The sequence below is a fragment of the Taudactylus pleione genome, unplaced genomic scaffold (assembly GCF_031769625.1).
Source record: "Taudactylus pleione unplaced genomic scaffold, aTauple2 ptg000053l, whole genome shotgun sequence".
NCBI lineage: Eukaryota > Metazoa > Chordata > Amphibia > Anura > Myobatrachidae > Taudactylus > Taudactylus pleione.
Genome location: NW_028284455.1, coordinates 21268017 through 21340105, shown reverse-complemented (window position 1 = coordinate 21340105; position 72089 = coordinate 21268017). Strand labels below are relative to the sequence as shown.

General features: G+C 43.4%; 1 long non-coding RNA gene across 1 annotated transcript; it reads left to right on the top strand.

Annotated features, from left to right (window-relative positions):
* Positions 1 to 14786: 14786 nt before the first annotated feature.
* On the top strand, positions 14787 to 67729 carry LOC148535302 (uncharacterized). The gene is made up of 3 exons (XR_015875771.1): positions 14787 to 14872; positions 19811 to 19867; positions 67532 to 67729. It is a non-coding gene; the product is annotated as an uncharacterized LOC148535302 (long non-coding RNA).
* Positions 67730 to 72089: the final 4360 nt, after the last annotated feature.

Here is a 72089-nt window from a genome sequence, read left to right as displayed (position 1 = left end):
GTGTGTACTCCGAAAGAGTGTTTAGTGCAGCCGGGAACCTTGTCAGCGAAAGGCGTAGGAGGTTGCTTCCACAAAATGTGGAGAAGATGATGTTCATAAAAATTAATTATCAACTCTTCCAGGGAGACCAGCCTCCAGAACGTACAGAGGGACCTGTGGTGGTGGATTCCAGCGGGGATGAATTAATACTCTGTGAGGATGAGGATGTACACAACACTGAAGAGGATGAGGAATTGGTGAATGAGGAGGATGAGGACGACATCTTGCCTCCGTAGAGCCAGTTTGTGCAGGGACAGATTAATTGCCAGCTTGTTTTGTGGGGGCCCAAACGAATGAATCATTTCAGCCACAGTCGTGTGGCAGACCCTGGCGCTGAAATGATTGGTTTGTTAAAGTGTGCATGTCCTGTTTATACAACATAAGGGTGGGTGGGAGGGCCCAAGGACAATTCCATCTTGCACCTCTTTTTTTTCTTTGCATTATGTACTGTTTGCGGCCTAGTTTTTCAAACTGCCATCCTGTATGCCATTGCAGTGTCACTCCTAGATGGGCCACGTGTTTGTGCCGCCCACTCGTGTCGCTTAGCATAGTCATCCATCTACCTCGGTGCAACCTTTTGGACATAAAAACACTATTGTGAGGTGTGAGGTGTTCAGAATAGACTGGAAATGAGTGGAAATTAAGGTTTTTGAGGTTAATAATAGCATAGGAGCAGAAAAATCAACACATTTTGTGATTTTAGCTGTTTTTATGCTTTTTTTAAAAAAAATACAGATCCAAAACACAAAACCCAGGACACTGAAGGGTGGTTTTGGCAAAACCAATCCAGATCCAAAACACGAAGAAAGATCCAGATCCAAAACCAAAACACAAAACACGAAAAGTGGCCGGTGCACACCCCTAACAAATATACATCAGGCACCTTATGTGAAGTATAATTAACATTCAATGTTTTGTATGAGGATAAAGTGAGGAAACGGAGCAGTGACAAATGCGTCTATATAGGCTACTTATCAAGACAAGGAGGATTAATTTGGGCTTAAGACCAGCACTAGGATGGGGTGCAGGGACCTCATCCCCCTCTTGTGTACTTGTAGCAAGAATACTGTGGCCAGTGACCCATCTCACGTGGTCAATATGGCATCCACATCACAGATGGGGTTAATCCCGGTGTTGCTACACCATTTTCAAAAGACTGCCAGCGCCAGATGCCATAACAATTTTTATTTGTGCTGCAGCCCCTGACAGAGCCCAGAGGCTGCGGTGTGGAAATGGTTGAAGTCTCGGCGCTGGGAAGAAGGCAGCTAGGCATTGGGATGCAGCGCACAAGAGGAGAGTATATGCAAGGGGATGTTTAAAATGTATTTATAGATGTTAGACTAAGCCCAGCAGCTGTGGCACTTGGAACTGTAGGGGTATCAGGGTTACCCTGCAGTGCTGAGAAGTAAGACCCAGGCTACAGGAAGGGGGAGCCCATACACTGGGGACCGAGAGTGTCTCTTGGTACCCACCCAGCACTGAAGGAGTTAAGGGCCCGATTCAGACCCGCTCGCTAGGAAGCGTTTGCACGCAGACTGCCGATGTTTGCATTGTGCGCATGCATATGCATAACAGTGCGCGTGCGCGAACCAGTCCAAGCGATCGGGAAGTGTTTGCTCACTGCGCATAGACAGCCCGGCTGAATGAGTGACAGGACAAGCCATTTGTGGGTGGTGACGGGCTGGTCGCTGGAAATGGGGGAGTGGCAGGTGTGTCCGAGCGTCTTCACGCCGTTTCAGAGGCGTGCATAATTAAGATGCTGCGTCATAGTACACGTCACTTGGCTGAATTTTACACTGAAGTACTCGCAGTGCTTGCGGTAGGGTATGGTCACCCACAAGTGTTGCATTCCCTTCCGATGGTTGCATACACTTCCTGGAGATGACGTGCATAAGTGGGCGCTTTAAGACAGGCTGGTGGGCGTCTGCATACACAGCACGATCGCACGCCAAGACTTAGTGGGCGTGCTAATGCCTTGCCGTGAGATTGTCCGCCTTGCTGTGGGTTTGCTGGATTTGCATACGCAGGCTACATGCTAACGCATCTAATGAGTGGGTCTAAATCAGGCTCTAAAGCTGGGCATCCACTATATAATTCTCTGTCAGATATCTGTCTGGTTGGAATGAAAACCTGGTAATGTATGGGAGCTAATGACAAACGTCCATTTGCTCACAAATACTGGGAAATAGGCAAAAATGGTTGTACAGACAAATTGGTTAACAGCTTATTTTATATATATATATATATATATATATATATATATATATATATATATATATTAGGGGTGTGCACCGGCCACTTTTCGTGTTTTGTGTTTTGGTCTTGGATCTGGATCTTTCTTCGTGTTTTGGATCTGGATTGGTTTTGCCAAAACCACCCTTCCGTGTTTTGGGTTCTGGGTTTTGTGTTTTGGATCTGTATTTTTTTGAAAAAAATCCTAAAAACAGCTAAAATCACAGAATTTGTAGGTTTTTCTGCTCCTATGCTATTATTAACCTCAATAACCTTAATTTCCACTCATTTCCAGTCTATTTTGAATACCTCACACCTCACAATAGTGTTTTTATGTCCAAAAGGTTGCACCGAGGTAGCTGGATGACTATGCTAAGCGACACGAGTGGGCGGCACAAACACGTGACCCATCTAGGCGTGAAACTGCAGTGGCAGACAGGATGGCATTGAAAAACTAGGCCCCAAACTGTACATAATGCAAAGAAAAAAAAGAGGTGCAAGATGGAATTGTCCTTGGGCCCTCCCACCCACCCTTATGTTGTATAAACAGGACATGCACACTTTAACAAACCAATCATTTCAGCGCCAGGGTCTGCCACACAACTGTGGCTGAAATGATTGGTTCGTTTGGGCCCCCACAAAACAAGCTGGCAATTAATCTGTCCCTGCACAAACTGGCTCTACGGAGGCAAGATGTCATCCTCATCCTCCTCATCCACTGATTCCTCACCCTCTTCAGTGTGTACATCCTCATCCTCACAGAGTATTAATTCGTCCCTGCTGGAACCACAGGTCCCTCTGTACGTTCTGGAGGATGGTCTCCCTGGAAGAGTTGATAATTAATTTTATGAACATCATCTTCTCCACATTTTGTGGAAGCAACCTCCTACGCCTTTCGCTGACAAGGTTCCCGGCTGCACTAAACACTCTTTCGGAGTACACACTGGAGGGGGGGCAACTCAGGTAAAATAGAGCCAGTTTGTACAGGGACCTCCAAATTGCTTCTTTTTCCTGCCAGTACAGGTACGGACTGTCTGACATGCCTACTTGGATGCTGTCACCGATGTAATCCTTTAACAGACAGATGCACGCTTGTCGCTGCTGCTTTGAGGATTCAAGTGCGGCTACAGCCCACACAATTCACAAAGACAGAAAAAAAAAAAGAATATTTTTATTGTTTGTGGAGCACACTTTGAGGGTTACACCACCCTTTAACAGACAGACGCACGCTTGTCGCTGCTGCTTTGAGGATGCAAGTGCGGCTACAGCCCACACAATTCACAAAGACAGAAAAAAGAAGAAGAATATTTTTATTGTTTGTGTAGCACACTTTGAGGGTGTCACCACCCTTTAACAGACAGACGCACGCTTGTCGCTGCTGCTTTAAGGATGCAGGTGCGGCTACAGCCCACACATTTCACAAAGACAGAAAAAAGAAGAACAATATTTTAATTGTTTGTGTAGCACACTTTGAGGGTGTCACCACCCTTTAACAGACAGACGCACGCTTGTCGCTGCTGCTTTAAGGATGCAGGTGCGGCTACAGCCCACACAATTCACAAAGACAGAAAAAAGAAGAATATTTTTATTGTTTGTGTAGCACACTTTGAGGGTGTCACCACCCTTTAACAGACAGACGCACGCTTGTCGCTGCTGCTTTGAGGATGCAAGTGTGGCTACATCGCACACAAGTCACAAACACATTAAAAAAATAGTTTTTTATTTTTTGGAGCACTTTGAGAGTTACACCACCCTTTAACAGACAGACGCACGCTTGTCGCTGCTGCTTTAAGGATGCAGGTGCGGCTACAGCCCACACATTTCACAAAGACCGAAAAAAAAAGAACAATATTTTAATTGTTTGTGTAGCACACTGTGAGGGTGTCACCACCCTTTAACAGACAGACGCACGCTTGTCGCTGCTGCTTTAAGGATGCAGGTGCGGCTACAGCCCACACAATTCACAAAGACAGAAAAAAGAAGAAGAATATTTTTATTGTTTGTGTAGCACACTTTGAGGGTGTCACCACCCTTTAACAGACAGACGCACGCTTGTCGCTGCTGCTTTGAGGATGCAAGTGTGGCTACATCGCACACAAGTCACAAACACATTAAAAAAAATTTTTGATTTTTTGGAGCACTTTGAGAGTTACAACACCCTTTAACAGACAGACGCACGCTTGTCGCTGCTGCTTTGAGGATGCAAGTGCGGCTACAGCCCACACAATTCACAAAGACAGAAAAAAAAGAACAATATTTTAATTGTTTGTGTAGCACACTTTGAGGGTGTCACCACCCTTTAACAGACAGACGCACGCTTGTCGCTGCTGCTTTAAGGATGCAGGTGTGGCTACAGCCCACACATTTCACAAAGACAGAAAAAAAAAGAACAATATTTTAATTGTTTGTGTAGCACACTTTGAGGGTGTCACCACCCTTTAACAGACAGATGCACGCTTGTCACTGCTGCTTTGAGGATGCAGGTGGAATCTAGACAGGATTTGGAACCGAGGACACACTACCTCCATCAATTGTCTAAATCCCACTGCACTAATGTCGGATACCGGACGCACGTCTAACACCAACATAGCAGTCAAGGCCTCAGTTATACGTTTTGCTTCAGGATGACTGCTGTCGTACTTCATCCTCATCGCTAGGGACTGTTGGAGGGTCAATTGTTTAGTAAAAGTAGTGATGTTCCTACTTCCTCTCTGGGATGATGAACAACTCCCAGCAGCAGCAACAGCACTAGGAGGAAGTGGTTCTTGATCTTTCCCTATTTTATTTTTATCGGAGAAAGTTTGGTCCTCCTTTTATGTTATATTGATATATATACATGCGGCTAAAGCTCACACAAACACAGAAAATATTTTTTTATTTTTGCTGGAGAGTAGTGCACTTTGTGGGTTACAACACCCTTTAAGAAATGAGCCAGCCGGCTCTTTACTTATGGGACACAGGCGCACGCTTGGCGCTGCTCCTTTGTTGATGCACGTGCAGCCACAGTGCACACAAGTCACAAACACAGAAAATATATATTTTTTTGGTTTGGAGTGTACTTTGGGGGCTACAGAACCCTTTAACGGTCAAGCCAGCTGGCCCTTTACTTATGACACAGGCACACGCTTGGCACTACTTTGTTGATGCACGTGCGGCTACTGCGCACACAATTCACAAACACAGAAAATAATTTTTTTTTTGGTTTGGACTGGAGTGTACTTTGGGGGTTACAGCACCCTTTAACGGTCAAGCCAGCCGGCCCTTTACTTATGACACAGGCGCACGCTTGGCACTACTTTGTTGATGCACGTGCGGCTACTGCGCACACAATTCACAAACACAGAAAATAATGTTTTTTTTGGTTTGGACTGGACTGTACTTTCGGGGGTTACAGCACCCTTTAACGGTCAAGCCAGCTGGCCCTTTACTTATGACACAGGCGCACGCTTGGCACTACTTTGTTGATGCACGTGCGGCTACTGCGCACACAATTCACAAACACAGAAAATAATTTTTTTTTTGGTTTGGACTGGAGTGTTCTTTGGGGGTTACAGCACCCTTTAACGGTCAAGCCAGCCAGCCCTTTACTTATGACACAGGCGCACGCTTGGCACTACTTTGTTGATGCACGTGCGGCTATTGCGCACACAATTCACAAACACAGAAAATAATTTTTTTTTTGGTTTGGACTGGACTGTACTTTCGGGGGTTACAGCACCCTTTAACGGTCAAGTCAGCCGGCCCTTTACTTATGACACAGGCGCACGCTTGGCACTACTTTGTTGATGCATGTGCGGCTACTGCGCACACAATTCACAAACACAGAAAATAATTTTTTTTTTGGTTTGGACTGGAGTGTACTTTCGGGGGTTACAGCACCCTTTAACGGTCAAGCTAGCCGGCCCTTTACTTATGACACAGGCGCACGCTTGGCACTACTTTGTTGATGCACGTGCGGCTACTGCGCACACAATTCACAAACACAGAAAATAATTTTTTTTTTGGTTTGGACTGGAGTGTACTTTCAGGGGTTACAGCACCCTTTAACGGTCAAGCCAGCCGGCCCTTTACTTATGACACAGGCGCACACTTGGCACTACTTTGTTGATGCACGTGCGGCTACTGCGCACACAATTCACAAACACAGAAAATAATTTTTTTTCTGGATTGGACTGGAGTGTACTTTGGGGGTTACAGCACCCTTTAACGGTCAAGCCAGCCGGCCCTTTACTTATGACACAGGCGCACGCTTGGCACTACTTTGTTGATGCACATGCGGCTACTGCGCACACAATTCACAAACACAGAAAATAAATTTTTTTTTGGTTTGGACTGGAGTGTACTTTCGGGGGTTACAGCACCCTTTAACGGTCAAGCCAGCCGGCCCTTTACTTATGACACAGGCGCACGCTTGGCACTACTTTGTTGATGCACGTGCGGCTACTGCGCACACAATTCACAAACACAGAAAATAATTTTTTTTTTGGTTTGGACTGGAGTGTACTTTGGGGGTTACAGCACCCTTTAACGGTCAAGCCAGCCGGCCCTTTACTTATGACACAGGTGCACGCTTGGCACTACTTTGTTGATGCACATGCGGCTACTGCGCACACAATTCACAAACACAGAAAATAATTTTTTTTTTGGTTTGGACTGGAGTGTACTTTCGGGGGTTACAGCACCCTTAATGGTGAAGCCAGCCGGCCCTTTACTTATGACACAGGCGCACGCTTGGCACTACTTTGTTGATGCACGTGCGGCTACTGCGCACACAATTCACAAACACAGAAAATAATTTTTTTTTTGGTTTGGACTGGAGTGTACTTTCGGCGGTTACAGCACCCTTTAACGGTCAAGCCAGCCGGCCCTTTACTTATGACACAGGCGCACGCTTGGCACTACTTTGTTGATGCACGTGCGGCTACTGCGCACACAATTCACAAACACAGAAAATAATTTTTTTTTTGGTTTGGACTGGAGTGTACTTTCGGGGGTTACAGCACCCTTTAACGGTCAAGCCAGCCGGCCCTTTACTTATGACACAGGCGCACGCTTGGCACTACTTTGTTGATGCACGTGCGGCTACTGCGCACACAATTCACAAACACAGAAAATAATTTTTTTTTTGGTTTGGACTGGAGTGTACTTTCGGGGGTTACAGCACCCTTTAACGGTCAAGCCAGCCGGCCCTTTACTTATGACACAGGCGCACGCTTGGCACTACTTTGTTGATGCACGTGCGGCTACTGCGCACACAATTCACAAACACAGAAAATAATTTTTTTTTTGGTTTGGACTGGAGTGTACTTTCGGGGGTTACAGCACCCTTTAACGGTCAAGCCAGCCGGCCCTTTACTTATGACACAGGCGCACACTTGGCACTACTTTGTTGATGCACGTGCGGCTACTGCGCACACAATTCACAAACACAGAAAATAATTATTTTTTTGGTTTGGACTGGAGTGTACTTTGGGGGTTACAGCACCCTTTAACGGTCAAGCCAGCCGGCCCTTTACTTATGACACAGGCGCACGCTTGGCACTACTTTGTTGATGCACGTGCGGCTACTGCGCACACAATTCACAAACACAGAAATTAATTTTTTTTTTGGTTTGGACTGGAGTGTGCTTTCAGGGGTTACAGCACCCTTAACGGTCAAGCCAGCCGGCCCTTTACTTATGACACAGGCGCACGCTTGGCACTACTTTGTTGATGCACGTGCGGCTACTGCGCACACAATTCACAAACACAGAAGATATTTTTTTTTTTTGTTTGGACTGGAGTGTACTTTCGGGGGTTACAGCACCCTTAACGGTCAAGCCAGCCGGCCCTTTACTTATGACACAGGTGCACGCTTGGCACTACTTTGTTGATGCACGTGCGGCTACTGCGCACACAATTCACAAACACAGAAAATATATTATTTTTTTAGCACTTGGGGGGAGCACCCCTGATGGACAGAGCACCCCCTGGACAACACTACAGCACCCCTTTAGGACTGGGACACTGCACAGGACTTTGGAGTGGACACAGCCCCTATGGAGAACTGACTGCACAACACAGTCCAGCCAGCCCCTATGGACTTTGAAGTAGTGGACACAGCCCCTATTAACAACAGCAGCACAGCACAACACAGCCAGCCCCTATGGACTTTGAAGTAGTGGACAACAGCAGCACTACACTACACTACACTACACAGCCCTAACTCCCACCCTCCCTCTTCACTGTCCACAGCCGAGTGAGAAAATGGCGCCGACGCGGGTACCTTATATAGGATCCAAAACCCGCGAGACTCGGAAGGCGGGATGATGACGTTTTGCCTCGATTTCAGATCCGAGTCAGGCGGGAAAAGTCGAGCCTGATTCGGATCGGACTCGGATCGGGGGAGCTCGGGGGGGTTCGGATTTCAGAAATCCGAACCCGCTCACCCCTAATATATATATATATATACATACTGTATATACTTTTATTTTTTTTCCTGAATACATAATATTTAATCATCATTCAGCAGCACAACCCAGCCTAGTTGTAATAGCTGGGGGCTGGGGCAGGCCGCTGGCCACTGCTCTTGGAATGACACTGCCGCCCCAGTCTCTGTGTGAACTGGACCTCACATGGCAGGTCCTCGGTTCTGTCGTCCAGTCCAGTGTCACTCCACAGACTACGCCAGTACACAACACACAGCAGCCAGCAGCTCCTCACTGAACTGTGGGAGCCTTGGGCGGGACATCAGAAGGAGACCGGGACATCAGAAGGTGGCGGGGAGGCTGCAGCTGTCTAACTCCTCTGTGCTGGGTGCCACGGCCGTACAGCAGCGAACGCCCGGCGCCAGATTAAAGAAGATAGAAATTCTATGAATCATGAGGTGGCAGGCGGCTGGTGTTCCACCCTCAGCGCTGTTGCGCTCTGGGCGGAGGCACCGACCGCACCACCCTAGCTACGGCCCTGCTGAGGACACTGGTGAGAGTTGATACCCTACTGGTGATGGTTTGTATTCACACACAGGTATAGATTGAGCACTCTGTAGTATAGGAGTGGTAATGTACACCGGTAATGGATGTGCGCTTTGCAGGCCATGAATGAATACACGCAGGTTATGACTGTGCACTCCACAGGTAGTGAATGAAATGCACACACAGGTACTGGATATGAAGATTATAGCAGACTGGAATTGAACAGGACAGCAGGAGTTACTGCTCACACTTTGCAAGCTGACGATGATTATCCATTTCGAAACTGCACAGGATAGCAGTGGTTAACTACACAAGCTTTAGTAGTTGGAGACGATTAGAAGCGTGGAAACTGCACAGAATTCTAAACAGACACATACTAGGAGAAGCTGAGAACAGGAACTGATAAACTCAGAACTTGAGTATAAAGCTGGGTACACACTAACAATGTGTGTACCCAGCAATGCGACCCACGACCCCACTGCCAACGGGCGGACATATCGGGCGGTCTGTACACACTGGGTGATCTGGTGCCCGACCGTGCGATATGCCGGCCCCCCGCATACACACTACACATATTTTAACGATTTGTCATTCCCATGTGTCGTCGTTAGATATATTGCGTAGTATGTAGGGGCCTTTAGTGTGTGTCTATGATTATGTGACCGCACACCTTTACACTGCATGGACGTGCTTACCGACTGGGAGGCAGGCAGAGGATCCTGCCCAGCTGGCTCTGAGTGTGTTATAATATAAACACAATTTGAGCAGTGGGGGCTCACCCTTTACCTGCCTTCTGGCACCAGAATGGAGGTAAGAGAGAATACTGGAGATGGGATAGGAAGAATATGGGGAGTGGGTGATGGGAGGAATGGGGAAGAGGGAGATGGGGGGGAAGGAATCGGTATGAAATACCGCCGGCCGCATGGCCGACAAAAGCAGAGTTCCCGGCAGCGGAAGCCCGACAGCACTGGAAATCCCAATCGTCGGTAAGGTAAGTATAAACTAACCTAACTTAACCCCCTAACCATAACCCTCCTTAGGGGTGCCTAACCCTAACCTCCTCCCCAAGTGCCTAACGCTAATCCCCCCTCTAAGTGCCTAACCCTAACCCCCCTTCCCCGCTGCCTAAACCTAAGTCCCCTGGGGGGGGTGCCTGACCCTGTCCGCCCCGGGGGTGCCTGGCCTCCCTCCCCCTAGCCTAAGCCTAACCTTCCTGGGGGGTGTCCAACCCTAAGTCCCCCCCGGGTGCCCTCAACCTAACCCTCAACACCCCCCCCCCCGCGCGGCTGTCCGCTCGCGGCGATCGGGATGCCGGGCTCCCGGCGTCAGGGAAATGTCAGCCCGGCATTTCATCCTCGCCGGGATATGACAGTCGGGAAGCCGGCTGTCGGTATTAAGGCAGCTGGTTTCCCGATTGTATACCGGGGGGGAATCAGGGGAGATGGTAAAAGTAGATGGGAGAGAGGAATGGGAATGTGGGGGGAACAGAGAGCAATAAAAACCTTGTAAAACAAGCCACAATAGCTAGCGACCCAATAAGTGTCTGATCCAAAATACTAGTATTAAACATATGACTTGGTAATTGCACGTGTTCTGGCAATGAACACAACTTGTCATATTACAACTGCTCACAATTACAGAATATACTGCTTATTTATTTACAATCCTGAGCATGAGAGAAATATACAAGAAGATAGGTCATTATTAAAAAAAGAATAAAGCAGAATATTGTGGCGGTCACATAACCTGTTTACCTGTCACTCATATAAATATATTTTATAAGAAAGCATTACATGAATACTTGAAACAAACACGTTATTCCTCCTTTGGAACCAATATAAAATATGAATAAAAGGTATACATTAATCTATTATTAGAAGAACTACTTTGATGTATTATTCTGTTTTTCATTTTAAAAGGTTCTGGTGACAACTTTTCACCCACTGTACAAATATGTATTTTACCTCCAAGAAAGTCCAATATTGTGTGAGGTATGGTCATCACTGACACTGCTGTAAGACTGCCCGCTGGGCACGATGAAGTGAGTATTCCATTTGTAATGTCAGCTCTTCTGTTATCTAAGGTTGAATGTTTAATGTCATTTAGCAATCATAAGATTCCTTCATTGGTGAATTATTAAGTAATTGCTAGTGACTTAGGGCCTGATTCAGACCCGCTCGCGAGCGCTGAGCGCTCACAAGCGGGTCGATGTTGGCCCAGTGCGCATGACGGACCCGACTCCGTCGTGCGCATGCGCGAGACCCGGATAGTGACGGGCAAACCGTCGCTATGGGTCTCGCTACAAAGGGGGCGTGCTGTCCATGGGAACGCCTACCATCTGGGGCCGGCCCCACTGACATCACAAGTGATGTCAGTGGGAGTGCTTTCGGCTCTGATAGAGCCAAAAGCACTCCAGGGCTTGCGGCAATGAGACCCTACCACAAGGGTCTCGTCGCAAGCCCGATGGTCGCGATGGTCTTGACCATCGTGACCATCTTCCTGGCCGCTCGCTATAGGAGGCCGCTCTAAAAAATCAGAAGGATGGCCCTGATTCAGAGCGAGCGCTCTGTCAGAGCGTCCGGCTCTGAATCAGGGCCTTGGGCCCTGATTCAGAGCCGGACGCTCTGACAGAGCGCTTGCTCTGAATCAGAGCCATCCTTCTTCATTTTTAGAGTGGCCTCCTGGCCGCTCGTATAGCTGTGAGTAACCACCCACAGCTATAGCGAGCGGCCAGGAAGATGGTCGCGATGGTCAAGACCATCGTGACCATCGGGCTTGTGACGAGACCTTGTGATAGGGTCTCGTTGCCGCAAGCCCAGGAGTGCTTTCGGCTCATTCAGAGCCGAGAGCACTCCCACTGACATCACTTGTGATGTCAGTGGGGCCGGCCCCAGATGGTAGTCGTTCCCATGGGAACGCCTCCGTCTGGGCAGCCACGCCCCCGGCACGCCCACCAAAGGGGGCGTGCTGTCACTCACCATCGACAGCACGCCCCTTTTGTAGCGAGAACCGAAGCGACGGCTTGCCCGTCGCTATCCGGGTCTCGCGTATGCGCACGACGGAGCCGCCTCCGTCGTTCGCATGCGCACTGGGCCAACATCAACCCGCTTGCGAGCGCTCAGCGCTCGCGAGCGGATCTGAATTAGACCCTTAGATCACAGTATGCACAATATTGTTCCAGTAGTTTTCTAGAGTCTGAAATAAGTTGTGATATGAAGAGATCTGTACTTGTGAATGAACTAAGAGCTATCTAGACAACCTAGGCAGTTTTAAGATAGGTACACGCAGTAGATGTCTTGTGTAAAAAGACACCCACTGAAGGATTCTGTGATACACTGCTGCATCGTTGCATGCAGCATTGGATCACTTGCATGACCGTCGGACATCTGAGTAACCATCATGTTACTTAGGATGTCTGGTGTAATCACACTGCAGAGGCCAGGAAATCCCAGCCTGATGTCACCCCCTCCCAGCATATACTGTATCATACTGCAGCTTAGGGGGCACTGTGATCGTCATTGCAGAAACAGCTTGGTACATGTGCAGTACAGATACTGTCCATGTGCCAATCGGCAAACATCGGAGTTGTACGTAGATCAGGTTTGCGCACAACTCTGAATCAGGCCCACTATGCAATATTCAGGGCAATCAGCCGATATTCGGTTTCTTGGTCCGATAATCTAAAAGTATGTACTGTACACAGCACCCAGGCCGATTATCATTCCAAAACCAAATATGATCGGATGATTGGATATGACCTGCTGCATGACATGTCTCCAAGGCTATTATCCGACATTGTGCACATTTTGTACTGTGTGTGAGGTATTATAATAAATTAGAAACCGATCGGGCGCTATTTTCAGTGCCTCTACCAAGGCAGCTGTATTAAAGGAGGGAGTCAGTCTCCAAAGAATAAATAATGTAACAATATAAACAGAGCACAATGGCATAGAGGCCAATTACATCAGTTGATGACGAAACAGATACAATGTATAAACATTTATTAACTAATAAACATAAAAAACCAATAACATATCATAATTTTGAGTCTATGGTTAGTTAAATAAATGTCAATAAGGATTCCTTGTCCTCCAATTAGCCTGTTGGTATTGATATAGGTATAATATGAATCTAAAATTAGGTATATGGCCTTTTGAATGAACAAATGTCCAGTTTTAGGTAATAGTGTTGCCAGTTTCGTGGAGATATTGCGGGGGTCTGGATATTGATTAGCAATGGATATCAATGCACAGTTGGTGGTTCCCTTTCAAGCACAGTAGATGGGCTGGAAATCCCAAATAGGCTGTAGGTACTGTTGTAGATATCACAGAAGTTCTTATGATGGAATAGCTGCTGGCAATGTGAATCAGATGACACATTTCACTGCATCAACTGGCAGCTTTTTCAAAGGTATGTCCATAAGGCCAAACAGTATACTGAATCTGTGAGTAATTAACATATTATCTTCAAATAAAGCACCAAATTAATTGAATATATAGGATAACATAAATAGACAACCCCATAACTTCATATGTATAGACATAATAAATGTCATTTAAGTAACCATTAATAGCAGTGATCATATTGCTCTGGACGGGCGGCTGTACTTGTCACGTGATGTCAATAAACATTACATGTCTCATCAGAGCAGTACATTCAGTATCCCCTGCTGGGAGTCTGAGACAGTTATGTGGTGTAAACAAACATAACGTGACACACTGGAGTTCTATAGGCCGTTGGCCGGCGCTAGATCTAAGTCATGTGATGTAAATAAATGTGACATCACCTGACTCATGGCTAAAGCTGGGAACACAACTATACAATCGTTGGACCATATTTTCGATTTCGACCTGTTCATGAGATATGGCAAGAGTGTGTATGCACATTCATTCATGTGTTGTCGAAAGAAAACTGGTTGAATCGAAGGATCGCATTTTATGTGCTGTTTAATATTCATCCGATTCGAACGGGCCAGATTGAACCATAAGTGCAGTGTGTACACACCTAACACTGATCTTATGATTCTACACGAACAGCAGCGCCTTTGTGGGCATGCATAATGAAACCAGGTCAGGTGGCTTGCTACGTACTAGTGAGTAAACTGTCCTCCCTGCTGATGTAATATTCGCCCTTTTTTTGTTTGCTTCCACTGTATTTGGCCAATATTTAGGTTTTTTCACTTGCTTTTTCAGCAAAGAATGTACTAATGAATTACAAGTGAGCAAATGCATACACCCAGAGCCGGTGCTACCATTAGGCAGCTGCCTAAAGGCGCCGGCCACTGCAGGTCGCCGCTGAGTCCATTAAACTAAACAATGAAGGATGTCTCTGTATACTGCACTAGTGGCAGCCGCTTCTGTTCTGTAACACTGTCTCCTCTCCCCACACATTCACTTCTCTGGCAATCTCAGTCTGCATCCGCCCGGGGTTGTTATCGGTGCAGCAGGAAGGGTAACAAGCCTGCTGCATGTGCACTGTCCAATCAGCACAGGAGAGGGAAGACAGATATGTTTGTCAGCCAATCCGCACAGGAGGGGGGCGTGGTGTGTGCTCTAACGACGGGGCTGCTGAGACTGCAGTGGAGACACAGTGGAGTCTGGAGAGTTCCAGTGCTAGTGAGAGTTATTATAATACTGCTTAACTAACAGGTAATGCAGTGGTCCTGCACCCACCCTTATCTGTAGCAATAGCTGTGCTACTGGGTGGTGTCACTGTCTATCCAATAAATAAGGAGCTTATAACCCTCCTATATTGATGCATGTGTGACACACACACACCACATGGAGGCTTCTCAGCTTTTTATCAAACGTCTGAGGAGAAAGAGGTAACCTATGGCTGTGTATTTACAAGTCTCAGGGTGTGCTAGTCAGTAGGGCAGGCTGGTACTTACAGCTCTATAACAGCTAACTAGTCACAAGTTGTCTGTTTTACAGTTGTGTTAAGCTGTTGTATAGCGACAGGAGAAATCCGACCAAAGTGCCGGTCGCGCAGCTCTTTTTCTGCTTAGCGTGAGGCGCTAACAGACGCGCGCCCGACACTTTGGTCAGAGAATGCCGGTTAACGCGCCTTAACACCCTTGTTAAGGCGCGATAGACGCGTTAACCGGCAATTCTTCGACCACACAGCGCAGTGTATTGAATAGCTTTGTGAGTCCCTCCCGTCGCTATTCAAAAGCACGTTAAATTGAATTCCCCCATATGTGTCTAATATATATATGGGTGTATATATATATATATATATATATGTATATATATCTTTCAATTCTGGAGGAAGCTGGCACATTGCAGTTGTATTAAAGTGATCTATTGTGGTCACACAGATTGGATTTACATTTGTGCATTTGTTGCCCTATTCTTAATCTTCTGTGAGTGATGCTCACCAACATCTCTCAGGTATGTCGGTTTAGTGTCACCTATGGCTGCAGTCACATGTGGGCACAGTAACTGGCTGGCATGGCATGTCCAAAACCGAATCTGACTCTGTCATCATACAGTAATTTCTGCTGTTTCCATCCTTTATAGAAATCTAATCAGTGGGAAGTGTTAAACCACATTACATAGTACAAGGGCAGCAGCATCGTTCCTGTATGCACAGAGGGCATATGGAAAGCATTCTGTGGGGGCGATTCAAATGTTTTGCCCGCGCCTATTTTTTTTCAAGACGCTCGACGGAGCAATTCAATTGTTGCTCCGTCAGGATGTGACAGGCGCCGGCATTTCAGCTCGCACCCTCAGAGAGTGCAAGCGTAAATGTGTGAGAAACCCATGGTTAGGGCTCGCTAACCACAGTTAGAAAGGCGCCTGGGCAACTGACACCACTGGTGGTGGGGGTAGGGGGGAGAAGAGGCTCAAGTTTTTTGCCTAGGGTGCCAAAAAAAATTGCACAGGCCCTGCATACACCCTGCACACCTATATGCAGTATGTGATGTCTATAAGCATGGTCAAATATATAATTACTATTAATCTATAATACCTATACAGCCATGGCCAAAAGTTTTGAGAATGACACAAATATTGGTTTTCACAAAGTTCATGTGTGGGGTTGCTTCTCAGCCTAGGGAGTTGGCTCACTCACAGTTTTGCCTAAGAACACAGCCATGTTCAGCACAGACAGTGTAATGGTTAGCATTACTGCCTCACAGCACTGAGGTCGTGGGTTTGGATCCCACCACGGCCCTAACTGTGTGGAGTTTGTATATTCTCCCTGTGTTTGCGTGGGGGTACTCCAGTTTCTTCCCACACTCCAAATATATACTGGTAGGTTAATTGGCTCCCAACAAATTTAACCCTAGTGTGTAAGTGTGTGAGCATTTGGAAGGGACTGATGTGAATGGCCAAATATTTTCTGTAAAGCGCTACGGAATATGTGTGCGCTATATAAATAACTGGTAATAAATGAATAAAGAATGGTACAAAAACATCCTCCAAGAGCAACTTCTCCCAACCATCCAAGAACAGTTTGGTGATGAACAATGCCTTTTTCAGCATGATGGACAAGGCCGGATTAAGGGGGGACTACAGGGGCGGTCGTCCAGGGGCCCCCACACACAAGGTCAGCGAAGGAGGGACTAGTGTCACAGGTGTACCGCTGCCTGCCCAGCTGTATGATCATCAGGACACAGGCAGCGGATCTAACTGTAAACCTACCGGTACGTGGACAGTTCGGGGATGGGGATCTATCTCATTGCCTTCGGGGAGCCGCTGAAATTAAACTTCATTGCACAAATCTGTGCAATAAAGTTTATTTTGTTTAAGGGGTGCAGCGCATGACGTCACGCAGTGCTGCGCCCGACCTCTGAAAGACAGCAGGCAGCGGAGAAGCCGCTGGGAGCAGCTGGAAAACAGAAAAGGTAAGTGTAGGGGTTGGGTGCTGGGGAGACACTGTAGCTGGGTACACTGTGCAGTTTGGGATTAAGGGGTCTTTAAGGGGTCCATCATGGGGGGCACTGCGGCCATATTGGATGGGAAAAATGTTAGAGGACAATTTATTTGAGGGGGCTCCCACAATTTAATTGCCCCGGGGCCCCACAAGCCTTGATCTGGCCCTGATGATGGAGCGCCTTGCCATAAGGCAAAAGTGATAACGAAGTGGCTCGGGGAATAAAACATTGACATTTTTGGTCCATGGCTAGGAAACTCCCCAGATCTTAATCCCATTGAGAACTTGTGGTCAATCCTCAAGAGGCGTGTCGACAAACAAAAACCCAGAAATTCTGACAAACTCCAAGCATTGATTAGGCAAGAAGGGGCGGCCGTCAGTCAGTATGTGGCCCAGAAGTTGATTGACAGCATGCCAGGGCGAATTGCAGACGTCTTGAAAAAGAAAGGTCAACACTGTAAATATTGACCTTTTGCATAAACTTAATGTAATTGTCAATAAAAGCCTTTGGGCTCTATTTATTAACATTATTTTTACTAAAATAAAGTTAAAAAGGGTGTTTTCACACCCTTTTCACATTATTTTAGTTTCACCAAAAGTTACTAAAGGGCACTTGGAGTAGAATTTGTAAAATTCTACTCCAACCCCTAAGTATAACTTATTTTTTGTATCAGATCGCATTTCCCATAATTGTAATGGGAAATGTGATCTGACCAAAGTTACTAAAAATAAAATGTGAAAAAATACCGGGGAAAGCCCTGTGATACTAACGCCACCTGGAGGTGGCGTTATCCAGGGTCTCCCCCGGTTACTGGACTCCTGCTCCACTCGGACGGGGAGAGCAGAGCCTGGAGCCGGCCCCAGTGATCAGCTGTGTGGTCTAAACAGACCACACTCTGATACACTGCAAAAAAAAAAATTAACTTACCTAAGTCCAGGAACCGGAGTTTGGGGCTCCAGTGATGTCCTCCTCCGGTCAGCTGGTCTCCCATACTGCACTGTGGCCCAGTCATCAGGTGATCGAGCCCAGTGCAGTATGGGATGTCAGCTGACCGGAGGACATCACCGGAGCCCGGATCATGCAGGTAAGTGTATTTAAGGGAGACGGGTCCGCGGTCGCGGGGGGTCCACGGTCGCAGGGGGTAGCAGCGGGCGGCCAGTCGGTGCATGCGCGGGGCACTTGTCATGATATTTTGTTGCGAAAATACCATGACTAGTGTGCTGAGGGGATTCGCAGGGACAGAGCTTTCTCGCAAGCTCTGTCAATGCAAGGGATTTGTAGTAAATCCCTGTGATATTGCCTGAATTCGCAATGCGAATTCACTCAGTAATATCACACTACAATCTGCATTACCAATGCGGATTGTAGTAAATAGAATGTCAGCAGTATGATTGTATAGGTGTGTACGCGCGTATCGGCACCGTGGTTGGGACTTCCGATTGGGAGTGAAGTCGATAGAACCACCACATTGACATAGTGATGCTAGGATGTGTTCTTGGCTTAACTATTTATCAGCTGAGTTAAACTGGGTGCACACCTGACAGATATATCTGCAGATCGAGTGATCTGCAGGTATATCTGCAGATGATGTTTGTTCATACACACTGAACAACCATCATCTGTCAACTGGTCGCGGGTCCCGCTAGCTGGTTTGCGCCCCCTCCCCGCGACCTCTGCCAACCGTCCGTATACACAGCACTATGGACAGATATATTTGCCATCAGCTGTGCAGCATAGCCGATGCGCTATGTCTTTGAAAGACGTTGTTCACAGACAAATCGCTTGTACACACTGGGCGACAGGCAACCGATATATACATATTGATTGGCCAATATTTCTGCCAGTGTGTACCCAGCAAATTAGTGCCCTAGGCAAGATTTTGGGTGGATCCTGAAAAAGGGTATGGCCAGCACAGCACGGTATCAGCACCCACCCTCACTATCCCAGCAGAGCACCCCTCTCCCAACAGTGAGCACCACAGCACCCAACCCTCTCCCAGTTCCAAACTTACTTTACTTGAGTGCAGCCTGCAGAGCTGTCTGACTCAAGGTACAGAAAGCCGCGGGCGGCGGACCCGCTTTTCCCATCTCTGGCTGGAAGGCCGCAGCTGTGTGTGATGATTGCTGAAGGCGGAACTCAGAGCCATGAGGTGTGACTCACTACTCCGAGCTCCACAAGGCCTATGGTGCAGTAGCGACCATTTACTTACAGTCCTAAATGAGCCTCTGCACATGAGCAGAAGTTCATTCTGATTGTGTGATGCCTCAGAGCTGGCCGGCTGTAACCACTAGCCGCCGTCCAGGTGCTCCGCCCCCGCAAACTGCTGCCGGCTATTCCGCTGCTTCCCGCTCACTGTTTGCTGCTGCCAGGCCCAATCGGATCTGTGAGCTGAGCTCCGATCATGGATCAGAGACTCTGCCCAGCCAGCAGCAGGTGCCCTGGCCGTGCCTGCACCAAACCTCCATCAGCCCTAGGCAGGCTTGGATGCCCCTAGGCATATGCTTAGTTTGTCTATGCCTAGGGCCAGCTCTGGCTACATTAATCTCAATTTAAAAGCTCCGGTGGTTCTGCCAATGTTACATCCACATTTCAGAAGGTATATGACAGCTATTCATGCTCCAGCAATGAGATTATTTTTTTTTTGTCCAAACTTAATTGAAAATGTACAAAAGTGACAAGGCTCATATCCTGCTTCTTCGCTGCACAGGGGGCAGATACCTGCAACTACAGGAGACGAAGCCAGGGCTGGAGAAGACACCCAACGGTTAGTGACCTCTACCCTTAGTAACACCTATTGCACTTAGCGCTGCCATAGGTGCCAATGGCAACGCGATATTGTAGCCTGCACTTAGCACTGGAAGGCAGCGAAAATACCTTTAGTACATACAGAGAAGCGGTATGTGCAGGAATTTTCAGTGTCTTTTTCATTTTTTTAACCTTTTCCTGTTAGTACATAAACCCTCTAGGTCTCTTATTTCTGATTTATTTTTATGTGGCCTATTGAGTTTAGATTCCAGTAAGAGTTCTCGATTTGTAGATTTGATTTCATCATATGCCCTATTTAAAGTTTCCATATAACCCCTGGAATGGATAGAGATGATCATACTGTTAGTCTGCATTTCAAGAAATCTGGTTAGTAAAATTTGGGTAGGTATTTGTGCCTACTTCTTTAGAGTCATTTCATAAGTAGTCTTATATAAAATTTGCAGGATCAGATCCAGGAAGTTAATCTAGTTCCTATGAAAAGTATGGGTGAACTTATATTAAGTGATAGGGCCATTTTCAATTAGCCGCAAAAAGTCATTTTCTGCGGAAAAGTATCGGGAGTGACGTCATTTCACCATGCGCAAAGTTTCCTCCGTATTCAATTCCAAATAGTTTTTGCCAGTGCGGAAACTCGATGCAGTAGGACCTGCGAAAAAGATTCGCCTTTGAATAGTCGAAAAAAAGTGCAGAACTGGGGTTTTGGGGTGGAAAGCTGCGGGAACCAACCTGCACCCTTGGAACAGTCCCCCAAAGGTAAACTGCGTTAAAAAAAATTTAATAAAAGTCTTTAGATCACCCCAAAAAAGTAATTTTGCTTTGGGGGTGAAAAAGTTCAAAGTTGGGCGACAAACTTAAAAACTAGCTAAATAGACTCCAGGGGGGTCCCCAAGTATGCCCCAGGTGTTTTTAAGTTTGTAGGTGCTTGCAGCAGATGGATTTTTACTGATTTTTAAAACTTTACTTTAGCAACTTAAAAATATGCTAGCACCCATTTTCAGGTACCCCAAATTTGCTGGGACTACTTATTTTGTGCCAAAAAACATGGTAAATGCTGTTCTTCACCACTTTTGCAAAGACGCGAAATAGCAGCTATTGAGAGCATTTAAGTACCCCAAATACCTTCATCAGGCCTATTCGGGGGTATTTAGAGTGATCCCCCAATGTCAGTGCCTCTTTTGGGGGGTGTCAGGCTGATTTCCCCAAATCTGACAGTACTTTTCGCATGTTACAGTTTCGCCGGTTCCCGATTTTAATTGAATACAGCGAAAATTAGACACGCGTGTGATACTTTTCCGCATTGAAAACCAGCGAAGATGGCGAAAAGCCCTGCATGCAAAAAATACGGGACTTTTCGATTGGAATTAAATATGCCCCTTAGTGTTAAGAGAAGAATTAAACTGGAGTGTAGCTTCAAATATCCCGATCCCAAATGATGAAAAGGTCATCTATATAGCGGCCATAGAAGACCAGATTGTCACCAAGCTCGCTTTCCCACACAAGTTGGTCCTCCACCTGACCCTTGTACAGGTTGGCTTAGCTCGGTGCAAATTTGGCCCTCATGGCTGTGGCTAATATCTAGCGGTAAAAAGTGTCAAGAAAAAAAAAAAGAAAGAAAATAATTGTGTTTGCGAATAAAGGAAATTATGAAAGTTCTGTCTCACTCTGAGGGGGTCATATTATCTGAGCTATAGTTTCTTTTTATATGTTTATTATTTAATAAATGTTTTTATACACTTTATCTGCTTGTCAACATTTTATAGTGTGTGAATTTCTGCTGATAGTTCATTTAAAAACATCACCTTTGTGACAATCTTATGACAAATTGTACAGATTAGAACAATAAATCACTAGTGTGTACACTCAATAGCAGATGTTCTCACGATTGTGTAATTGCTCTGAAAATTATAAAGTTGGTTGAATAGTGAGTGAAATCATTCAGGTGTGTACCAAGCATTAGATATTTTAAATGCTAGAGATGACTGTAGATAAAGCTTCTGAAAAGAAGTAACACTTCACTGAAAGTATCTTAACTTTAATAAACTAGCGCAGATGTCTAAATTAGCACTACTGGTATATACCCAGTAATGTATTTTGTGAGCAATAAAAATGCATAACAAGCCTAAGGATTGTTTATTTAAGTTGTGTTAAATTTTAAAGCAAAGGACACACTAAATATTTTTATTAATTGATAACAATTGATCATAAAATAAAATGAAAACAACAGTCACAAGTGTCACTCAATTCCCGGGTCGGCTGCCGCGAATCTTGAAGAGGATGACGTATGGATAGAATTACTTCCCTTGGCTAAATTCACATTAATAGAGGAGTGGGTTGCATTATTATTCATTTTTTTTTTTTCTAATTATGGTTTCCATCCACAACCCGGCATCACAACAGAAACCAAAGTTCCGCATATGAAGGAGTTACATCAAAAGCTAAGTCACATAAGAAAACACTCAACTCTTCATGCCCAAACAATTTATCAGTAGCAAGTGGACAAACAAGTCAACCTGTCAGTTCTGTATTGGAGATAAATGGCCTGATTCAGAGGTGGATGCTGTTGTGGCATCAGACGCAAGCGGCAGATGTTTTCAGTCTGCGCATGCGTCCAAGGCGCACTGCATATTTGTCCCGATTGTTACCACTGGTGGACGCAGAACGAATTTAGTCACAGAAAGGCAATTTTAGTGGGCATTCCTGGGAGGTAACAGGAGTGGCTAGCTAGACGTAAGTGTGTCACAGTCTGCGTCTGCGACTTTTTCAGCGTGGGCACTAATTTCAGATACAAAGTCAAACCTATTCCACCAACCATGAGGTATCAAACATTCTATCCACCTTTTGTGATAAATGGACAAGAATACATTGTGGAAAAAACAATCTGGAGTTCTAACTCTTCGTTAAATGGAAGAGGTTCATACTTCAAAAACCTTCCTGGGAACCTGTTAAAAATATCCATGCCCTCTAGACTAATACAAAAAAGGGACGGGGGCATACAGTCACAAGCTGCACTCCCCTCTTCGGATGGCGGCTGAGATGCAGCTGTAAGCTTCACTTGTCTCCCACCATTGCAGTTCACAGGTGCTGTGGAAGCACCACACACCTGCAGGCAAACCCTCTGCTGGCTCTTAGCTCTGGGAGTTGGAATGGGGCTGAATAGCTGCCGGTTCATATCCCCACACCAGCAGCCCGAAGGGAGAAGATCCCGACAGGGCAGGTAAGTTACCTATCCCTACTGTCCCCCCCCAGACCCTTACCCCTCCCTAGCGCCTAATCTTAACCTCTCCCCGTGGGTGCATAACCCTAACCCCCCCTTACCACACCCTAAACCTAACCCACCCCCCTAGGAGTGCCTAACCCTAACCTCCCTCCCCCAAAAAACTTAACCCCGAAACGCTCTCTAAACCTAACCCTCCCCTTACCTGCGGCTGATGCTAAGGGCGCCCCAGACTTACCTCGTTTGGGCTGGCATCCTTCGGTGTTCTGGCGTTAGGATTAAGATAGGCATCAGTATTTCTATGCCTATCTTAACTCCCTTGTCAGGATTGAGACTGGCGTCCGCAGCATAACTACATCCCCTGTGAGTTAATGCCACATTTTTCCTATTTATTTCCCATTTTGTTGCATAAAACAGCTTGGAGTAGTGTCTCATTTGCATTATAGCATACCAGTATGCCAAACCGACAATCTGGGAGTCCTTAGCAATGTGGATTACCATGATTCAATTTATATATTCTTTAACTTATTATTTGAGTTCAATGCTGAAACCACCAGCTCAAAAATGCTAGTTATTCCCAAACCCCATAAAGATTCCACTGTATACACAAGTTATAGACCTACTTCTTTGCTGAACATGGATAACGCCATCTCCAGATATTCTTTCACATTTTATCATGACACTCCACAATAGTGCCCCCAACTCACATTACGCCAGACAGTAGAACCCCTTATTGACATTATGCCACATAACTCCACACAGTAGTGCCCACAATGCCACACAGTAATACCCCTTATTCACATTACGCCACATAGTAGGGCCCCTTATACACATTACGCCACACAGTAGTTCCCCTTTTTCACTTTATGCAACACATTAGCTCCCCTTATTCGCTTTATGCTACACATTAATTCATCCACATTATGAAACAGTAATGAGTCTTATTCACATTATGCCAGCCAGAGTACATCCCATTACACACCTATTCATCTTCTTTCCTTCGGTAATCCCCAACCACTTTTTGCTCTCTCAAGCCCTTTGGGCTCCTGAGTAAAGAAACACTGGCTCCATATTGGTCAACGGTGGCCATCTTTAAGTAGCCTTCTATGGCAGCAGCCATTTTCTGCTAGCTCCTGCTACTCAGAAAGAAGTCTCCTGGCTGCCAGCCACGGGGTTACAGCAGCACAGAACGGCTGGGGAGCAAGTGATTGGGAGGTAGAGGTTAATCGGTGGTCCGGTACACCCCCGGACCACCCCTTAGTTTTGCCTATGACGTCGACATTGTAAAGACTGAAATGTTTGTAGGGTGAATGCAAGGGATCGGTATGATTTACCGCCGGACCCATGTCCAGTGGTTCAAATCCCAACGCCGAAAGACCGGCACCAGTGAAGATCCTGACAGCAACTAAGGTAAGTACTAACTAACCTAACTCCCCCCAACTAACCCTTATTGGTGCCTAATCCTAACCTCTCCCCCAAGTGCCTAAAGCTAAGTGTCCTGGGGAGGGATGCCTAACCCTAACACCCCCTTCCCCTAGCCTAACCCTCCTGGGGCATGCCTAAGCCTAAGTCCCCCCAGAAGCCTCTAACCTAATCCTCCCCCCCCCCTCCCAATAGTGGCTGTCCGAGCCCGGCTTCTCTTCGATCGAGATGCCGGGCTCCCGGCGTAGGTAAAATGACAGGCGTCGGGATTTCGACGCCTGTCATTAGACCCTTGCCAGGATTAGACGGTCGGCATTTAGACCATTGGCATCCCGACTGCATACCGAATGCAAGATGCATGTTTTTCCCATTCAATGAAGGTGCCAGCACCTACTGAATTTGTTCTGTGGCAGACTCCATAGTTTCAACACTGAAAAGGTAAATGTCACTGCCTGTACTAGACCTCACCCCCCACAAAGCATCGTAGTAACCACCTTTAAATACAGAGAGCATCACAGTGACCACCATGCAATGCAGAGAACATCATGGTAACAGTCATACAATATATAGGGCCCCAATGACAGCCATACAATACATAATCAGTGACGTTTTTTTTTGTCCGAGTAGATGTTGGGGGGTGGAGGGAGATATTTCCTGTGGCAATATATTATACATTTCAGTTTACATAAATGTCCCATGGTGTAGCTGGCCTAGGGATTTTTGCAGGGGTTGGGCAGGAAGTTTGTATAACAGCAGCTAATCATGTACGCAAACAGTCTATAGAGCAGCTACAATCTGGCCTACTGGCTCCAAGCATGTGTGGGATGCAGACAGCGGTGATGCAGTATACCTCATAAGGCTCCTGAAGCTTTCTGAGCCCAGGAGGACACAGACTCAATGACTCAACTGGCTAACCCGAAGGTAGGCCCTGCAGTATACACAATGGCTACCGCTTTCTCACATCAGCCGGTATAGCTGTGGAATTACAGGTGCTCGGCAAAGTATTTGCCTTAAATAAATTTTTTAAAAAAGCAACAGCACTATTCGACCCTTCCGGGATATGCGGCTCCGTTCAGGCAGTTGGGGCACGTGTCCCTACAGCTCCCCCTAGCTCTGCCCCTGCAGTGCTTGGTTTATATAATCTCCAGCTTCCATGAGTCAGTTAAATTACATTAAAAATAAATACTAATTGGAACACTGCAGTACAAAATTTTGCTTTGATGTTTTATTGTTTTTCGTTAACACTGGCCTTATCTCAAATATCTCTTAACGTACATTTTTGCCTCGGAACGTCTGCCAGTATCCTTCAACATCTTTGTACTGGCAATGTCATCACTTCCAGATTTATAACCCGGGTGACACAATGTGCACATACGACTATCAATCTGTTCAAGGGATCAAGATCCTGATGGATTCTGCTCAAAGTAGCCCAAAGGATACAATAGGCAACACAAAAAGGGGAATTTCCAAGCATTAATCACTGATCTAAGGAGCTCTGAGATCAGCAGAGGGACCGATGATCAGTCCCCACTGTGACGCGGCCTGCTGCGCTCTGCATGTGGTGGGTGGCAGATTATTAAAAGGGGAGGGTGATTTATTGGCAAGGTCAAGTGGACAAGGGAGGTGGAAGGACAGGGGGGGGGGGTTCAGTGCCACTGAGGGATATTACCATTGGGGGGTTGAGGGATAATGCCACTGGGGCATCTACTGCCACCGGAAAAGCTATTGTTACAATAAGGACTAATTTTAATATATTTTTAAAAGTATGATTTGGACAAAAAAAAATAATAAGGTCACAGTTAAGTGGTTAAAGAAAAATCACTAAAACTTAATATTTCCATAACCTACACACTCAAATACATCAGGTATACTAATTCAGTTTCAGTAAAAGTTAAAATTTTTATATTGAACTCTCATCCTCTGAGGTGCAAAATGCTTATCATATCCCGCAGTAATTTAACGCTTGTGGCTAACTGAATGGCTTTATGCTGTGAATTACTATTTAAAATTAAAAATACACCACTCAGGAAAAAGGTGCTCATTACTTATTAACATTAAGTGTTTAATTTTTATAGAATATCTTAAATATACATTAATTAGAGGCTTCCATTTTATTTTTTTACTAGCTGAGGTACACGGCATTGCCTGGGTTTAAATCTTCAAGTTATTAAGTTTTATTATGTGATGTCATCCAAATCCATCCACTGGAAGGCCTAGAGCAGGCTCCCTGGGTCAAAGTTCTTTGTGGCGCACTCCACTGTAATTTCCGATCGCAACCCCAGCCACTCCATTAGGCATTTCAGACCAATTGCCACCCCTCTGCTAAGTTTTTGTCCAATTCCATCCAGTAGAAGGCCCAAAAGAGGCTCCCGGGTCAAAGTTCTGAACAGTGTCCCCAGGTCAAAGTTCTGCCCAGCGTACATCAACGGGAGCTCCAACCGGGACCCCCTCCCTTTAAAATTTGTCCAGGATCCAACTGGATCACCTCACGTTGGTTTAATCGTAATCGGTGCAGGGGTGTCCGAATGTATAACAGGACAAACAAACAGACAGACCAATGAATTTTATATATAAAATGAACCCATAGTAAAACATAAGTGGCAAATACTAAAATAATCTTCAACTTTCGCCAATTTGATTGTCAACATTTTGGGCCCGATTTAACAATAAACGCAGTAGGTAAAACGCACGCAATCGGGCACTTGTTGCGTACTGCGCATGCATATGCATCGACTATTCGGACGCAATGACTACACAGACCCATCGCAGAATGATTATCAGGAAGTGCCGTTTGTGGGTGGAAACGGGGGGGGGGGTGGCAGGTGAACTGCAATGCTCTACGCAGCCGGCGGCCTGATAGCGTGCATGGAAGTTAGCAATTTTTAAGTAAGGTCACAGTCCTGCTAAACATTACGGATATGTGCTAAGTAAAGTGGGCATCCTTGTGTACTGCAGCGGCGGCATTTGCGATCACAATGGATTAGCATACTCTCGCAGTTGAACTGCGTGTGTAATAGCTATTGCATTCGCGGTTGCTTTCCTAGCTGAATCAGGCCCTTTGTACCCTGTCGACAATTTGGTTGTCATAATTTCGACTGTCAACATTTTTCTCTGTCAAAATTTTGAATGTCGACATTATGAGCGCATACTGATAAATTTTAATATTAAGGAAACATGAAATCTAAAGCAGTTAATAGGATAGATAAGACTAATGATGATATGAATTCATTCTGCAAGATTCGTCTTTCAACAATGATTTTAATTATTATTGAGGTTTCCTAAAAACATTACCAATACCAACCTTTATTCCTAATATGCTGCCAGAATAAGATAAATGCACTAGAATGACATATTTGACTTACCATATATTGAATGAAATTGGAAATAAAAATAAAGCAATTAAATAAATGTAAGCAAACGCAGAGACATGAAAAAAAACAAGTCACATTGATACCAGCTGAAGTTCTCATTATTATGCTTTAATAGTCTGATAGCATCACCATCTTATAAAGTATATATCTTGGAATGGCACGGTCTTAGGTTTCTCCCATAGCAAAGTACAGAAATATAGTAACAATGTTGTAGCAAACATAATTCCCTTGTAAAAATATGCATCATTACTAAAATTATTAGGACATGTGTTAAATTCTTAAAAGATACACACATATAAAAAATGATTCCCCACATAATTTGCACTTGAAATATAAAGAATTTTCTAAACGTAACTTTAGTACAATAAAACATAATTTCTGACTTGTATGAATAAAATATCACATAAAATATATATTTATAATAGCCTTACAAATAATTCCATTGTTTAAGCAGCGGAACATATCATCTTTTGTAAGAGAAACGTCATACTCAAAGATCACAGCTCAGGTGTCATCATACTGAACCATGACATCACTGTAGGCCAGTGGTTCCCAAACTTTTTTGAATCACGGTGTCCTATAGTGTCAGCATTATTTTCACGGCACCCTAAGGATACTGGATTTCAACCTCTATACACACCTATCTATACCTTCTAAACCCTGCCTATAAACCTCTAAAATTGACGCTATTTGCGTACGCAGTCATACAGTAAAATAAAGACTTTAGACCTTGAACATGTGTTTCCAAAGCACAAAGTATTATTCAAGTAAAGTACAGTCAGTTACTCGCTGTGATCTAAGTACAATTTAGCTCAAACAATTATACAGACCCAAGATACAGTTATACATATGCACGCGCTCTGGACCAGATACCGGCATCAGCAAGAAGCCTCCGTCAATCAGCAAGAAAACTCCAGATTGGGGTCACAACACACACATTTATACCCTCACAGAAACAGACAACACAAAAGAGGAGTTTGCTGCTAATCCCATTGGTTCCCAGTGCGGGTGCATCTGTTACAGGGCATTTAACAGGTTGATTCAAATGGACACAGAACAGCCTCTAACAGCTTGTTGCCTCCTCTCTTCCCCCTGCATGCAAATCTAGGCTGTTGGTTTCACAAAATACATTTTGGTGCTTTGTATCTCCACGGTCCATAAGTTGAGAATGCATGTTGCGATCTTCACACCGATGATACCGGGAAGCTGTTGAGAAAGTGCAGATCAGGATAATACCAAACATGGCTCACTTATCACGTATTAAACCCTAGATACCAAAATAGCCTTTATTTCACAGCATTTGTAATAAATGAATAAAACTTGGATCTTATACTTTAAAGCTATGGAACCCTTTATGTGAGTGTGCATTATGTAAGTATTAGGGGTTTGGGAAAAGACACTAGTTAGGTTTATCTGATTTGGGGCAGATGTGCATGCATGCAGCTAATAAACAGCATTCGCATGCAGGATATTGTGCATTCGCTAATGTGCGTCATGTTAACAGCACAACTGTGCGTAATGTGCAGTGTTTATGCATGAGATTCTATTTATGATGGATTTTATATATACACATATATATCAATCATTTTTAAATTTAAATGCAATGTTTTATTAGTAATGAGATTCACTCTTAAACAGGGTGGAGACCCCCAGCTGTGTGCTGGTGCCAAACTGTCTGATAGTGAGTTTAAAAGAGCGGATTTCTTACCATTGTTCATTCAGTCAAATTCAAGTGTCTGGGCCATATTACAATTGCCACATCTACACCTGTCCACATGTGAGGTCTCTCTCTTTATATGCAAAAACACCCACAGTTCCTGGTGTATTGTCTATTCTATTTACTTTTCTCAGGAGGCTGTTTTTCTAGTTGTTTTGGTATTTCTCTATGCAAGGTTGTCCCCAGAATGGGCCTGTCATGGCTTCCAAAATGGCATCTTGCAGATTCTTATTTTTAAGATGGAGTCTGGTTGCCATTTGCAAGATGGCATCGCTCCAAGCTAATTTTACACTGATTCTGTCTCAGCCACTAAACCAGCTTCAACAACCCCTAAGCCAAATGTTTGTTATTGAGAAATTCAGATAAAAATGTAGTAAAGTAAATTGTGCTTACCTGTCATCCTTAGGGTCAATTATGTGGTGTTGGACAGGTTTGCGCTTCTGTTTGTCCACATATTTACATTACTTTGACCATAAATAATTTTATTTTGTGGTAGACCACCATCCTAAGGCACCCCTGCAAGTGTCACGAGGCACCCCAGGGTGCCTAGGCACACAGTTTGGGAACCACGGCTGTAGGCTATTCCTGATACAGTAACTGTACAATAAGCAGTAGCAGGGTCATATGTGCACACAAATACTCAAACTTTCCATTTATTATTTCATTAAAATGTTCCTTACAGAGGTCACATATTTCCATGATCTATTCCTGTATTTAAATATCAAGATGTTACAGTTAGTGAACCAGGTTGATGACTAGACTTTGGTAGGTGAATTTGTCAGACATTACACATCCATATAGTTTTGTGCGTTAATGGAGATTGGTCTCCATAATTTTGTAGCATAAAATATTAAAAAGTATAATTCAGTTTATATATGCTCAGGGTGGCTTTGCAGGCAGGAAATAACTTCTTCCACTGGTTTTCCTTTATAGCAGATTGGTAAACCGCATTGAAAAGTGGAAATCTGTAAGGAGAAAAATAAAAAAAGATCTTTACTCCTATAAACATTTCACGTGTTCTATTTAGTGATAACCTGTTAACTTTGGGGTAGTTATCCAAAAGTGGAGGATGCCCCCCATTTTGTCAACAGTTCAGTAGTAACCTCCCCATGTTGTTCTTTCCTGTTGTTTTACTGCCTAGGACTATTATGATTACCTGTATACAGATCTTGATCTGGACAGCTCAACCGTAGGGACAGAAAAGAGCTGTAAGCTGTGATAAACAGAAACTATTATATATGATGGTGGTTCAATAAATAAGGTAACAAGACCTCTCATTGCGTAAATTTATTCAACTCGTACATATATACGTATAATCAATAGTATGGCCTTGGTACAGATTATATTTCCACAAAGCTCCCATACTTGTCTAAGCATTTGTTCCAACGGTACACCAAGGCATCTGTCCCTGCATTGAAGAAATCAGTGTCAAGCACCTGAAGCCAGGACATGAACCAATGAAAACACTTTTTCCTGTACCCCAATTGCTCATGATCAATGTTTTAGCAATATCACTAATTCAAATGAGTCTGTCCTCCTGAATCAGACCTTCAATATGGCACAAATTGTCATCTCTGGTGGACATGCTTGGATGGCTGGAATGCTGCTCTTCTGGAACTGCTGTCCTGCTGTTATCAAAGGCAATGCACCAAACCCAAACATGTTTCACTGACATGACTTTATTATCACCGCACACCTCCAAAAGTTGGTGATGAATTTCAGCTTCCGATGTGCCCTTTAGATGGAGAAATCTGATCACACTACGCACCTCAACGTTTGACCATATTGCCGCCAGCCCAGCCATCTTACACCTGATGTTGGGGCAGTATGACTGATATGAGGCGCAGTCTAAGAGCCGTGATGGAAATAAGTGGTCTACCTGCTCTGGCCTAGCAGGAACTTAGACGGAAATAGAGAACATCACACGTGAGAGGTCTTGATACCTTACTTATTGAATCACCCTTGTATATTTAAAGCAGCTTAGGCAGGGCATATGTTCAATATATGTGAAATTTGACTGGTTTGGCTGCAGCTATAAATAGTTGTCATCTCCACTACACAGTGCTGCCCCCACATGTGACATCACATAAAGGGGTCAAGGACTAGGAAGCTGACTGCCAAATGCATCCTAAAGAAGCAGCGGGTGGCTTTCCAGGCTGCAAAATGTGTAGCACTAAATAAGTAAGCCATAAAAAGACTGTAGCTGCTTTAAATCACACAATCTTATCCAAGTTGCAGTAATACATGTGTTTGTTGAAATAACAAAATAGTTCAATTATCAGTCTGTTTTTCTCATTATATAGAATTTGTTTTTTTACATGTACAACTTTTTCAATTTGACATACGTATTATGGTTACTTTGTTTCATATCTTATGCTGGGCATACACTGACTACAATTATCTAACAAACGGGAGGAATCTGCACTGGATGAAAACATAAATTATTGTTATATCATATGACAACCAACATATGTTTGATATTCGGAGGATAATTCCTCTTTTAATGACCCAGTTGGTGGTGCTCCCCAGGAGTAACAGTAAAGTATATCAAATGATTGCAATTATCCTGTGAAGCAGGACAACAAAAAACTCCTTTGTGGGGGCACTCTTTGAATTCAGGTGTGAAAGTATTATTTTAAAATTTAACTTTTATTAAATATACCTCTAAAAAGTTAGAGTACACCACATACACAACAAATAAACATACATATCAAATAGTAAAATTGTTGTGATTAAAGGTAGCAAATAATCAATCACAACATACTAAGTAACCTATTATTTAGAATAATCAAATATGTACCAAATTCAAGGATTAATGTTGAGTATCACTGTTCCTTACCTTTCCCAAATTATGTATGGGGAACCTAAGGCGAAATATCTGGATATGCTTGTTACTGAAATAGCCAGTAGTGATATCACAATTGAGCCATAATTATAAATATGGTATAAAACAAGCTATATCACATAAACAGCGTCTGAGATTCCCGCAAGGATTACACTGATCAATTTGCGCAGTTATAGAGATTAGAGCTGCTTATAACTTATACATATGCCTATTTCCTGAAAATAAATAAATATACCAAAATAGTTTTTAGGCAATTTCCCTTATTAGGTAAGAGTTAGTCAGCCAGTATTGGCATTTGAAAAACATCCCTGTTAGCTGTGTGGCATGTATACATCAGACAGAGGATAGGGAAAGGTATACTTGCTATTTGCACGTCCCGTGCAGTGCTTCTGCTGCAGTGATAGTTGGTTTGTGCTACCTCGATCAGCACTATGAAGCAGCAGAGATGGAAGAAGGTACAGCTCACTGCGTCGTTTTGCGCGATGAGCGGGGTGAGTCAGACGCTGTCTGGGAGAACAGCTGTGCACCGCTTGTCCTCCTCGTTCCTGTACGCGTGTTTCGCCGGTCAGGCTTTCTCAACAGGAGGCCATATTCTGTCTCATTATGGGACAGCTCTTTTAAAGGTTGCTAATTGAGTGACCTAAGTGGTCATTAAGTCTCATTGGCAAATCGGCATTAAAGGTAATCAGTAACCTTATGTCTTATAGTTAACTGTTGTGTCTCCAGCATAGGTCGAATCAGTGGAGGTAAAAAGGATATACTTCCTACATTATAATATATTTTAGGATATAAATTAGTTCCATTAATATTAATGGTTTATTAATGAGTAATGATATTACTTAATTCGTAGTGCCATTATACTATAGCAAGTGCTTAATTGGTAATTTAGAAAATGCTCAACCCTTATGGCTATTGTTGTTTAGAGTATAAATAAAAGCACAACTCTGTTAATGGACTAATACATATCACCAACCCTAATAACATTGGGAAGAAGATCAGATATGTTGAAGGTCAGAGTATATACATGTGTGATTGCTGTCATACTTGTTTGCCCTTGCAAACGATTGTTTAACAGTTAATTGCTTTTTGGAGGATACGCTACAAGTAGTCTTCCTGCTGGTCCCCTTCTGGGATGAAGATCCACTGACAGGAACAGCAGCAGCAACAGGCGTAGTCATCAAGGATCCTTCTGAGGAATCACGGATAGGAGAGGAGTCAATCATGTTTGGAATTCCAACATTGGTTACAGCAAGACTACTCCTGATGACGAATGAGGATGTTGATGATGCAGGTGTTGGTGTTGGAGATCGAAGGCGCTTGGATCTCACAGAGAGGGAGCAGGTAGGTGACACTGGACTCGTTACGTTTTTGAGTTTTGGAACTTGGCAACATACACTTTGATATTTGATGAATGCGCTCCAAGTGACGTAACAAGGAGGAGGTTCCTAGGTGGTTTAGGTCCCTCCCTCTACTCACTCTTGCATGGCAAAGGGAACATATGGCTTGACAACTGTTGTCCGGATCAGAATGGAAATAATTCCACACGTGAGAAGTAGATTTTTTTGTCTTTTGTCCCGGCATGACAACAGTGGGCTTTGGCTTTTTCAAACCATGGGCAACAGCTGTGGCCTTACTTACACAAAGGACATCCTCAGCATCAACATCCTCATCACCAACATCTTCATTATCAACATCCTCATCATCCTTAGTGCCTTCATCCACCAAAATATCGTCCTCCATGTGCAATTCCTCAATGAGTACGTGTGCAAGATGTTGACTGCCCTTCCCCACATTTACAGAGGGCACACAAATGTTGGAACTTGGAGGATCCACCAGGACACTAGTATTTAGGTTGGGCTCACACATGGCAACCGCGGACACACTTGCACTCTCCTCTGGGATTTGTGATTTCGATTTCTCAGGGCACACAGTTGGTTTTTCCGGAGCTGTCTTAACAACTTTCACATTTTTAATTGGACCACCACCATTACTACTACAAGCAGAAGGGCTATCAGAATCAGCAGTCTTCTTCATAAAGTAAGAAGGCCAAGGCCTTATCTTTTCCTTGCCACTTTGTGTAGTGAATGGCATATAGCCAATTTTTTGTTTATCTAAAGTCAAATATCCTTTCAATTTTTTTTTCTTAATTTCAGTAAAACCTGCTTTACCATATCGATGGCATGACTTAAGCCCTGGGGCATGGGCCTTCCTAGAGGTCGAGGAAGTTGACGGCCTTGTACTGCTGCCGGCAGCTACAACATGTGGTTCTTGGCCTTGCTCTCCTGTCATGTGACAGCCCTCCATATTTTTTCTGCAGTCTAGAAGCAGTGTCACAATCACCAATAGTGTAGCCAAGGTGCGGTTACAAAATTAACACACGTGCAGTCATGTGCACACACAAAAATATTAGAAAAAACGATAAATTATTATTTATATTTTTTGTCAGCTCCAGAGGAACTTGGCCCCAGAGTAACGATTGATCACGACTGGAGTCTGTCAGCACATGGTTGCAACTTGCGTTGCTGGCTGGATCTTGTCCACTTATGGGGTTAAGCCAAAAACCCACCCACACAAACAAGAAAAAAATATGACACTTTAATTATATTTTTTTTTAAGAATGACTGGAGTCTGTCAGTACAAGGTTGTAACTTGCATTACTTTCTGGATCTCGTCCACTACTACGGTTAAGCCGAAAACCCACCCACAAAAACAAGATTTTTTTTTTTAATTGAACACGACTGTAGTCGCTGTATCTTGTGCTCTAATGTGGTTAAGCCTAACACCCACGCACACACAGAAGAAAAAAATATATAAGACAGTGACACTTGTATTGTTTTTTTTTTGATTGAACACGACTGCAGTCGCTGGATCTTGTGCGCTAATGTGGTGAAGCCTAACACCCACGCACACACAGAAGAAAAAAATATATAAGACAGTGACACTTGTATTGTTTTTTTTTTTGATTGAACACAACTGTACTGTAGTCGCTGGATCTTCTTGTGCGCTAATGTGTTTAAGCCTAACACCCACACACACACAGAAGAAAAAAATATATAAGACAGTGACACTTGTATTGGTTTTTTTTTTTAAGAACGACTGGAGTCGGGCAGCACAAGGTTGCAAGTGCAATCTGTGTTGCTGCCTGGCTCTTGTGCGCTACAGTGGTTAAGCCTAACACGCATGCGCACACACAGAAAAATATAAAAATTTAAAAAGACACTTTTTTTTTTTTTGGAGTCCAGAACTTGGGCCCAGAGATGGACACAGCACAAGCCCAGGACACAGCAGACAGCCCAGATGGATCACCAGACAGCACCGTGACCAGAGACCAGAATGGATCAGCAGACAGCACAATGACAGTGACAGCACCATGACCAGAATGGATCCGCAGTCACCAGCCCAGCCCAGGACACAGCAGATAGCACCAGTACCTCTCCCAGCCCTACACTACCCACCCTCCCTGTTCACTTTACACAGCCGGAATGGAAATGGCGTCTGTTGTGTGGTCCCTTATACACTACATTGATCATAGAGACGAAAGCTCGCGAACCGTGGTTTTGCCTCGGTTTCGAGAACAGAGTAAGGCGGGAACCTCCGAGCCTGCTTGGATTTGACTCGGTTATGCTAAATTCGGGTGGCCTCGGTTCTCTGAGAACCGGACCCGCTCATCTCTAGTTTTTATTAATTTAAAAAAGAATACAGATCCAAAACACGCAAGGGTAGTTTTGGCAAAACCAAATCATGATTAAAAACACAAAGGAGATACAGAACCAAAACACGGGGGTCGGCGCACATCCCTATGCAGAATGTTGACATGTGAAATGCCACCATGCTGCACAGATTAACTACAGACAGTTATGGTTAGGCTGCAGGGGGGATGGGTTAGGCACTAGGGGAATGGTTAGGCTATGGACAGGAGGGAGGTTAGGGGTTAGGATGAGGTTAGTCATACTTACCGCCAGAAGCATTGCTGAATCCACCAGAAGTCATCGGGACAGCTGGATCCGGAAGACACTGCTGGAGTCGCCGGATCCGCCATACCAGGTAAGTCACCACTAGACCATCAGGGACATTTTGTCAATTTTCGAATCATGTTGACATTTCATTAGTGTGGGGATGATGAAAGTCAGCATTCTCATGTCGACATTACACCTACAGTGTTGGTAGTGAAACACCTCCCGACCCTCCATGAATTGGGATGAATGCTGTGATCACAAGTGTGACAAATTGGGAAACTTTTGCAAAACACACAACGAGATTATTCATTTGGAACATTTATTAGGGTGCAGGAGGCTGTGCTACACTGACCCCTACAGTTGGTAACACCAAATACCTTATTACTCATGGATCTTGCCTTACTGAAAAATTTCCAGGGGCTCCACTGAGCTTTATAAGCTTAAAATAATGAATACATAAAGAGAAGAGTAGTCACCATAACTGGAATATATTCATATGCAAATAATACAACACACACAAATAAATTAAACATGATCTTATCACAGAAAAGATTAAACTCAGCGACATTAGGCTTATATGAAATACCAGCTGTTAGGTTGGTGCAAGGAGTTGATATACAGGAAGTTGAGATTATTTAAACAGGTAGTTGGTTTATTAGCTATTCACGATTCACACAGTTCTAGGGGTATATTTATTGAGCGTTGATTTTGGGTTTAGCAGCAGTTTTACATCAGTTTTACAAACTGCTGTTTTGATTGAGTCCAAACAGATATGATACCTCCATCAGTACAGATTTTAAAAAAACATTGCACATCAGGTAACCATCAATTTATTTTACATTACTAGAAACCCAACATTTACTATGCGTCAGTTTTAGAAACCAATAGAAAACCGCAATGAAAACCGCCCAAATGATTAACAGGCAAGTTTGTCTGAAAACAATTCTATTGATCAAGGCTAAATCATAAGGTAAGTAAAATGGGTGCCGGACTATAGATAGTCAGTAAAAAGGTAGACAATTATCATCATCATCCTTACAAACTTTTCTGACATATATAAATGCAAATGATCGTCATCTTGTGTTCACCACACAGTACAGTAAAGACCATGTCCAGTTTCTATACCTGGACATATTAATTCAAAATAATGAGATCCACACAAAGACACACTATAGGAAAGTCGATGTAAATAGTTATATCTGGGCTGATAGTAACTACCACCCGAGTTGGATAAACAGCGTACCACTCAGCCAGTCCACACGAGTTAGGAGAATTTGTTCCAATGTAGAGGATTTTGTGGAACAAGGGAACGATTTTAAAAAACTATTCAAAGAAAAGAGCTACAACATGGATAGGGTTGACAACAAATCGCTAACAGATCCAAGAGGTCCCTTGTTAGAATACAAAGACAAAACATTGCAGAAAGAGACTAATAAGGTATATTTCATCACAAACTACACAAAATCTGCAAATAAGATCAGGAACATTCTCAAGAAACACTGGCCCCTACTCCATATGGACGAGAAACTGCACACTCTGTTACCCATACATCCGGATTTAGTTTTCAGGAAAGCACCAGACCTGGGGAGAAAACTAGTGACAAACCATATTAATAACGAAAAAGCATCATAATCAACATACTCTAGATGTACAAACAGTAAGAACAGGTTTCTACCTTTGCAAAAAGTGTTTAAGCGCTTGTGGTGATCTGAGCGGACAAACAAAGCAAACATACAAATAACACATATGTTTATGCTCTTTTGTTACTAATGAGAGTGGCAGCTTGCTGGTATCTTATCAGCGTTGCTGTGGGTGGGAGTCAGTATGCCCATTCCTCTCCTAACTGTCCCTTACTATACCTCAGAATGTCCGGTGATAGCGGCGGTCTTCTCCCTTGCACGGGGTGCCTTCTCACTCCGGAACACGACTCTGCTTGCAGCGCTGTAAGTGCGGCCGCGGCAGCCGGGTATCTGCAGGCTCTAGCGGTGAGGACTGTTCCACGTGACTCCAAACTCTCCTGCTCCAACGCGTTTCGGACCTTGCTGGGTCCTTTGTCAAGGATAGGGATTGGGCTGCTCATTGCCTCTATTTATACTGTTCTTTATTAAGTGCTAAGTTAAAACAGGAAGTCTGTACCTTGTGACTTCCTTCTTTTTTTGGTGGCAACCATGTGTTGTCAAATTTTTTTTTATTTTTTTTAGATAAAATCCACTTTAAAATCCATATATTAGTCATTTGTATTTCTTGCCGGTTCGCCGCTCATTCTATAAATACTATGTGTGTGTAAAATTATTAAAAGGATATTGTCATGTATGAAGATATATACTAGGAATTCTATGTCATTTTTAAAAATGTATAAAAAAGCTTTTAGTTCAATGTCTATATTCAACCCATATGGGTCCAAAGTTCTCAACATATAGATCCATTTTGTTTCAGTTTTTTTCAATAAAGTGATTATGTCCTCACCCCTCCAATTGGGGGTCACTTTTTGAATGCCCATAAATTTCAAGCCTTCTGGGTTTCTTCTATGATGTTGGTGGAAATGGGCTGATACACTGTGAGTCATTAATCCTATCTTGATGTTATTGATGTGTTCGTAAATTCGTGTTTTGATTTTTCTCTTTGTTTGTCCCACATACTGTATGCCGCATGGACATTGCAGTAAGTATATGGCACCCTCTGTTTCACAGGAAATTGCATTCAGAATTTTGTGTTGTTTCTTTGTTGTTTTTGAAGTAAATTCCAGAATAGGTTTTGTACCTGTTGTTTGATTTCTACAACCTACACATTTTGTGCAATAGTAGAATTCATTTTTTTCTTTATTTCCTTTATTCAAAGTGTTTGTAGGTAGAAAACTTCTGGTCAGTTGTTGTTTTAGATTTTTTGCTTTGGTATATATTATTTTTGGTTTTTCCGGAAGTATTTTCTTCACCTCTTCGTCCAGAAGTAAAATATTCCAGTGTTTATGCAAAATCTTTTCAAAGATTGTGTGATTACTGTTATATTGTGTGATGAATGATAATGGTCCGTAATCTTCTTGTTTCTTTGGTTTGTACTTTATTAGATCTTTTCTATTGAGTTTGGACACTTTGTTGATTTCAGATTCCAGATATTCTTCTTTTATACCCTTTTTGAACAAAATTACTCTTCATTTCTGTACTTTGTTGTCTAAAGGTTGTGTCTTCCGTACAGTTTCTTCTAAGACGGCGAAATTGCCCCCCCGGAATGTTATTAATCCACTTCTTGTGGTGGTTGCTTTGGGCTGGTAGAATGTTATTTCCATTTACCTCTTTCAAATGGTTTCTTGTTTGTAGGTGGTCGTTTTTGACAAAAATTTCTAGATCTAAAAAGATAACCAGTTCTTTGCTGTGGGTCGATGTGAATTCTAGGTTAAGGGTATTGGTGTTCATCATTTTGAAGAATTCCGTTAGTTCTTCCTCCGTCCCGTCCCATATGAAAAAAAGGTCGTCTATTCCGTTAGTCCATGCGGCATACAGTATGTGGGACAAACAAAGAGAAAAATCAAAACACGAATTTACGAACACATCAATAACATCAAGAAAGGATTAATGACTCACAGTGTATCAGCCCATTTCCACCAACATCATAGAAGAAACCCAGAAGGCTTGAAATTTATGGGCATTCAAAAAGTGACCCCCAATTGGAGGGGTGAGGACATAATCACTTTATTGAAAAAAACTGAAACAAAATGGATCTATATGTTGAGAACTTTGGACCCATATGGGTTGAATATAGACATTGAACTAAAAGCTTTTTTATACATTTTTAAAAATGACATAGAATTCCTAGTATATATCTTCATACATGACAATATCCTTTTAATAATTTTACACACACATAGTATTTATAGAATGAGCGGCGAACCGGCAAGAAATACAAATGACTAATATATGGATTTTAAAGTGGATTTTATTTAAAAAAAAAAAAATTTGACAACACATGGTTGCCACCAAAAAAAGAAGGAAGTCACAAGGTACAGACTTCCTGTTTTAACTTAGCACTTAATAAAGAACAGTATAAATAGAGGCAATGAGCAGCCCAATCCCTATCCTTGACAAAGGACCCAGCGAGGTCCGAAACGCGTTGGAGCAGGAGAGTTTGGAGTCACGTGGAACAGTCCTCACCGCTAGAGCCTGCAGATACCCGGCTGCCGTGGCCGCACTTACAGCGCTGCAAGCAGAGTCGTGTTCCGGAGTGAGAAGGCACCCCGTGCAAGGGAGAAGACCGCCGCTATCACCGGACATTCTGAGGTATAGTAAGGGACAGTTAGGAGAGGAACGGGCATACGGACTCCCACCCACAGCAACGCTGATAAGATACCAGCAAGCTGCCACTCTCATTAGTAACAAAAGAGCATAAACATATATGTGTTATTTGTATGTTTGTTTTGTTTGTCCGCTCAGATCACCACAAGCGCTTAAACACTTTTTGCACTATTACTATTTTAATTTTAAGCAGCTAATTAGTCAAGCGCATACACTCCATTTCTTCCAGGTTTCTACCATTGTGGACGATGCAGGGCATGTAAACAACTAAGTTATGAGAGCACTACACCAACACAAGAAATAACTGCATTAGCAACTAGGCAGACCTATAAGATTAAGGACATCATCACTTGCAATAGTCACAATATCATTTATGTTCTGGAGTGCCCCTGCCAATTACAATACATAGGGAGAACAACAAGAAGCCTGAAAGTGAGGATAAATGAACATATTACCGACATTAAGAAGGGCTTTGTTGATCACAGTGTATCAGACCACTTTAAAATGAGACATAGGGCAGTCTTCAATTTGGCTGCGAAAAGTCGGAATCGGCGATAAATTATCGCCGATGACATAATTTTCGCATGTTTCAATTATCCCCGTATTCAATTACAAAGATTTTTCGCCGGTGCGAAAAGTCTTTGTAATAAAACGGGAATAACTTTTCACCATGTTTTACATGGCGAAAAAAGGGCAGAATTGAGGTTTAGAGGTGCAGGCTTAAAAAAATAGCCTGCCCCCCTGGTAATGTCCCCTAAAAAAGATCTGTGTCAAAAAAAGTTAAAAAAAAAATCATGACATCCCTAAAAATTAAGCTTAATTTTGGGGTAAAAAAAAAATGGAGGAGAAACTTCTAAAGTGGCAAAATTTATTCTAGAGGGGTTCTCAAGTTTGTGGCAGGTGTTTTACAGAATGCGGGTAGTAGCGGCGGGATGTAGTCCAGAAGTCGAGGGTATAATTACTGGCACCCATTTTCATGTACCCCAAATTTGATGGAAATATTTTACAAAAAAAGTGCTCTTCTTCACCCCTTCTTCAATGCCGCATTTATGCACCTGCCGCAGCTATTACAAACCCCGACTTCCTAAAGCAGGATCAAATTGGGGGTACCCATAGTGATCCCCCATGTCTAGACATCTTTAGGGGGGTCCCAGGAACAATTCCCAAAAATTCCCGTTTTTTTGCGATACTTACCTTTCCGCCGGCTCCTGTTTTCGCTGATTTCTAATTGAATACGGGGATACAGCGGGCACGCGCCCGATACTTCATCCCCATCAAACCTCCAGCACAGACTTTTCGCTCCAAATTGAATACCCCCTTAATGGTAAACCAGATGGTTTAAAATTTACTGGGTTAGAACAAGTAGAACCAATCTGGAGGGGGAGAGATTACGCAAATAGAATCAATAGAGTGGAAAGTCGATGGATCTTTGAGATGAAGACCTTCCAACCAGAATTTCTAAATATAGATCCTTAGAGATCAAACCAATAGAGACAGGAGGAACATGTAAAAAATACACTTGGAGTATCAGAAATAAGAACTCTACTACAAAACATGAACCCTACCAGGAAAACACAAGATTGAGATCCTATACTTTGATGAACATATTGTAGGGTGACATAAGATATCCATTATGATTAAGAAATAGAGTACAGCACTATTTTTGAGAACAAATGACCGAGTGAACATTAGAACCCATTCATGTGCGCACGGCAAACTATGTGAATATTTATATTCTACTATACCGTATTCTACAATATATTATATACTGTATATCATTTAATTCTACATGGCCCCTCTTTATGTTTATGTTTACATCCAGACATAGTTCTCCATAGACATGTAAATATGTATTTTTCACTCTTACAGTACCTATACCCCTACAAGTCCAATGTGTAAACAAACACAGACAAACCCTCTGGCACTAAATATATGCATATAGGGGGTTAAACCACTATTTGAGAACTAGACATGACCTCATAAGAAAAATCACCTTATACCAGCAACTAGAGGGAATGTATAAAATTACCCCTAATAATGATAGACCACACAAGTGAGGAGATTAACTTAATAACATTAGAGAGAGCATCTCCTATTATGGAAACAAAGCTGCAACATATCGCATAGGATTACAAGTGATGAAGAAAATCATACCTAAAATGGCTGCCCACAGAGCGGAGACAACATCCACGAAGTTATTTCCTTTGCAGCATTGAAAAACCACCACCGGAATTGAACACAACAGATATGCTTCCATGGATGAAGAAATTTTTTTTTAAATGACATAGGATTCCCCCCCCCAAAAGCCTAAACAGCCCCGGACTTGCCGGCCAGTCCTGGGTTCCTAAAATTATGGGGAACAAAATGAGTAGGGTTCCACCATAATTTCGGAACCAGCATCAGGCTGCAGGGCCAGTCCTGGTTTTAATTATAGGGGGGAATGCGTAGGGTCCTCCTATATTTGAAACCAGCACCAGACCCAATCCTAAAGGGGGGGGATGCTACAGCCTGGAGAACCTATTACCATGTCTTCAGGGCCAAAGCACTCTCACCCAAATCCGGTCCGGCCAAGCCCGGGATCTCAGGCGAGTTGGGGCCCCCCAAAATGGTTCCCCCCTTTCCCAAAACCCCAGGCTTGGTCTGAAGCCCGGGGCTCTTCCCTGCACCCCTGGGCTGTGGCTATGGGGTTAATAAAGTGGAAAATAATAGTAAACTATTGCATTTTACAGTGGAACTACAGGTGCCAGGAAGCCTGCCCTTTTGCACTTGTGGAACTACAAGTGCCAGCAGGCGGCTGGCACCTGTACCTCCATTGTAAAATAAATAGTTAAATAAAGACACAACACACACAATATACAATAAAAGTTTATTACACACCTACCTCACTCACACATACTTACCTACTGCTAGATGTTCGCATCCCCTTGTCCCTTGGCTGGTGGCTCCTGACAGTTCTCACTGATCAGTCGGTGGCAAATATATGGTTTGGATACTCGGTTTGTTTTTTTGCAAAGACTCCCCTGGATACTACTGAGACCAGCGTGAGGATGGAGGTGAGTATACTGTAGGAACTTTTTTGCAGGTCATTCCACACGGATTCCTACATGGGAACATCTCTGTTTGAGTGAGGTATGTGTGTATTAAACTTTTACTGTATACAGTGTGTGTACTGACTTTATTTAACTAATTATTTTACAGTAAAGGTACGGGTGCCGGCCACCTGCTGGCACTTGTTGTTCCATAAGTGCCAAATGGCAGGCATGCTGGCACCTGTAGTTCCACTGTAAAATACAATATTTTACTTAGATTTTCTACTTTATTATCCCCTTACCCACAACCCAGGGGTGCAGGGAAGAGCCCCAGGCTACAGACCAAGCCTGGGGTTTCGGGAGAGGGGGGACCCCTTTTTGTGGGTTCCCCACCTCCCCTGAGATCTCCAGCTTGGCCTTGACCGACTTTGGGTGAGAGTGCTTTGGCCCTGAAGACCCGGTAATAGGTCTCCGGGCTGTGGCATTACACCCCGGTAGGATTGGGTCCGGTGCTGGTTTTAAATATAGGGGGACTCCTACGCATTTTTTTCCCCCTATAATTAAAACCAGGACTGGCCCTGCAGCCTGGCGCTGGTACCTAAATTACAGTGGAACCATACTCGTTTTGTTCCCCGGAATTTTAGGTACCAGGACTGACTGACAAGTCCGGGGCTGGTTATGCTTTTGGGAGGGGACCTCACGTAAGTTTTTTAATATATTTAACAGGTACAAAACACAAGCAGTCTTCACTTATCTCAATGATATGTGCAGGCTGCTTGTTCGGGTGAGTTTGGCAGAGAGAAAACACTGCAATCTCGGGTGAGTAATCTCATCTAAACTCGCAATTTGGGGGAAAAATCTCATTCTACTTCACCATCGGAAAACTCACTTTCAGCTAAACTCACTTCTTAGTAAATTAGTGAGTTGAAAAACGGGAAACTCACCCGAGTTTCGGCGAGTCAAAGAGAGTTTTTTTTTTTTTAAAAACTCGCCCAAACTCAATTCTTAGCAAATTTACCCCCAGATGTTAGACAGTCAATAGGTCGACTGGGACAAAAAGACGACACACTAAAGGTCGACATGTAAGAAGGTCAACATGTACAAACGGTCATCGTTGTCAAAAGGTTGACATGAAAATAGTCAACACGTGGGTATTTTGAAAGTTTTTTAGCTCTAATCTTCACCCTAGCCCTAACCCTCTGCCTTGGTGCCTAACCCTAACCCTCTCTCCTGATGCCTAACCCTAGCTGTCAGGGTAGGTGCCTGACCCTAACCATCCTTGCACAGTAAATTTGCCATTAATGAGAGTCACCCCATCTTCAACACAGATAATTAGCCACTCAAGGTTAATTGAATTTGGCCCTAAATCTGAAGTTTTGTCACTTCATAATTGTTTTTAGCAAAACAACCTTACATACAAAATATAGCATGATCAAATGCACATTGTATGTAAATTAGCACTAACTCAAGGTAAGGTTTTTATTTTTTGTGAGACACGGGAGCAGTCTTCGTGTGAGGCATTTGAATATTCACCTCTAGTGTGGAAGCCATGTCTAACCTGTATTTTTTATGAAATATACATTATGTGTTTTAATAAGATGATAGAAAAAATAGGTAAAAAAATATTATACTGTATCAAAGCATTGGTGCAAAAAGTATAGATAGCATAATGATGTGCTAAATTGACAATAGTATGAATGTGTGCTCATTGCAAGTAAAAAAAAGGCTAATATCCCATTAAAAATACTTTGCTCTATAGGATACACTCACCAGCAGGGCTGCCACCAGAAATTGTGGGGCCCGATACTAATAAAATATGCAGGGCCCCCCTGGGGAAGAGCATAGGGCAGGGAAGGCTGAACCTTATTTGGGGGGGGCAGATTAGGAGAGGCTGGAGAAGGGGGAGGCACATGGGAGGGCTGTTAGGAGTAGGGGAGAGGCACAGGGCAGGGGAGGCTGTCTGGACTTGGTGGGGGGGGCGAATGCGCAGTGAAAGGCTGGCTGCATTAGGAGAAGGCTGGCTATGTACTTACCTGCAGCCAGCAAGAAAGCATCGGTGTCATTTCAAATAAGGAACTGGCCACGAGCCAATCAGGAGCTGTCACTGCTGATTGGCTGCTCGCGGACCGACAGCCAATCAGGAGCAGCCGCTGCTGATTGGCTGCTCGCGGGACAACCAATCAGGAGTGGGCGCTCCTGATTGGCTGCTTGCAGAACGACAACCAATCAGGAGGGCTGCTGTTCCGCTCGCGGCTGGAAACTTATTTGGAATGCTGCCAGTGCCGGCGCCGTATCTTCTCCCTTAATGCGGACCACCGGGCCCCCTCTCTCTCCGGGCCCGGGACAACAGGCCCGGCAGTCCCCCCCTGATGGCAGCCCTGCTCACCAGTTGCATAACCTGAAGCTGTAGAGTATACTGGCTGAAAGGTTTGAACAACTGGTCCTGGTCCATGTGTATATCCTTCAACCCTGGATGAGGGCCAATCAACTGCCCATAATGGTCCTTCATGTCAGGGAATGAACAACTTAGGTTTATAATATACATAGTTCAAAATAATGATAAATAAAGTGTAACAGAAAGAACATTTAGCTGTAATGCGTTTATCTAACACCTCCTCGTTTGTTCTTTGTGTGGTTCTGGATTGTGCCTTTTTCGTTTGTGATGCCGAAAACAAACACTACAAAAGCATTACATATGTATTGTTTGTCCCTATTAAAAATGGGTCTGTTTGTCTAATTGTCCGAGTTAATTATATTGACAACACTTCACAGTATATTAATATTAAGTATAGAAATTGAATGATAAAATAATATTTAGATTTAAAACAATAAAAAACAAAAATAATACATAAAAAATGTGAAAATCAATAATATCATCACTGTGGTGTCCAAAAGCAACGTGTTTCATTGATCGCATTCCACTTTCTCAGGCAGTAATCCCTAGTAGTTATTTTAGGAACGTCTTATCTCCCCCAAGGCTGCAATCTTATCTACCCACACATACACTTAAGGTACCTACCATATATCTTGTTACCACAGCATTGACACAGAGGACCAGATCAGCTACTTTCTACTTACTGAAGTTTAGCTCAATAATTCCATAATTGGGCACAACAGCAAGGACCAGTGCCACATTCTCATCATATGAGAATCTAACATTTCAACCAGATTTCGTTTTGGATGCCTGAACTCCTGCTCAACATCCAGTGCTCCTCCCCTACCTCAGGCTCCCAATCCTCTTTTTTTATACCTCCTCCTACTACACTCCATCTTAACACCAAGCAAAAAAGACAGACAAGGCAAACACTTTTAAACTTACACAAACACTACACTCCTCACAAGCAAACCACAGGCACACACAAATAAAAACACCAGGAAGTGTTCAAGGGCTTTTGGTGGGTTTCTGACGATTTTTGGTCTGTTTCCATCAGTTTTGGTGGTGCATTTTCCAGCAGCTTCTATTAAAAAAAAAGTAAACTCACAGGACTTATAGAATAAAAAAACGATGGACATCGATGAGTTTATGAATTGAGAAACATATCATATAGTAAATACTGTTTCTTTAGACACTAAACCTCTGTCAATGTCCATTGGTTTGCAATTGACAGCAAAGCCAGTACTTAGTAAATTTACCCTCTAGTATTTCAGCAAATATACAGTACGTATATAGCAGGTACAAGAAACAGTGAGAGTTATCATTTTGCATATAATAGAAGATATGAGCAGCAGGAAGTAGTTGATAATTGCTGGCATAAACACAAGAACAGACGGTAACTTGATGCAGAAGGTAATGCTGGCAATAGATTAATTTTGTTGATATATACATAGTGAATGACTGGTACAAAGAGATGCTGGTACAAATGGGGAAACCAATGATAGGCAGACAATACTGGAACATATACTATATGAAAGTTGAGAGGTGACAATCTATTGCAATTAGGATGTCAAAATATTTCAAAGAATTCAGATGTGGTGACTGAGACAGGAACTGGACCCCTCAGTCTGGTGGCTGAGGAATGGTAGAACTTCAATAGGTGATATGCAGCTCCAATTTGGTAAGTCTACCCTGTAGATTAGTAGCATCTATTTAGTAGAAGTCCTGCATAATACCCAATAAATCTGAGCCAAGAGTCACCAAAATCCAAAGCCAGTAGTCAAAGCCAGAAGTCTCCGATATCCAAAGTCAATGGTAAGAGACAAAAGTCACAGGAAGATGAACTGACACTTGGAACCAAGAAGCTAGTGTAGAAAAAGCTATCATCAGCAATTTATGGCAGCATGGATTGGCCCTTAGATTTGAAAGACTTGTCTCTAAAATTGCTGTAACAGCAGACTAATGAAAGGTAAGAATTCGGTATAATACATTTTTTTTTAAAAAGTAAGTATGATCACAAAAAGCAAAAAGAAAAAATTATCATATGCAAAGCATATGCAAATCATACCACTAGCAGAATTATGCATGAATAAATTCTGAATATTGGAGAGTGTTTGTATATATCTTGATGATGGCCTGTTTGTGCGTGTAGATGCGTGAACAAGCTCTGCACATTAAATCTTCGTTCTCTAACAGCTGTTGTTTGTTTTTTAATGTTGCATATTTTGGCAGCTTTAAAGTTGTAAAATAGCATGTAGTACTCTATGTGTGACCTTATAAGTTTTATGATTCACTACAAAAAAGAAAGAAGGATTTTAAGCCTCTACATGATAGTTTTTAATTAAAATTTAGGAATAATTTCCTAATTTTTCTGAATGATTTTAATTATAGTAAGCCATCTGACATACTTACAGAATCAAGTAGTGTGGAAAGAACCTCGTCAGATCCTCACAATAAACTGTGTGCCAAGATTTAATCATACAAGTAATTAAAAGTATGATTAGAGCTCCCATTAGCTAATCTAGAGAACAGTCCTATTAGTGATGAGGTACAGTTGCCATGCAATATATTAGTGAGAAGAGAAAAAAATATATATTTTTCTGTGTCCCAACTAATAAAACCATGATATTCCCTTGCCTGTCTCTTATTGAGTGTAATGTGCCCATCACCTCCACTTCTTTTACTCTATTCTACAAGATTGACAAACAGGACCACTTTCAGTGACTTTGGGCCGCAGTGTGGAAGCTATTTGCAGCACTTCTGGACAGCGGGCAGAATTTTTTTTACACTATGTGCACTGCTCAGCTGCCACTGCACATTTGCTGCCTCGTGTTTTGCGAACGCTGTGGACCACACTGGCCCACTAGGGGCCCTCCTTCTTGAGTCCTCCTCCCTATGTCCAGATTGCAGCCACACTGTGACTGTGGTGCTACACTGGCTGATACTGATGTGTCCTGCAAGAGACCCACCCCCTTAAGTCCACCTCACTCTGTCTGGTGCACTGCAGTCACACTGTGATTAAGACAGTGTGACACCCATCCAGGATTACTCTGGATAGTCTGAAAATCAGGGTCTCTGAAAGTAATCCCGGATTGAAATCATCTGGAAATCATAAATTTAGATTTTATTATTTTCAAATACAACCTCATCCTCTTGAGGTCAGCTGGCTTCTCTCCTCTGCAGTGCAGCCAGCGTCTTTTACTTCCTGCCTGGCTGCAGCACCACATGAAGCTTTTCAAGAGCCTCTGAAGCCAGCCCAGATCCACCGGAGCCAGCAATGGGTCCCTGCCTCTCTTTCTTGGAGAAGGTATGTTAAGGGCCTGATAGCAAAAGTTGCAAGTGAGGGCACATATGATATATAAGGGGCATATGTGGGCACTGATGGCATATAAAGGGTCATGATGGGGCTCGGAGGCATAAATAGGGACATGCAGTTTTGAACATGCTCCTTGTCACCCCCTTCATCTGGGACTCGAAAATATGAAGGTGGTAACCCAAATTTCATAGTCAACCTACCCCCTTTTCATGGGTACACTGTGATATTTGTTATTATAGAGCAACTTACAGTTTAAGGATGGGACATTTGTACCACTGTTCAGATTACCCTTCACTATAGAGACAGCAAACATTTTAATTAATGAAGTTATCTGTCTATATGGGGTACCAGATAATTTTATATAGGCCTGAGAAACTCAATTTCTGTCTAACCTCTGGAAACATTTTTGCTCTCTGGCACATTTACAGTGGCTTGAAAAAGAATGTAACCCCCTAATAAGTCTATAGATATGTCTGTATTACAAATGACACTTGCATATCTTCAGCTTACCATGCTATATCCAAAGGGCAGACCAACAGAACTAACCAGACCTTTGAACAATATAAAATCAAACATGCTTTTTAAATTACCAATATGAAAACTGTATTTTCATTTTTACCAGTGTCAGAATTCACATTTAATAATGTTTCACATAGCTCCAGACAGGCCAGCTCTTCTTTAACAACCATGGATACCATCTATCTTTTATTCAAAATCTAACTACTCTACCTACCTACAGTAACTATACCTCTGCACAAGCATTGTATTTGTACAGTAGTTTCAGCCCTTTTCACCAATGATCTGCACTCTCGCGCTTTCACCAAGTTTTTGGCCTGTGCCCCATTTAGGCTTTAGACTTGTGCCCCATTTAGTCTTTAGAGTTTAGGTCTGTGCCCTATTCAGGGTTTACCCTGCACCAGAAGTAGTACATCAGGCTCTGGCATGGGGTCACCAGCACATTAAATTCAGACACTAGACCTTTGGGAAAGTTTAGGCACCAGCCTGGGGAGCAATAGTTAATTTTGTATGCACTATTTTGCTATTCACAGCTCATTTACAGTTTTCTGCCACTTTACTAATCTTCCTGATCTTTTTGCTGGAAACGGTTTTCCCTATATAATTCCCTAAGGCACCCTTGAAAGGTAGACTAGTGATGTTTCCTTTGCATTATATATTAGTAATATTGTCTGTGGGCCTGATTCAGCTTGAATTGCAATTGCAAACATCAATGCAGTCTAGCAATTTTTATCCTATGCGCATGCATGTATGCATAATAGCGCATGCGTGCGATGGCACTGCCATTGCATTGCAATGGCACCAGCAAGCCAGCAAACACAAAGGCAGGTCACAGAGAGTTTCTTCTTGAGTAAACACTTCATCTCCAGTGCCACTTCCATGCGGTGTCCCACAGGGTTATATACTATCTACCATGCTTTTTGCAGTATACATGCTACCACTGAGTGTAATAATCAGAAGTCATGGCCTGGTCTACCACTACTATGAAGATGATACACAACTGTACCTGTCCTTTTGCTACATGTACTGAGTACCCAATATCAACCCTAAATGTCTGCCTAGCTTAGTTCCAGGAGTGGATGAGTGCCAGTTGGCTGCGACTGCCTGATAAAACAGAGGTCCTTATGATAGATCACAGGACAAGGCTACAGCATAGCCAACCAACAGATCTTACACTTGGGAGTTCAGAATTACAAAACACTGAACATCTTGGTATTGTCCTGGATAGTGGCTTTACACTTAAACATCAGGTATCAGCCACAATCAAATTCTCATTCTTTCATCCGAGGAACATAGCCAGTATCAAGCACTTACTTCCCTCAGAAGATCTGCCTAAACTCATACATGCATTTATATCATCACACTTAGGGCCTAATTCAGACCCGCTCGCGAGCAAAGGACGCTCGCAAGCGAGTCGATGGTGCCCTAATGCGCATGCGCACGACGGAGGGAGCTCCGTCATGCGCATGCGCGAGACCCGCATAGCGACAGCCAAGCTGTCACTCCGGGTCTCGCACCAAAGGGGGCGTGCTGTCGATGGTGACTGACAGCACGCCCCCTTTGGTGGGCGTGCTGGGGGTGTGACTGCCAGACGGAGGCGTTCCCATGGGAATGCCTACCGTCTGGGTCTGGCCCCACTGACATCACTAGTGATGTCAGTGGGAGTGATTTTGGCTCTGATAGAGCCAAAATCACTCCAGGGCTTGCGGCCACGAGACCCTACCGCAGGGTAACCCACAGCTATGAGAGCGTCCAAGAGGCCGCTCCATTTTTAGGTAGGAGGGCCCTGATTCAGAGCGAGCGCTCTGAATTAGGCCCTTAGACTACTGCAACGCCCTCTACCTTGGTCTCCCAGCAAAAAATTGCACTGCTTTCAGATGGTACAAAATGCAGCTGCCAGGCTATTAACCAACCAGCCCTGTTCCTGCCACATACATTAACACCCACTCTCTACTCCCTTCACTGGCTGTCTGTAAGATGGCAAATTGTTTTCAAGATTGACTAACTGACTTACAAAGCCCTACATGACCAGGGCCCAAGGTACCTTAAGCAACTTCTGATCTCTTCCCTGCTCACTTACTGCGATCTGTTGTTGAAGGACTATTAACAGTACCTAGAATCTCCCAGAATTCATTTGGGGGTCGAGCTTTCAGCTTTGTGGCTCCAACTCTGTGGAACTCGCTTCCCCACACAGTTCGAGAGGCCTCCACTCTAAAGTTCTTCAAAAATAGACTCAAGACTCACCTCTTCACCCAAGCATTTCACTAATGTCCCTTGTTAAGGTTATTTTGTATTTTATGCTGTAAAGGCAGGGCCGGATTAACAATGGGGTGGGTGGAATTACAGCTCCAAGCCTTCCCATGAAAATAGGCCTATATGATCCTATGCAGTGTAATGTTGACAAAAAAAAATTCATATCACCACCCAGCTCTTTCATCCCAAATCCTGGCTGCTGCATTGAAGTATTGCCCATTAACTCTCTCCAACCGATCGACTGTCTGAAGCCCCGCCGGCACTGACCCCCAAGACCACCCGAACCTCCGCCCCCTGCTGCCTGAAGCCTCACCCACATAATGTCCAAAGCTCCACCTCTGTTCAGCTCAAGGCTCCGCCCTCTGGGTCACCCACAGCTGGGTTTCTCTATTATCCGAAGCTCCGCCTCCTGGGTCATCTTATGAAGCCCCCATGTCATCTGAAGCTCCCGTCCCAGTCCACACATTCCCCTGACCGATAACCTTACTCTCAGCAACTGAGTTGGCAGATGGCCCGGGGGCTGAAGAGTCAGCCTGCGAGTGTAGAGGCTGAGCTGCCTACCAAAGTATGGAAGATAGCTGTCACAGGCAGTGAGGAGAAACCAACATGCATAACCAGAGTATATTCCCACAGGTCAGTGTAATGTCTGGCTCCTGTGTACAATATGTATGTATGTATATGCAGGGTGTGTGTATATATCTATCTTTTCTGCACCCTCATCTCAGTTCAGGGGCAAATGCTGGTGTAGTATGGTAAACCTGTCTATATATATATGCTGGGGTAGTATGGTAAATCTATATATATATATATATATATATATGTATATATATATATAAGACAGATTTACCATACTACCCCAGCTTTTGCCCCTGAACTGCGATGAGGGTGCAGAAAGGATAGATAGACATAGATAGAAAGTGGTGCAAGTAATGAGCTTGGCCAGAAATCATGAGGGGTGTGACAACTGAAAATGTATTAACACAATACTCCCCTATTTCTCATCACTTTGGGGGCATGTTCAGCACTCAAGAGCTGCTGGGCTGCCCCTGTCACTGATTGCCCAGGGTCCACCTCGACGCAGACTGTTGTGACTTGCTCAGCGGTGCAGCTAATTGCGCCGGCAGTAAGATTTTAGGGGGTACCGCGTATCGGCTGCTAATTTCTTAATGGTATGCCGTACCGGCCCATACCACCTTCCTTGCATCACTCCAGGCTGTGACAAATATTAGAATTGCACATAGTACATGTGCTGAAGTTTTGGTCGCGCAGAATGGATGTGGGAACTGAGAAGCTGGAGCCATTTTTGTTGCGTACGGAATCGCAGACACAGGATGTGACACGCCCCCAAAATGGTCACGGCATTCCTGCGTTCTTTGCCGCCACTCCTTGTTATCTCCCTCAAATACTTCTTGACTGTCAATCACACTGAGTAAAAGTCGATGTGAGTGACTACAGTAATGTACAGTGATGCATGCACAGTGTGACTTAGATGAATGCGCAGTTTGCCAATAATCTCTCATCTGCAAAAATATTGGCATTGCGAGCAACTCTGAATCAGGTCCTTAGCTCTACTACAAAGGAGGTGAAGGTAGGCGCTAGCTATGCCCTTCATAGAGCTTGCTACATCCATAGCACAGAACACACCCCCTATGTAGACCACACTGGTCACACCTCCACATCACTAATCACACTGCAGCAGCACTAGTCATACACCCTGCAGTGGCACACAATAGGCCCTTCATACATTTCAGCTCCAGGCTCATGTGGACCTTAATCTGGCACTGTGTAAAGGCAAATGTAAAGCACTTTGAATCCTTCAGGAGAAAAGTGCTATATAAATATTATTATTAACAAAAATGATTGATAGCTAGCAAGTGTTTGGGGGATGTGATGGGCGGGTGGTCTTAAACATGCAAGTTTGTCTTACCGTTTGAATACCGTTTAATGGGCATCCATAATTTAGCCAATGTGATCACCACCACAGTACCAGAGCTCTCTGCGTGTGCAACGACTCACAGAATTAGAGACAGGTCGGACTAGCCGCAATTGGTTGATGGTGGCCGTTGTTCCCAGGTGTGCGCTGGTCTGCATGTGCGCTCACAGAACAGAAGGTAGCAGTTGGCGTTTCTATGAACGGATAAGGTGACTGCATCTGCAAATATTAGCAGCTGCTTTCCATCAGGATTTTTTCCTCGACCCCCATTTTCTTTATAATTATCAACTTTCTGCTTGTGAGGACTGTCCTCCATCCCCCCCCTTTTTTTTGTTTGGTGGTTACCCACCTATCATGCTCCTTTCTCTTCTTATTTCTTTTTCTCTCTCCTTATTTCCCCTATATATTTTAACATGAATAACATTACACACATGCTCATATTTCTTGGGTCTTTCTACTGTTCACCAAACGTATTAGACCTTGATCTGTTTTGCATTTTATGACCTTTGTGTCCTGATTTTCATGTACCTGCTTGTTTTGATACATGTAATTCTTATTTCAAATGGCATTTTACTGGACCATGAGATTGGACTGTTCCCCGGTTTGAACAAGTCACTACATACTATTGAATTGCAAGCTCTGTAATCACCTGCCCAATCTGCATCTACATATCCTTTCAATTCAACTTTAGGGCCTGATTCAGAGATGAATGCAATGGTGATTACGTATGCAGAATGAGTGTTTGTTTGTAATTGCGGATGCATATAAGCCACACTGACCATGTGCAGTGATCACACTGCGAATATGGATGCACAGAGGAATCCATCGCAAAGTGAGTGACAGGCTGTAAGCGATTGGGGGTGGTAACGGAGTAGTCATAAAAACAGGCATGTCTGACCCTCTGAACGCCGTTACATGGGCGTGCATAAATTAGCCCTTGTGATCTAATACTCAGCTCTGTGTGTCAGGAGAGCTGCCAAATCTGCTGCTACCGATATTCACGCAGGTAAGCGACGTCGTACGCATGTCAGAAGGCAGAAGTGGGCGTCCTAATGCTCAGTGGAATCGTTAGCATATTTTCGCAGCTGCGTTCCATGCGGGATTGCAGTTTTGATTGCATTAGCGTCCATCTCTGAATCAGACCCAATATCAGGTTCAATTTCCATGTGTGTTTAAGGTACTGCATCACTCTGTTACTTGTATTCAAATCTCTTCGACAAGGTTTACTCACACATCTACAAAGATGAAACATAGCTACTGAAATATCAGGCCTTGTTGTAGTTGCCACATATAAAAGCACTGCTGGTCTGTACTGTTCATTATTTGGTAAGAGAGCATCTTCACCTAATTTCAGATATGATGTGCTCATTGCTGTTGTTGCACCTTTTTCTTCTGACATTCGAAAATGAGAATTGTACCAATTTTATCAGACTGATTAAGTAGAAAACATTCATCATCTTCTCTCTGTGGATGTATCAAGCCTTGGAGAGAGATAAAGAAGTCTATTTACTAAGCCTTGGGGTATATGTATCAAGCCTTGTAGAGAGATAAAGTGGACGAGATAAAGTACCAACCAACCAGCTCCTAACTGTCATTTTTCAAGCACAGCCTGTGACATGCCAGTTAGGAGTTGATTGTCTGGTACTTTATCTCAATCCACTTTATCTCCATCCAAGGCTTAGTACATAGACCCCAAAGTGCCAACCAATCAGCTCCTAACTTCCATTTTACAGGCTGTTGTGTTTGGTTTAAAAAATTAACTGATTGGTCGGTACTTTATCTCTCTCCACTTTAACTCTCTTCAAGGCTTGATACATATACCCCTGTATGTGTATTCCTATTTCTCAGTCAATTTCTCTGTGACTGTCAGGTTTAGCCTCTTGTATGCCTTTCCACATACCTTACCTTATACCTTTTCACATACCTTAACATACCTTAATAAGACATTGTTAACTTTACAATTCCATGCTCTTACTGTTTGATTGAGAGCATAGATCGATTTTTGCAATTTGCAAACAAGATGTTCTTGGACCTTTTTGACATAACCTTCAGGCTGTGTCATGTACAATTCTTCTTCTATATCACCAGTAAGAAATGCTGTTTTGGTTATAATGTCACAATGTCTCTCTTGCATATTTCTTAAGGCAGTTATAGCAATCAAGGTTCTGAAAGTACACTGCTTAGCAACAGGTGCAAAAGTGGCATCACAATCCTCATCATATTTTTGAGACTAGCTCTTTGCCTCTAATCCTTTAGTTAATATTTATACTTTATCTTCAGAGTCACATTTTGTGTTAAAACCCATTTACATTCAATGGCATGTTTCCTGGAGGTACTGTAACCAGGGACGGCCCTAGCCCAAATTTTTTGGCGCCCCCTATGCAGTGCTCCTTTTACAGTGCCCCCGGTAATGGTCCCCCCTGTGCAGTGCCCCTTGTGCCCCCAGTAGTAAGACCCTTATATAGTGCCCCCAGTTGTAGTCCCCCCATGCAATGCCCCCGGTAGGGGTACCCCCTATGCAGTGCCCCTTATATAGTACCCCCAGTAGTGGTCCCCCTGTGCAGTGCCCTCTGTGTCCCCAGTAGTAAGCCTCTTATATAGTGCCCCCAGTAGTAGTCCCCCCATGCAGTGCCCCAATAGTAGTACCCTTTATGCAGTGCCCTTTAAACAGTGGCCCCAGTTGTAGATCCCCCCTATACAGTACCCCCAGTATTGCCCTTTATATAGTGCCCCCAGTAGTGGTCCCCCCCTTGTAGTGCCCCTAATAGTAGTACCCCCTTGTAGTAGTCCCCACAGTGGAGGCTCCCCCCATGCAGTGCCCCCAGTAGTAGCCCCCCTTGTAGTGCCCCCAGTTGTAGCCCCCCTTGTAGTGCCCTCAGTAGTAGTCCCCCTTGTAGTGCCCCCAGTAGTAGTCCCCCCTTGTTGTGCCCCCAGTAGTAGTCCCCCCTCATAGTTCCCCCAGTAGTAATCCCCCTCTTGTAGTGCCCCCAGTAGTAATCCCCCCTTGTATTGCCCCCAGTAGTAGCCCCCCCTTGTAGTTCCCCCAGTAGTAATCCCCCCTTGTAGTAGCCCCCATTGTATTTCCCCCAGTAGTAGCCCCCCTTGTAGTGCCCCCAGTAGTAGCCCCCCTTCTAGTGCTCCCAGTAGTAATCCCCCCATTGTGTCCCCAGTAGTAATCCCCCCTTGTAGTGCCCCCAGTAGTAATCCCCCCCCCCGCAATAGAGACGTAATAAAAATTAAAAAAAACACCTGCAACCCCGCTCCTGGTCCCGCCGCCGCTATCGGCTCCTCTGTCCGTCCTCCCGGGCCGGGCCGCTTTGCATTATGGGAGAGACGTCATGACGTCTCTCCCATTACCCACTGCGGGAGCCCAGCTCCGGCAGTGGGAGCAGCAGCCGATGAGAGTCTGACTCTCATCAGCTGATAAAGCAAACACACAGCTGCCGGCGCCGGCGGCTGTGTGTTTGTGCTGTGTAGTGCTGACCGAACTCCATCTGGTCAGCGCTACACACACAGTGCAGCTGTTTCACAGAGACACAGACTGCCCGCGGCCCGCATGGTACGCAGCTGATCTCCTGACCAAAGTCAAATTTGATATTCCATCTCCAACACAGCTTAATTTTAACTGGATCATCCATAGTAACTTCAATTTAATTTTCCTCTTCCTCTGGTGTTGTGTTTTTAACTTCTTCCCTCAAACTGTTCTGCTTGTGTAGTTTCATGAAATTACTTATACACTGAGTTTTTATCAATAACAACACTTCTGCTTATTTTTACCTTGTTGGTTTCTTTATGCAGAATACTGTAACACTTTTGCGATTCACTGTAGCCTACAAGCACTCCTTTTTTTGCATGAGCATCCCACTTTGAGTATTTTAGCTTTGTTCAAATACTTTACTTCCAAATATTTTTATATATTGTAGGTCAGGTTTCTTTCCATTCCACCTTCATATGGAGCCTTTTCGATTGTTTTTCCCAATAAGTGATTTTGAAGATAGCAGGCTGGCATGATTGCTTCTCCCTAATAAAATGCCAGCATTTCTTCATCGAATGGCATACTCCACCCACTTTTGCAGGGTGTCCATTTCATCCTCTTAGTGACAGTGTTATGCTCTGGATTGTACAGTATTGTTGACGGGAAGATAATTTCATATATTTTCAGAATGGCTTGTGTTGTGCCACTTGTATATTCTGTCCTATTAGCTGCACGTAGTGTTTTGGGAAATGTCCACACGTTTTTCTGAGACTGCATCTTTATGGGGAAACAAGTAAAGTGTTGTGAACTTCCAAGAATCATGAATGAATGTAAGAAAATATTTATTATGCCCTGGGGTCACATTTTTCATGTACATATGTTTGACTTAGGACTAGAAACTTCTGCTCTGCTGTAACTGTTTTTTATGCCATTTGTATGTTGTTCATGGGCTAGTATTCTTATGGATTCTGAATTTCTCTGCCCTAGACAACGATGCCATACATGAATAAAGTTAATGTGCTCCTGCGATTACCAGCTTCAATACAATGTAACTAATACAATGTATTGTGATTTTTACTTCTGCAAGTATGTGTCTACCATTTGTAATAATGCATTTATCACCTTTAAATGTCACAACATGTCCTTGATTGGTAAGCTTTTTCACAAACAACAGATTGGTATCTTCCTGGTAAATGTTGGAGAGATTGGACAGTAAATATGAGCTTCTCTTCTTCCTTCTGAGACCATATAATGGCCATTAGATGTGGCTATTCTTTCTGAATTACTTTGGTCTGAGTAAATAAACTCTTATCATTTGCCATATGACTTGTAGCTCCTGAGTTAATATACCAAGCATTTATCACTATACTGTATTTGTTTTGAAAGCATAGAGACGTATTTTTCATCTCCTTTATAGCACGCATTGCTTTTTTGCTTTGCATCTTTCTTTAGTTGATTCCTTCTGGCTTTCCAGACTTTGCAATCTGCCTTCAAGTGACCAAGTTTCTTGCACACAAAACATTCCCTTGTTCTGGTCTCTGACTAGTGCTTTTAATAATACAGCCTTGAGCTATCAATGCTGTATCATGCTTATTTACACTTTCTATCTTGCAGTTGAATTAGTGTACAAGTTTCCCTTTAACATACTCGAATGTCAGTTCATCATCTGTTCTGGTATGAAGAGCTGTTATATGTTTCTCATAGGTGTCTGTGAGACCACTGAGTAGTAGGGCTGCTATTCTGTACAGTATGAAGGTATTTTATTTTTTTCTGATATGCAGTGCAAATGTGCTACCACTTTAAATAATCCTGCATGTGCTGACCTGCAGTTTAATTTGTAACAACTTTCCTATTAAATACAGCTTATTGCTTAAATTAGCTCTCTCATGCACTTACTGCAGCACATCCCACATTTGTCTTGCAGTGTCACAGTTACATATATGCACAACCTGATCATCATCTACACTAGTGGTTCTAAACCTTAACCCTAAAGTTTTACCAACATGTCATGTTTTGAAGATTTCTGTTTGTGGAACCAGGTGGGATAATTACTGACCCAGCCAAGTAGATTAACTTACTTGTGTATGGTTAAATAAATTATTATTATTATTATTATTATTATTATCCTTTATTTATATGGTGCCACAAGTGTTCCGCAGCGCCTTACATAGTACATAGAACTAATAGGTGAACAAGAAACAAGTAACATACAGTACAGGACAAGGACACAACTTATATACATTGCTGAAATAGTGATTAAAGCACTCACAATAAGCTGCCAGGAGTTGGCAGTCCCGTGTTAGGTGCCCTAATGGGGAGTAGAGAGTAGAAGAAAATGTAAAGAGAAGCACATGAGGGAAGAGGTCCCTGCTCATGAGAGCTTACATCCACAATACTTGACCTGTTTGGTGGTACTTGAAGACTACAGTTGGGAACCACTGATCTACAGTGAGAAATATTGTACTGTAGGCCTTCTGGGCTTTCTCAGTCAATTTATCTATAACAGGGTCATTCTTAGCCTCTTGCATAAATTTCACATACAGATGTGTCCTCACTTGTCTTTGCTGCAGTCACGCCAAACAGCCCCTCTTGGCGCTCCTGGTCCCATGAGACTTTCTACCAACTTGTATGCATCTTTTCTTGCCGAAAGTGCATCTAAGTCGCGATGCGAATAGAATGCACCAGCAGACTGTGCTGATTAATTTGAGATGTGACACTTGTATATCTGTGTGCGAAACTCAATCAGCATACAATGTGCTATGATGCAATGGCTGCAGCTTTTTTTCCACACCAAGTTCCGTTTTCAGTCTCAGTCGCACAGAGATATACGAGTGTCACATATCAAATTATTCAGCACAGTTTCCTGGTGTGTCCAAGTCACTTCACATTGTGACTTAGACACATTTCATTAAAAAAAAGACACCCGACAGTTGGATGGGACCTGGCGGCTCACTCATGCCAGACATATCGTGCTGCATGGCGTATTGAGGCTAGATGAGAAAGGACGCATCTGTACAGTACTTTCTCTTGTGAGCAGCATCTCTACTTTGAATTTTCATGTCTGAAAGTTCTGGTTAGTCAGACTCATTACTGTGAAATTCGTTGAAGCGCTGTATCAGCAGTCATTTCCTCTAGGCTCTGTCTTTCTTTCACTGAGGTTCTGACTTTTATAACTTTTCTTTCTTTTCTTTCTGCAGTCCTGGGCCCATAACCTGTTAGCAGATACACTATACAGAAGCAGCAAAAAGTATATTAAAACAGGAACTCTGTGAAAACAGGAAAAAACACATGCTGTTTTCTTAATATGGAGGAGAGCAAAGAAGGAACACCTTAAGTAACAGAGGGGCCTATTCATCATGCCTAAAATTTCTCTCGAGGTAATTAGGTTTAGAACTCGCATGGAGTTCTACCTAATTACCGGAGGAATTTATCATTCCTCCTCTCCATAACTATCTATTCCAAAAAGCTGTAATTTTTGTGATGACAGCTTTTCAGGAAATAGATAGTTATCCCTATCTACACTAACTTACCGTAGCTGGAATCTGTGCTGCGCATGTGCTGTTACATTCATAAAACCAGCGCATGCGCAGCCCTACCTACAGCTGCGGTCATTTTGTGTCCCCCCCTTCCCCCCTCCACTCACCTCCCCCCGTCCCCGCACTTACCTGCCCGCTGCAGCGCCTCCAGCTCTGGTGGCTGGTCTGACTAGTGTTCTCCCAGCTGACCACAGTAGTTTAGAAAAAAAAGTTTTTGTTTTTTTTTCTAAACTTTATTGTGTTCTGCTGGGAGAACACTAGTCATACCAGCCTCCGGAGCCAGAGGACGGACCAGGATGCTGGAGGGAGATGCCGGGGGACCTGTCCACGCTGACACAGGTAAGTGTTACCTGCTATTCGCCACCTCACAGTGGCGAATAGTAACTCAATCAAATTCCGAAAATACATAATTTTCGGAATTTGATGAATACCATAATTTCCATATCCCTATACTAATGTATGGGGAGTGTGGAAATTAGCACAGGGGGACTTTACCAGGAGATATCAGTGATATCTCCTGTGTTGAGTCTCTTCATGAATACTAAAATAACGTTAATTAAGGAAAATGGCCTTAAAATCGTTATTTTAGTGTTGATGAGTAGGCCCCAGAGTCTGGATAAACAGGCTACCTTCTTTTATTAACTAACTTTATCAGCAGCTGAACATTGATGACATTTGAATGTACACTGAACACAGTTGAGAGCAGTAGTTGCAATTTCAAAATAGCACATGTCTAACATGACACCTCATGGCAAACACTAAAAAAAGGAATAATTACAGGTGCTTCTCAAATATGTTCATTCTGTATTGCACTGGAGTCAAGATAGACAGTGAGCTGTGACTACTGCTCTTCATTTACAGTGAATAACTTATAGATAGGTAATCCCCGATTCCCCACCTAGGTTAAGGAGGAAAAGGACTACTCAGGATTTATGGATAGTACATATAAGAAAGGAACACACATCATACCCGAGTATGTTTCAATAAGTTATGTGCACCAACGATACAGATAAGCCTCAAGTTTAGAAGTATTTACTCATATGTGTAATTGCATATGAATATATATATATAATCAAAATACCCCTATCTTGCGCCAATTAAAGCTGCTCCTCCAGGAGGGTCCTCTGTTAGCTGAACCCCACAATAAACAATCTATACACAATAACATTAGACTTAGAGGGCGCTTAGAAATGGTATTTTTCTCCACTTGTGTTGAAGTATCCACATTTAACATCTACTAATTGCAATTCATTGGTATTTCAATCATTTGCCACAGTTTACTCCAAAAACAATGAGCATATTTATATATATATATATATATATATATATTGTGGTGAGAGGGGTTGTCTCTCACCTGAATTGTCCACATTCTGGTGGGATAAGCTCCCTCCAAGGGAGAGGAAAACAAGACCAGCACATTCTGCAGTTACAATAGAAGTTTGGAATTCCGAGTTTTTTGTGCTGCACAGCCCAAGGTGGAGATATGGAACTCTTTGTTTTCCATTTCGCCCAGAGCCAGCAGGAAGTCAGCAGCACAGGGGTTTAAAACTCTCACACACCTGTTGATTATTGCTCCTGATGCTGGACAAACTGGGCAGGCGATAGGCTGGGGGTGGTGGTTAACATTAGGGTGCCATGACCTGGAGGGTCCAAGGGCTATGCTGGGAGAGCACTTCGAATTGTGGCTGCAAGCCACTGCTGACTGATTAGCACAAGGATAGCTGAGACATTTATGTTTTTTTATTTTGTGTTATGTGCCTGTATGCCTGTAGGTGTGCAGGCTAAACTCACGTCTGCTAAAGTGCAGTGTCTGGTGCCAATAAAAGACACTGCTTTACTGAGTACCTGCTTGTCTGGATTCCTCATTTCTTTACCCTGTGTTACAATATATATATACATTAATACAATAATACATTAGGATTCAGAATTAGTTTAGGGGAATATGCAGAGAGAAATAATTATCAGGATTTCAATGGACCAGTGTTTATATGTTTTGGGATTAAAATATACAGAAGTGTCAGGGAAGAATTTTAGTTCTGTGTAGTGCTATAGAGAAAGTATATGGGTTTGGGGATAATAGGGGAGATATCACTTTGAATTAGGTAATAAAAAGAATTGGGATCTTGTGAAGGGCATTGTGAAGTGTTATATAAGAGAGTGTGACAGAGTACTAATTTGTGATATTCATACTATCTCGCAATCTCATATTATGCACTTTTAGTAATATATATAATAAAATAGTATTTGTTTTAAAATGCCAGACCCTAACCAATGGTAGCCACACACCACAGCTGAAATATACAGCGCCCATCCGCAAACTGCAGAAATCGCCTCAGTGACACCAAATGGGCCGTAAAGACTGGGAATAGAACACCGGAGAACAAACTGTGGCAGAATAAGGGGAGTACAAACACTATTGCAGAGGACGGAGTACGCGGGAACATCAGACCCGACTCAGTCACCACAGAGGGATGAAATAACACAGAGCCGCTAGGCACAATAGCAGCCCACAACTATGCCAGACCAGCCTGACGGGGAACTGAACACCTGAGGGAAGATCTATGGCAGAAGATAAAAGAAGCTTGCATCACAGAGATGTGCAGCCTCTGAACGGTTCTGATTTTCCTGCCAAATTTTGGGTCTCAGAAAGAGGCAAAACGTCATCTTTCATGAGTAAACAGCATCTTTCATGGACTTTTGTTCCTGAAAGATGATGTTTGTCCATGAAAGATGATGTTTTGCCTCTTTCTTAAATCTGAAATTTGGTAGGAAAAACCGAACCGATCCAAGCTTGCACATCTCTGATCACAGATGACCCATCAAGAATAAAAGATCTTACCAGTAAGCTTTACCAGCGGGACACCACTGTTTACAATTTATCATATAGAGATCAATGTAGGGGCGTTTTAAGAGAGGAGGGGCACCGTGTGCATTCCCCATCCAGGGCTCCCTCCTCTCTCCCCGGCCGCAGGCAGCCGACTAACGCAGCCGGCCACCGCAGCATCAGTAGACTCTGGGCACTAGAGTGTGCCTAGAGTTTTCTGTGCATGCGCAGAATGCTGGGGAAATGGCGCAGCCACGATTTTCCTGGCAATTTCCTCACTGCGCATGCGCAAAATGCCGGAAAAAGGCTGCTGTGCAATTTTCCAGCATTTTGAGCAGTGCTGAGACACCCAAAGCAGGACATCGGAGAAGTATGTTTTAGATAATATGGGTGCAGGATGTGCGGTGCGGGCCTCCCCTGGACCCAGGGGCACGTGTGCACTGCACACTCTGCACCCATTATAGATACGCCCCTGGATCAATGGCCGCATGTACTTATTATCATCCTATATTAGAAATGATAAAGAGTGTTTTATAACACATCCATGATCAGCTACTGTCAGGGTTCAGCCTAGGACCAGCCATCTCTCACCTCCATGCCGGCTTCCCCTGACTACTCATTTGGTTAGACGTCTGGTGCAGTGATGGGCAAGGTGCCCAGCATTCTGCCTTAGGTGCTTGCGGACTTCCATGGTCGGCTGTGTGTGTCAGGGACCGGAGTTCCCAGCATGGGCGCTGCCATGACAGTTCCTATCATGTGACAGTATCCCAACCAATGGTAGCATGGTCTAGGTCAGCTGACGCTGTGCTCCAATCATCTGCTACCCCTGGGTATATATCCAGATCCAGAACTCCAGGAAGTTGCCTGATCAACAATTGTCACTCCTAGTGTGCTAGTAGAGTCTTGTTCCAGGTTCCCTTGGTTTTTCTCATTTTCCAGTGTTTCCTTGAGCGACAGTGCGCTTACATCCCTGCCTGTGTGCCTGGTCTCCAGTGTCTCCTGTGAGCAACAGTGCAGATTACATCTCTACCTGTGTATTTGTTCCAGTGCACCCCGTGGTGCAAAAGTGCATCCACATGCCATTACCTGTGTCTTCCTCGAGTGCCATTCCGTGGTGCAGAAGTGCGTCCACACGCCATTACCTGTGTCTTCCTCGAGTTCCACCCCGTGGTGCAAAAGTGCGTCCACACGCCATTACCTGTGTCTTCCTCAAGTGCCACACCATGGTGCAGAAGTTTGTCCACATGCCACTACCTGTGATTTCTCAAGTACCTCTCAAGTGCCAATCCTAGTGTACCTCTCAAGTGCCAATTCTAGGGTACCTTTCAAGTGCCAACTCTAGTATACCTCTCAAGTGCCAATTCCAGTGTACCTAAAGTGCCAATTCCAAAGTACCTCTCAAGTACCATCCCTTGGTGCATCTCCTTGTGTAGTAGTGCCTTGTTGGGAACTTCCCCTGGGCCACTGATATTTGAGTCTCTATTCCCACAGGGCTTGGATAACTGGTCAAAGGACTGCGACCTGCCTGGAGGGTGCAGCTAAGCCCATATCCCGCTTGGAGAAGTCACTGGCAAACACCTCCCTGCAGATTAGACTCCACAGCTTTGACCAGGTCTCGTCAAGGTATGCAATCGGGAAGCCGACTGCCTAAATACCGGCAGCCGGCTTCCCGACTGTCATATCCCGGCAAGGGTGAAATGCCGGGCGTCTAGATGTAGACACCCGCATTTCCCAGACGCCGGGAGACCTGTGCCCGGCATCCCGTTCGTAGGGATGCCGGGCGCCGCGAGCGGACAGCTGCGGGGGGGAGGGTTAGGTTTAGGGCTCCCAGGGGGACTTAAGGTTAGGCAACCCCCCGGGAGGGTTAGGGTTAGGCACCCCCCCGGGGGACTTAGGTTTAGGCAGTGGGGAAGGGGGTGGTTAGGGTTAGGCACTTAGAGGGGGGATTATGGTTAGGCACTTGGGGGGAAGTTAGGGTTAGGCACCCCTAAGGAGGGTTAGGGGGGTTAGGTTAGTAGATACTCACCTATCCACGATCGGGATTTCCAGTGCTGTCGGGCTTCCGCTGCTCCAAACTCTGCTCATGTCGGGCTGCCGCTGACGGGAATCGAACTGCCGGCCATGGGGCCTGCGGTATTTCATACCGATTCCCTCGTCAACATCCAAGACCTGTGGATGAGGAGTTCTGATATCCAGCCAGTCTCCCTGAATTCTTCCAACACAAAAATCACAACCCATTTGTAGGGGATTCCAGAACATCAAACCTGATAGCTACAAGCCACAAAGGAAAGAGGCTGACCTCTTCATCTGCAAACTATAAGCAGAGGATATTACATTACAGCACGGATAGAACTTTGCATTAAAGGCCTAATATAGCCTTTACTACTCATATCCGATTCTCAGAACACATTCTTATGGAAGATTTTCTGTTGTTTAATAGAACTGCATAATATGACTGTTTGAACATTTTACATAATGCTACATATTTGCAAGTTTCACTCATGAAGTTGCAAATTGACCATGCCTACAGTATGTTCAGAGCAACATTGTATGAGTGCACTATGAAAATGTGGTACACAATGTTATGATTTTACTTTACAGCAATTATACTATATGGGCCAAAGGTAATAGGTTGAGAGATTAGAAAATGTGAGAGTTTAGCATTGGTCAATTTTTATCTTCAAAATGGGAAACATCTGGATGAGAGTTTAAATCGTGAGAGTTTTTTAGTCTAAAAACATGCGAGTTTGCCTGTTCTATGACACTATTACATTGGCTGAGTTTACATAGTGTGAGAGTTTACTGCTAAACTCTCACATTTTCTAAACTCTCACCCTATTACATTTGGCCCCATGTCTTACGCATATGATTTGACTGAATAGACATTTCTAACATTTGTACCGTGGTTTATAGAATTTTACTGTGACTTACACACTTGCACACCTCAGCACCATTCTCTCCTAAAACATAGACACAGCACCAAATATGTGAAGTGAAAAGCATCTGAGTTGCTGTACCAATACAATATCATTCCTTGTGTTCTTCTTTAATTTAATCTCTTGAATGAGACCATTCCTCCATATGTCATGCGACAAGGGTTGTGGTGTGTCTCACAGGAGCCCAGCTTTAGATCATAGTGTTTGGTGAATGTAAGCATGATATGCAGCCCAGGAGTGCCATTGTCATTGTCTGATTGTTAGTCTCCACACTGACTGTGCTGCTTTAGCTTCCAAATGATATGAGTACTTATCAGTTCCTGCTAAAAAGCCTATACTACTCAAGGTTACCAGAATGCCAATGTGGTCTGAATGTCAACATGGACATAATGTTAACTTTGTCAACAGGCACAATTTTGGCAGTCCATGTTAATGATAGGTTTAGGGTTAGGTTTAGGCTTAGAAGCAGGGTCAGGGCTCAAATACCCTAAAGATGCTATGTTGACTTTCGGCATTCACATTGCGAACATTCTGGCCATGTCGACATTATGACCATGTCAACATTCTGATTGCTGACATAACATTTATGTTGACATGTCGGATGTCAAAATTCTGAATGTTAACAGTTTGTACCACACCCATCTAAATGTTTATTACAGGTGACTTGTCCTGTATTCCTTGTGGCTTCTGGAGGATGGGTGTAAGGATTCAGTGATGATCATCAAGGAAACTACAAAGCCACTGCATATTGGATGTCTGCCGATTCCAAACTCTGTCTGATACTACTTTAATCATTACTGTGACTGCTATATTATATGACATTTCCATACAGGTTGCAAGATTACCATTAGATTTTCAAAGGCAAAAAAAATAGATGTTGGAAGTTAATGTCATTTCACTTAAAACATTTATATGAATTTGTATTTAGTGTTTGTGTGTTGTATTTAATTATATTTATATGGTAAGTGCAACTTCATATTTATTAATAACAGAGTTAAGACAGTATTCTTTGTTGTGTATATGATATATCATTAAATGATTGTGTGCAAAGAATGTAATGAAAACTTCACATTTACTACTAACATTGCTACAGTTTTTCACTTTTTCTATGTTATTGTGGTGTGTAGGTATACATGCTGGTTATTCCTGAGGTAATGCTTGCATATACAATATGTTATTGTGGTGTGTAGGTATACATGCTGGTTATTCCTCAGGTAATGCTGGCATATACAATATGTTATTGTGGTGTGTAGGTATACATGCTGGTTATTCCTCAGGTAATGCTGGCATATACAATATGTTATTGTGGTGTGTAGGTATACATGCTGGTTATTCCTGAGGTAATGCTGGCATATACAGTATGTTATTGTGGTGTGTAGGTATACATGCTGGTTATTCCTGAGGTAATGCTGGCATATACAATATGTTATTGTGGTGTGTAGGTATACATGCTGGTTATTCCTGAGGTAATGCTGGCATATACAATATGTTATTGTGGTGTGTAGGTATACATGCTGGTTATTCCTTAGGTAATGCTGTCATATACAATATGTTAGTGCTAAATAGCTGGACAAATTGTGAGATGCATCTGACAAAACTCATGTTTGTTATTTTCTTCAGGAATTCTCAGCAACTCATTAGCAATATGTTGTTCTCACTGATTGTTCCCTGGCCTAATAATGTCATGTAAAAGCATAAGTTTAGGGTAAGACATGGATTAAGGGTCCTGTGCTGAGCAGTGTTAATGATGGCGACACACGAAGCGACCATTGAATAACAAAGGATCAATTGTCCACACAGATGTATGTTTTGGAAGGCCCCCATTCACTTTGGACAGCCATTGAGCCATTACTCGATGATATGGTCAACTGATAGGATTTCCAGACCTACCTGATATAAGCTCTAATACACTGAGATGTATATAAAATCATGAATTAGCTTCCAAGTACTGTAACCACTAGCTGAGGTATTTCTATGTAAATATTTATATCAGTGGCACATACAGTAGTTGGGTTTGAGATTGTGGGGGCTGATGTCAGGAAAGAGTGAATCCAGCAATAGAATATTCACAACACAAAATTAAAGGAGTTATCCACTTAGGGACCCCCACATTCATTGTCTAATCATTTGTAGGATGGCCTCTCCCATGGACTGTCCTCCACCCACACACATACAGGTACACAATCCATTATATTCAGTGTTTTTCTTTGATGTTGCCAAATAGGGTTTTCAGTACCGGAAGACCCGATCACTGTGCTATGTATGGTACTGTCGGTGCATGTGAATGTGTCAACTGAACAAATTGCCCATTGAACCTACCCAGTCAAGTGCTGCTTTCACAAGAACCCTCTTGGTAGTGTCTTATATTATCACCTCCATTACAGCTGATGAAAGGGGTTCCCAAACGTGGATCTGTTTCTTGCTGACATAGCACTTTTTGCGCATAAGCTGGAGGTTCCCAAACTCGGTCCTCAAGGCACCCCAACAACTGCGGTTTTAGAGATATCCATGGTTAAGCACAGGGGTGTGGATTAACAGATAGACAGTAAAAAGGTTGACAGTTTCTAGACAGACCATTTTGATGTCAACCTTTTGATCATGTTGACCATATGTACCTGTCAACCTTCTTACATGTCGACCTTTAGTGTGTCAACCTTTTGTCCCTGCTGGCTTTTTGTATCAGTCGATCTTATTGACTGTCTAACATCTGGGGTCTATCTAGACATTGTCAACCTTTTTACTGTCTATCTATAGTCCAGGTCCCAGCCACAGGTGGTTAAATCAAACTGACTGAAGTACTAATTAAGTCACCTGTATTCAAGCATCGATATCATTAAAACCTGGACTGTTACGGTGCCTTGAGGACCGAGTTTGGGAATCTCTGGCTTATGTGCAAGAAGTGCTATGTCAGCTAGAAACAGCTTTTACATAATTATGGACAAGGTAAGTGCATCAGTAAATCACTATTAAAGGGGGCAGCTACTAATAAGGTGTCCTAAGCAAGTGTGAAATAATACAGCATGTTTCTTTTCTAGCGTTCTATTTTATATGTTAGTATGCAGCATTATATGTACTATTCAGTACCCCCACCGTACCTTAAATCAAATAAATAAGGAACAAAAAGGTCAAAGTAATTCCCAAAAGAATATTCTTCAACAAAGATGAAATTCATTGAAACTTTATACATTTTGTTTATTCATGGATTCTTGTATGACAAATAGCTTTTTCAGATTATCAGTCTGGCTTTTTATCAGAATAATACATTACAAAGGATGAAGTCTAGAAGAAGGAGATTAATTTTATGAAAACAGCATCAATGATAAAGTTCTAGAGAGAGAGAGAGTGTGAGTGAGAGAGAGACAGAGAGAGAGAGAGAGAGAGAGAAAAAGAGTTAGTTCTCAAACATTAAGATTGAAAGTTGTGGGATTCTAGTACTGTGATACTGCTGTATGCAGACATGTGGAAATGTCCATGATACAGGGAAAATGGCGAGATTATTGCAGGGTAAATACTGAGCAGATGGTAGTTTCCCAATTTAACTAAAACATTTGTCCCATCATGGCACAAACATGCCACAAATAAGGTTTAATTGGCTTGCTCCAGAGTTGATGCAGAGTTCAATGCAACCCAACAGACATTTCTCCCACATTACGTGCATGAAAATAAAATGCATATATTTGCCAGTATGCAGTTATACAAATCTCTGCAGCAGGACCATCCCTACCCATACACATGGTTTAATAGTTATCATACTAAGTGCAAAAGTTGCATCTGTAAACAGACTAATTTACATGTACAGTAGGCACAGCTTTGCATAGTTCACAATTACATCAATACCCCTTCACTGAGATTCCAGTATTCACAAACGCACTGTTACAATACAGTTATACCCTTCTGTCACAAGAGGAGATCTAACTGAATTGCTTATGACTCTGCATCATCCCTAGATGTACAGTCAGGTGCATAAATATTGGGACATTGACAGAATTCTCATATTTTGGCCTCTATTCACCACCACAATGGCTTTGAAATGAAACAAACAAGATGTGCTTTAACTGCAGACTTTCAGATTTAATTTGAGGGTAATTACATCCAAATCAGGTGAACGGTGTAGGAATTACAACGGTTTCTATATGTGCCTCCCACTTTTTAAGGGGCCAAAAGTAATGGGACTATCAAATCAAAAGCTATTTCCTGGACAGGTGTGGGCTATTCCCTCGTTATTTCATTATCAATTAAGCAGGTAAAAGGTCTGGAGTTGATTCTAAGTGTGACATTTGCATTCTAATCAGTTGCTGTCGTCTCTCAATATGAGATCCAAAGAGCTGTCATTTTCAGTGAAGCAAGCCATCATTAGGCTGAAAAATCAAAACAAACCCATCAGAGAGATAGAAAAAACATTAGGTGTAGCCAAATCAACTGTTTGGAACATTCTTAAAAAGAAAGAACGCATCGGAGAGCTCAGCAACACCAAAAGACCCGGAAGACCACGGAAAACAACTGTGGTGGATGACAGAAGAATTATTTCCCTGGTGAAGAAAAACCCCTTCACAACAGTTGGCCAAATGAAGAACACTCTCCAGGAGGCAGGTGTATATGTATCAAAGTCAACAATCAAGAGAAGACTTCACCAGAGTGAATATAGAGGGTTCACCACAAGATGTAAACCATTGGTGAACCACAAAAACAAGAAGACCAGATTAGAGTTTGCCAAACAACTTTTAAAAAAGCCATTACAGTTCTGGAACAACATCCTATGGACAGATGAGACAAAGATCAACTTGTACCAGAGTGATGGGAAGAGAAGAGTATGGAGAAGGAAAGGAACTGCTCATGATCCAAAACATACCACCTCATCAGTGAAGCATGGTGGTGGTAGTGTCATGGCGTGGGCATGTATGGCTGCCAATGGAACTGGTTCCCTTGTATTTATTGATGATGTGACTGCTGACAAAAGCAGCAGAATTAATTCTGAAGTGTTTCGGGCAATATTATATGCTCATATTCAGTCAAATGCTTCAGAACTCATTGGACGGTGCTTCACAGTGCAGATGGACAATGACCCAAAGCATACTGCAAAAGCAACCAAAGAGTTTTATAAAGGCTACAAAGTGGAATGTTATGCAATGGCCAAGTCAATCCCCTGACCTGAATCTAATTGAGCATGCATTTCACTTGATGAAGACAAAACTGAAGGGAAAACGCCCCAAGAACAAG